At 42.9% G+C, this 55,032-nt stretch overlaps 1 protein-coding gene across 2 annotated transcripts; it reads left to right on the top strand.

Moving 5' to 3' along the window:
* Positions 1-12,165: 12,165 nt before the first annotated feature.
* On the top strand, positions 12,166-47,464 carry ncapg (non-SMC condensin I complex, subunit G). 2 transcript variants are annotated; one of them, XM_084318984.1, is made up of 23 exons: positions 12,166-12,233; positions 12,524-12,641; positions 13,357-13,578; positions 14,168-14,396; positions 14,756-14,901; positions 15,287-15,371; positions 16,593-16,788; positions 16,894-17,043; positions 22,406-22,546; positions 23,368-23,491; positions 26,127-26,159; positions 26,319-26,408; positions 27,470-27,658; positions 32,341-32,451; positions 33,540-33,659; positions 34,167-34,403; positions 35,009-35,190; positions 39,848-40,013; positions 45,043-45,210; positions 45,404-45,524; positions 45,793-45,840; positions 46,078-46,147; positions 47,034-47,464. In XM_084318984.1, the coding sequence occupies exons 2-23, from the start codon at positions 12,534-12,536 to the stop codon at positions 47,158-47,160; spliced, it is 3,063 nt and encodes a 1,020-aa protein (XP_084175110.1). In that variant the 5' UTR covers positions 12,166-12,233; positions 12,524-12,533; the 3' UTR covers positions 47,161-47,464. The 2 variants fall into 2 exon arrangements, with proteins under 2 accessions (XP_084175110.1, XP_084175111.1); XM_084318985.1 differs by lacking the exon at positions 26,127-26,159.
* Positions 47,465-55,032: the final 7,568 nt, after the last annotated feature.

Genomic DNA, 55,032 nt, shown 5'->3' with positions numbered 1-55,032 from the left:
TACTAGAGGGCAGGCAGTCAGTGGGAGGGAGATGGGGTATTCAACCCAGGAGGGTATTGAAGACCACGATAAATACAAAGTATGGTTCATAGAAAATTTATTGAATGCTGAAGAATTGAGCCATATGTTTGGTCCCATGTTTAAGTACAGAGGTGGATGAGTTACCAGGTTTAAAATACTGAAATGGATCTTATGTTTAACCCCATGTTTAAGTACAAAGGTGGGTGGTTTACAATGATAAAGTACAGAGGTGATTCAATGTTTAAATACAAAAGAGGATCTATGTTTAAAATACAGAAGTGGAGGTTTTGATCATCGCTCCAGACCACAAAAGAAAGACCTAGGCAGGTTAAACCATTTTATAGGTATGGACTTCGAACAGTCTGTCAACTGTGTAGAATTATCCCAGAAGAGATATGTGGGAAAAGGTCCTGAGATGTTTTGACTGAAGTAAGACATGTATAGATAAATTCTGGGTAGCTTCATTCTGTTGGACAACCTGTACTCGCCCTGACCTATGTTCTGTAGTGAGTAAGAGTGCCATAGTATGTTTGTTGACCCCACAGAGCATCATTGAACTACGTCAAAAATATGTTTTTCGTTATCCCAGAGGTGCTGCAGACGGACAGCAGTGTTTTCAGAAAAGACAACAAAGGTTTAAGGGCTTAGAGCCTACAGGGATACTATCAGCCTGTGAAGCTGAGTATATGTGTTATGGTTTGTAACCGACCCCAATCGCACAACACAAGACAGGTATGAGAGTAAGCCAAAACAGGGCATTTATTCAATACATAACAAAAAACGGCACTGTCCCTTTAAGGGAGAACACAAAACACTGGAAACAAAGAAATAGGGAAAAATGTGGCACTGTGCCTTTAAGAGGCGAGCAGGCTAAGGGGCTAAGGCTAAGGGACAGGGCCAGGGCAAAAAGTCAGGGCAGGAACAGGGGCACTGGAGAGGGGGAACAGGGACAGAGGCCCGGGGAGGCGGGCTGGAGACAGGGACAGAGAACAGGGTTAAGGCCTTGAACAGGGCGAGGGCCAGAGCTGCTTACAGGGATGGCAGGGTTCCGACGGCGGAAGCCTGGCACGGAGATACCCCTCGGAAGCTGCAGACGGGCAGCGCAGAACACCGGGGTCCCAGAGGACCGGGGCGAAGAGACGCATCCTCCCGTGGAACTAGGAAGCGATGCGCGCCGGCTTGACGTCGGAGTGGGAGCGTGCCGGCTTGACGTCTGGAGTGGGAGCGCGCCGGCTTGACGTCTGGAGTGGGAACACCACTCCCGGCCTGGCACGGAGATCCCCCCTCGGATGCTGCAGACGGGCAGCGCAGAACACCGGGGTCCCAGGGGACCGGGGCGAAGAGACGCATCCTCCCGTGGAATAGGAAGCGATGCGCGCCGGCTTGACGTCTGGAGTGGGAGCGCGCCGGCTTGACGTCTGGAGTGGGAACACCACTCCAGGCCTGGCACGGAGATCCCCCCTCGGATGCTGCAGACTGGCAGCGCAGAACACCGGGGTCCCAGGGGACCGGGGCGAAGAGACGCATCCTCCCGTGGAATAGGAAGCGATGCGCGCCGGCTTGACGTCTGGAGTGGGAACACTAGAAAACCTCCCGTAGAGGATTAGAGAGCGCAGACGGTGTCCCACTCCAGGCAAACGGCGACAGGTGGTGATGGCTGGCACGTCGTCTCACGCCGGAGACGCGGCAGGTGATGGTAACGTCCAGGACTCCATGAACACTGAACACAGATAAAGATACAGAGTCCAGAACACCGAACCAGCATACAGAACGACCCGACCAGGACTGGAGGGCAGGTCCAGGTATTTAAAGCCCTCTGGGGCGCTAATCATAAACTAATGACAGCTGTGAAAGGTAGTCCAAGGGTGGGGGCTGTCGAGGAGAGTAGACAGGGAAAGTCCAAAGGTGGGGGCTGGTGAGGTGAGGAGACAGGGAATGAAAGGTCCAGGGAACAGGCGAAACCTCACAATATGTTTCTAGCTATGACAATGAAAAATGTGTTTATCTAGATTCTAGAGCAACTGCTCGAAGTGATGAAAATAAGGTTATGAATGTATTGTTCAAGATGCAGTAGGTAATTGAAATATATCCTCTATACCAAATATGGTGTTTTTGAAGAATGGGCGTTCTGTCAAAACCGTTTAAAATGATGAACATTGTTTTTTTTTTAACAAATGTTTTTTATTTACCCTTTTTTAACATAAAACTAGACACACAATACATTAACAGTAGAAATCCACAATAAATCACAGGACTATGACCGACATAATAATAACAATAATGACAGTCCAGTACTTAAATCAAAATAAATGTAGATTAAAAGATATACACATAATAAATACAATACAATACATATGCTCTTGCTTGCTCTCCCCCCCCCCTCAGGACCCCCTCTTGGACAATCCATCCATTATTCCGTTTAACACCAGGAATTACAAATTCATATGCTATCCTTTATCCTCTCCACCACATCTAACCAGGTTGCTATGCTGGCTTCATTAACACCTAAAATTCGTGCGGTAGATAAATCACATCGAGATAGGTAAGAACCCATACCTTCCGGCACATTTTATCCGGTTGAATCCAGCGTGATGCTATCAGCTTTTTAGCAGCCGTAAGACCGGACAAAATTTGTCTCTTTACCTGTATAGAGGCTGCTAACTGAGAAACATCATTCAACAACAATACAGAAGGCAGTACAGGTATGGTCAGAAATAGAAATTCTGATAATTGCGTGGTTACTTCTTCCCAGAATATCTTAACAGGAGGGCATTCCCAATACATATGCATAAATGTACCAATATCACCGTTTAAACATAAGGAGCATCGAGGGTCTTGTTTGAGCCCCATTAGGTGCAAACGTCTAGGAGTTAAGTAAGTCCTATGAATAAAATTAAGATTAATCTGTTGATGATCCGGGTTGCGTGATGACAGCCGTACGTTTGCCCAAACTTCATCCCAATCAAAATCTACTTCCAAGTTTGGTATATCCTTCCTCCAGACTAAGTCTAGAGGAAGGACATCATATGAGGACGTAAGTAAGTGACGATAAAAGTCAGAGACGAAGCCTCTCGATGTCTCCTTTTCATAAAGGAATTTGTGATATCTGTGGTGCTCAAGTGGCACCTTTAATGGGACTCCATGAGCCCTTAAAGCTGCTCTTAATTGTAGATAGAAATATTAAGTGGAGTTGGTGAGGTTAAATTAGTTAGATATATCTTTATAGCTGCAAAAACCCCGGTCGTTGAAGACATCCCCCAATGTATGTATGCCCTTCTTTTCCCATTTGGTAAATCTGATAGGTTGTTAATAATAATAATAATAATTAATTTAATTTATATAACGCTTCTCAATAACCCGAAGTCGCTGACAATAGTTGGGAGCAAGAGTACAAACAAAGAAACAAAAGCAAAGAAACAAAAACAAAAAAACAACAAAGAAACAAAAACAAAAGGAACATGAGACCATGGGGGGAACAGGGAAGACAGCATGATAGCACAAAAAAAAATACTGGAGACAGACATCAATCAGGTTGGAGGGGGGGGGGTTATGGGTGGGGGGGTTGAAGGCAAGGGAGAACAGGTGGGTTTTGAGGCGAGCTTTGAAGGTGGAGAGTGTAGGGGAGTCTCTGATGGACTGGGGGAGGGAGTTCCAGAGTCGGGGTGCAGTACGAGAGAAAGCCCGATCTCCAAAGTTTTTAAGCTTGGATGTCGGGACGCGTGTAGCTTTATGCCAAGCAAGCAGTGCAAAAATTTACCGTAGTGGCGTGCAGTAATGCGCCTTTCATTTTCCGCCGCCCAGCGCCCAGGTCGCGCGGAAATAGGCTGTCTATTGCCATTCTCTTTGACAAACTCTAACCTTAACCAGCTCCTTAACAGCGCCTAAACTTAACCGTTCTAACCTTAACCAACTCCGAAACAATGCCTAACCTTAACCTTAACCTTAACCATGCCTAACCTTAACCATAGAAATTATATTGCCATTCTCTTTGACAAACTCTAACCTTAACCAGCTCCTTAACAGCGCCTAAACTTAACCGTTCTAACCTTAACCAACTCCGAAACAATGCCTAACCTTAACCTTAACCTTAACCATGCCTAACCTTAACCGGCGAAAGAATACACGTTAAAAAAAAATCACGTTAAAAAATATTTTCGATGGGATTCGAACTCGCCAGCAAACGAGCCATAGGATCCACAGCCATGTGGCCTTGCCAATTGAGCTATTTCTAGATACTGAATAAGGGGCGGTGACTTATATATATTGAGCTCCGCTCGTGTCGAACCAAGGCGGGATCTCATGCGCATGCGCGGGCACCTCGCGCGAGCACGCCGGCGCACGCACGCACCTGAGCGAGCACGCCGCCGCCGGTGCACGCACGGTAGCATTTGTCTGAAAAGAAGGGCGCTTTACCGCACTGGCGTGCGGTGACGAATGCGGAAGCATTTTTGCACTGCTTGCTTGGCATTAAGGAAAACGCTGTCGGGACAGTGAGGGAGGCAGTGGAGGAGGACCGGAGGGAACGGGTGGGGCGGTAGGGAAGAAGGAGATTAGTCAGGTAGGGGGGGGCCAGGCTGTGGAGGGCTTTGAAGGTGAGGAGTAGTGTTTTAAAGTTTATGCTGTGTTTGATCGGGAGCCAGTGGAGGGAGTGGAGGACAGGAGTGATGTGTTCGCGGGACCGGGTGTTAGTGAGGAGGCGGGCAGCTGAATTTTGGACCATTTGCAGTTTATGGAGGGAGCAATGTTGTTGTGCAATAAGGAGTGAATTGTTATTAAATAGGGGAGAATGACTATGCCATTTATGTTGGTTAGTAAATTTGTTCTGTGTGTCACACCATATCCGGATCACATGTGTAATAAGAGGGCCAAATTTCAAGTTGCATTGCTTAATTGATAAGTTGGTGTATACTATATCCTGCAGTCTATGTGGTGCCACTATGTTCTCCTCTAATGGTCTCCAGGATACAGATGCTTGAGAATTAAACCAGGTGATCAGTGGTCTTAAAGAGAACGCTTTAAAATAGTAGCTGAAGTCTGGAAATGCTAAACCCCCGTCGGCTTTATTTCTCTGTGCAGTGGATCTTTTTAATTCATGGAGGTTTGTTGTTCCAAATAAATGTATATGCGGTGGAGTGTAATTTTTGCCAATAACCAACAGGGGGGGGGGGGGGGGGGGGGGTAACGGCAACATCGAGCTGAAAAAGTTGATTCTAGGTAAAACATCCATCTTAACTATTGATGCTCGGGCCTGTACTGAGTTTTTTAGTTTTGACCACCTGCCGGAGTCGTTTGTGATCCTATCTAGGAATCCGGTATAATTATACTTCACCGTTTGGCATATAGTGGGGAATATTTCAACTCCAAGACATCTAAAGTGTTCTACCATTGGTATATTTACTGGGAGTGAGGTAGCCTTCGCAGTCACATTAAGTGGAAGGAAGGCCGATTTTGGCCAGTTTATCTTAAATCCCGATAGATTGCCAAAATCATCTATTACCTTGAGAAGATGAGTTAGTGAGGTGGTAGGGTTTTGCATGAACATTATTACATCGTCCGCATATAAACTGATATGATGCTGTGTGCCCTTAATTGAAATCGGCTCTATGGATTGGGATTGTTTTATATACTGTGCCAAAGGTTCTAGAGATAGAGCAAACAGTCTGGGACTAAGAGGACAACCCTGTCTGGACGAACGCGACACAGGGAAGTTTGGGGAGGTGAATTTCCCTGTTATAATCATGGCCGACGGATCTGTGTATAGTACTTTGATCATATTAATGAATCCATCTCCTAACCCCATCCTTCTAAGTACTGCCCATAAATAAGACCATTCCAACCTATCAAAGGCCTTCATCGCATCCAAGGATAATACAGCTACAGGAGGTACAGCCTCCTTGCTGGCGTCTATCACATGCAGTAACCGTCTAATATTATCCATGATCAGGCGGCCTCTTATGAAGCCTGTCTGATCAGGATGAACTAAAGATGTCATATGCTTTTGAAGTCTGATGGCTAGTACCTTAGCGTACAGCTTAATATCGGTTCCGAGGAGGCTTAAGGGTCTATAACTACCACATTCGGTGGGGTCTTTGTCTTTTTTAAGGAGGACAGATATGAGTGCCATATTAACGTCCCTGGAGAAGTTCCCCTCTTTGATTGAGTATAAAATCATGTCAAGTAATAGGGGTCCAATTACATCCCAACATGAGAGGTACAGTTCTGGTGGGATACCATCCCATCCAGGGGCCTTACCACTTTGCAATTCAGATATAGCCTCCCTAAGTTCCTCTAGTGTAATAGGTGCATCTAACTGTTTAGCGTCTTCCTCTGAAAGTTTAGGTAGGTTCATTTGATCAAGAAATTTATCCAGTTTATTATGATCGAATACCACTTCTGACTTGTACAGGTTAGAGTAAAACGCACTAAAAGTCTTGTTGATTTTCTTGGGGTCTGTAACAAGTCCCTGTTGGTCCTTAATAGCGGGTATATCAGCAAATTGTGCATTGGATCGTATCTTCATAGCTAGTAGGTGACTCGGTTTAGAGCCATGAAAGTAATAATGTTGTCTTGTACTGCGTATTTGAAATTCAGATTGTTGTCTTAAAATGGAGTTAATCTCTTTTTTTAACACTTTAATTTGAGACTCCAATCGACATGAGTAGTTGCATTGTAAAGAGGAGAACAACGACCAGTGAAGCGTTTCCAGTTCTACCAATTTGGATTGACGTTTCTTGCGGAGGTTGGAGGCAAAGACAGTAGTGTTTTCCTTAATAAAACCCTTTACCGATCTCCATAACATTCTGGGGTCTTGTACCGAACCCGCATTAATATGCAGGAATTTATTTAGTTTAACGTTGAATTGTAAATTGAATTCAGTGTTTTTCAACAGTGTCGAGTTAAAACGCCATCTTGGGGCTCGGGATGTCATTCTACTAAATGAGCCCTTTAGGAGTAAATAGCTGTGATCCACGTCAAAGCTATCAAATAGTCTAGGGGAAGCAAAAACATAATCTATTCTAGAAAATGTCTTGTGTCTTGCTGAGAAAAAAGAGTACTCTCGGGCCGTTGGGTTGAGTAATCGCCACAGATCATTTACACCTGTATCCTTGGCCAAAGCCTGTAATGCATTAGAGGCCTGTTTCTGATCATTGGAAGTGAGATTAGATTTATCAATCAAGGGATCCCAGATGGCATTCAAATCCGCACCAGTTATAAATGAATACTTAGGGAGATCCAACATTGCTCTAGTGAGTGTAGCGTAGAAGTTAGCGTCGTAAAGATTAGGGGCATAAACCGCTACCAAAGCGATTTTCCTGTTACTGTAGTCTATCTTAGCAATGGTTACTCGGCCGTCTGCATCAGACCATACGTCCAACAATTTAATATTCAACTTTCGTTTCACGACTATAGCTACACCACAAGATCTAGTTCCAAAAGATGAGTAGCTTATGTTTTGATATATTTTATCCGCCAGCTTTACATTGTCAGCCAATAAAAGATGCGTTTCGCTTAAAAGAGCCACATCAACCTGTTTGCTTTTCATCAATGTAAGCACGCTTTTGCGTTTATGTTGCATGTTTAGACCCCCAGTATTCCAAATCAATATATTCAAACTAGCCATAATCTAAACATGTTGCAGTATTCCTGTGTGTAATTCGTCTGGAGTAGCGATTCATAATAGATATATATCCAACTATTGAGGTCCTGTTGAGAGCCGCGCTTGAGCATGATAACAAACATATAGAAAACACATACATATAATCCCCTATTCCCCCTATTCCCATTTCCCTCCCTCCCTTTAAAGTACACGACCAGTCTGCCCAAAACGAGCAATTAACTTTCCTATGCAAATTGCCATAGGATCTAAAACTATCAATTCTACCATTAGTAGAATGTCAACAGTGGCTTGGCCACTCTCCCGTTAAATAAAAAGGAGATATGAAAATTTAAAAAAATATATATATATGTCTCAAATATCATAGTATATTCACTTAAACCTTATACGAACTTGTGTAAGTTAAAACACACCGAAGAATAAAAGATAGGTATTGGACTAAATTAGAGAAACCTCAAAGAGTAGAGAACATTTACTTAAATCTAAAAGAACTTTGCTAAGTTTAAACACCTAGATGAAATAAAATGGAAAAGTAGTGGAGCTATTGCAAAATAATAAAAAGAAGGTTTTAAATACGTATATGCAGTTCGTCCCCCAAGCCAGGGGTGGGCGATGTTCCGCTGTGAAGACTGTTGTTCCTCCGGAGGTGATCTAAGCCGTGTGTATAGTCACAGAGTGTTGTTAAAGTTCCAGAACATTCAATATGTCACAGAACGTTGTTAGAGTTCCAGAATATTCCAATATGTCAACAACAGGAAAGTGTACCCACACGGGGAAAACCTCAGGCCCCACACAATGACTTTCATAAAACTCATCTAGCCGGCCCAGATATAGCGAACCATTAAAATAATACGATATCCAGCGTCACATATTTACCTATTTATAAATCAAGGTTACAACATTTATTTGACGCCGTTTGGTGTTTAAGCCATAACGAAGTGATCAGAAAAAAAGAAAAAGACTGTATATAGCCTATCCTCCACGTAGTGGGTTCTCCATGTAGTCCTCGGCGTCTTCAGGCGAGGAGAGATGGACTCTCTGTCCTTTTTTATCGTTGATGGAAAGCTTTGCAGGATACCACAGTGTGGTATATATATATGATGAACATTGTGTATATATGGAGACTGTTGTTTATAAGGACAACCAGGGGACCATTGTGATTACTAGGAACCTAAGGTGTCAATAAAGATGTAAACATAACATAAATAATATCATCTCATCAGGTATGCCATCAGATAAGAAAGAATGACACCGGTTTACTGTCCAACGGACGACAGAGATAGATACTATGAGGGAGCCTGTTTTCAAATTAAAACTGACGGGATTTGTAAAGGTCATGTTTAATGTGAAGATATTGAATGTCATACCCTATGGATGTTTTTGGGTTTATATATTATCTCCTTTTGGGCGGCTACGTGGCGTAGTGGGCAAGGCGCTCGCCACAAATGACGGAGACGCTGGGCTTGCCTGTTCGAGCCCAGCGATCCACATTGCTTTCAGTTTAGCTGGTCGTTCATACTAATACACATTGGCCGTATTAGGGGGTGGGAAACTGATGGGTGGGGATCGGGCGTTGTGGACAGCGACTCCTACAGGTCGGTTGGTGCGCCTGCGCAGTAGAATCAGGAAGTGTCGGGGGCAGCGTGAGCCTCCCACGCGTTACTCCTCGACACTGAGAGATCGAGCTGCGCAGGTGAAAAGATGCGACTGCTGTTACCTCAAGTACCGGAGGGGACTTGTGCTATGTATGACTTAGTCCACATTGCAGCCGGCTTGTGGGAGGCAGGAAACAGCGTTCGTGACAGGGGAGGGTTGAATTGGATGATACGAAATTGGGATGGGAGAAAATATAGAAAATGGGAGAAAAAGTGGATCAAAAAAATATATATTATTTCCTTTGTTAAAATGTTTTTCCAAGAAGTCAGCCAGTATGCTAAAAAGTGGGAGTGTTGAGATCAGAGGCTCTGTATAGGATTGTTAGTAACTGTCTAACTGTACATATGACTGTTTACATTAGTAACTGTTTACCTGCATATACAATTGTCTCCACCAGTGATTGCCTAGTTGCATATATATCTGTTCCCACTGGAGGGCGCTCTAGGCGGAGCCACCCAGGTATTCTACCTTATGGCAACTATAAAAGGAAAGGTATCCACCCCTTTCGTTCTCTCCCCCAATGTCTCTCAGAGAGAGAAGAGTTGTACTACTGCTGCTTACATGTGAATAAAAGAAGCCACGCCAGTTCAGGCACAAGATAGAAACCATGCCTCTTGACCACATTATTGTCGCCCTAAATTGTGTTCTGTTAACAGTGGTGAATGAATGAAAAGAAAAATGTATGTATCTTCTTGTCTAACTCCAGGATGGTAAATAAGCTAATTTCCCAAAATGTTGGAGTTTTCCTTTAACAGATTGCAGAATGGGTACAATATACAGTACAGCTCAATACACACAATTGTTAAGGGGATGCAGACCAGAGAAATACTTGTTTACATCAGGGTCCCCCATTTTAAATTCATAATGATATGGTGGAGTCACGTTCGCCCACTGACACTACACTATAATATCTCTCTCTCCAGCGTGCGCCTGTCTCTATCAATTGTTTCTGTTGTGCACATAACTCTCCTGGCATTCGCAGCTTTCATTAACAAAAATGAACTACAATAAGCCAAAAAGGAATATTGGACATATTCAACAATTTTTTGCATAACCATTTTACTTGTGTATAACAATATCATATTAGCTTCCTGTCTCGCTCTGGGTAATCACTCAGCAATGTCAGCATATAATTATAATCAGCTGTTGTGTGTGTGTCCACAAATCATGTGAAACCCAGATTCGGCTCAAACAAGGGACTAAACACGTTTCGCAATTATGCCACATCAATGTGGAACGCCCTACCCAAAGCTGTAAAGGAATGTGAATCACTACCCACCTTCAAAACCACTCTCAAAGAGCACCTACGGGAGACTGCAATTCGAAACTGGCCCCTGTAAATGTCCTAACCAGGGGTCGGCAACCTGCGGCTTCGAGGCTGCATGCGGCTCTTTAGCCAATCAGCTGTGGCTCCCTGGCCCAAAAAAAAAAAAATATATATATATATATAACTTTTTTTTTAAACTTTTTTTTTCTTATTTTGGAGATCGATGTCATACTGTGGCACTGAAATGAAAAGATATTTCATCAACTAAGATATTTAGTCAACAAAAGGCTTACCTGTATGCCTGATATGTGGTGCAAAATTTGCGAACAACGAAAAATTTACTTTTTATTTTATAGATTTTCCACAAATAAGGGAAGGACTCTAATAGAGCTGCATAGTTCAGGGTTTTATTTCAAAGTAGGTCTACAGATGCCAGTGTTTTTTCTCCTTTTCTGTGTTTTATTTCAAAGTAGGTCTACACATGGTAGTCTTTTTTCAAAGTGGACTACTTTTTATTTTATAAATGTTCCACAAATAAGGGAAGGACTCTAATAGAGCTGCATAGTTCAGGGTTTTATTTCAAAGTCGGTCTACAGACACCAGTGTTTTGTCTCCTCTTCTGTCTTTTATTTAAAAATAGGTCTACACAGCCAGTATTTTTTCTCCTCTTCATAAGAGTTTGAGGTTTTCCTTTGTTATAACAGGTAAAAACAGCAATAAAAGGTCAAACATTTTCTTTTTGTTGCTTTATAATCCCATTAATGCAACAAACTGTGTGCTATAAGTATAAAGTATAATAAATCGCAAATTACTTTGGGTATGCAATTGTCAGGCGTTTTATGCTAAATGTGGGGTATGCTTGGGGATATATAAAACGTTATACACTGTGTTATCTTCATTTTAAGGGTAAATAGGTTGTGCGGCTCCCTGAGCATTTTATTTTGTGGGACGGGGGAAAAGTGGCTCTTTTGATAGTAAAGGTCGCTGACCCCTGTCCTAACCCAACCCCCTCCAATGTACAGTAAATGACCTAACCCAAGAATACACAAGACCCTCTTCTTGGAACCAAGTAAGGTTTTGCCGATATTCCAATGTACAGTTTTGCTTGTACAGTTGTACAGTTTCCCCCACCCCGCCTACCCCCCCCCCCCACCCCACCCAACCACCTACAATATACAGCCCCCCCCCACCCAACCCCCCCCCCCCCCCACCTACCCAACCTCCTCCAATGTACAGTTTCTACGTCAAATGTATATACTCTCTTTTTTAGACTCTTTTTGTATCACAAACAGTACTGTATTTGTAAATCTGGTGAATGTATAGATGTAGCAGTACTGTCTATCTGTATGTCATGTATGTCATAATACGTTATGATGAATTGAAAATGGGGGACCCTGATGTAAACAAGACGAAAGTCTTTCTCTGGTCTGCATCCCCTTAACAATTGTGTGTAGTGAGCTGTACTGTATTGTACCCATTCTGCAATCTGTTAATAAAATGTTCAATCAATCAAGTGTGTGTGTGTGTGTGTGTGTGTGTGTGTGGGAGGAGCCTGAGGGACGTACGCACGGCACGCACAGATCACGCTGCTCAGTTCTCACGAGATCGACGGTTGGACCATTTGAAAACAGGCGGTAGGGCAGACGAAGGGTTTGGAAGTATAAAGTGGAAAAGGTAATTAACCATATATTTATAGTTTGTTGTGCTTAACGTTACATAGTTATTAAACGACGCGACGTCTACACAGTTCTAATGATAAAATGCAGAGACTACCTGTGTCAGTAACTAGTGTTAGCGCTAGGTTACCCCCCGTGGGATGTGCTAAAGTTAGCTATATTGTTTTTCTGCCTCATCCGATGGGAGTTGAGCGAGGTGTGGACTCTTTGACTAGCGTTACTTATTGACGCGAGGCAAACAATATTTGCGATCCAGACGGGAAATTGATATAACTCCCTTTTCCCCAGGAAAGAAAAGATGACTACCGACAGTGAGCTGGATATAAAGGAAGGGTTTCAACGCTCTCAGAAGGGCCACAGCAACAAGGCGAAACTGGTGGCGAGCTTAAAGAGGCGCTACGACAAGGTATGGAGAGATTGGAGACGTTGCTCGTCTGCCTCCTAATAGTTTGAATGACAATTTCCATAATATACATTTCATTTAGCGTTATTCCATTTAACCTTAAAGGGAATAGCCACCCGAAAATATAATTATTGCAGGGCTGTACAGACGGTGAACAAATGTGCAGACGTTTCAATTACCAATGAATGAATGATAACTTTATTTAACAGATTGCAGAATGGGTACAATACAGTACAGCTCAATACATACAATTGTTAAGGAAATGCAGACCAGAGAAAGACTTTCGACTTGTTTACATCAGGGTCCCCCATTTTCAATTCATAGTGTTCAATTCCAGCACACCTTTCCTACATTGGACTGTTTTTTACTAACTTTAATATACTTGAAGTTGAAGTGTGTGCACTGTCACTGTGGTGCTATATTATCTAGGAAAATAGAAATATTGCATTGTGTCTATCGGCAGATGCTCAATATTTTGATCATTGGCTAAACATGATTGGGACAATCCCTACATACATATGTTTAGCTTTTATAAAATCCACTTGAAAGTATAATTCCTATGTTCTACAATACAGTACAGCTCAATTTCTGTTTGTGAATTTGAACAAGTCTCTTAATTTACCACTTTGCCTTATTCCACTGTCCTGTTCCTAACGCAAACACTTGTCTCTCCTGGGTTGAATCCCCTGCATGATTTCAATGACACCCGTCTTCTCAGTCCGATGACAAGACTGTGTTCCATGATGAGTTTGTCCACTATCTGAAGTACGCCATGATTGTATACAAGCGTGAGCCCGCTGTGGAAAACGTCATTGAGTTTGTTGCCAAGTTCACCGCAAGCTTCCAGGCTCCACCTAAAGAGGGAGGTGAGGAGGAGGAGGAAGAAGAAGATGAGGATGATCATCCGTTTTTGAGCTTCATCTTCAACTTCCTGTTAGAGGTATGCACCGGTACATACATACGCATGTGTTTAGACGCACACACTCATCATTATTGACCATTATTCACATGGCTGCCATTTTGCTCTTATGTCATGCTCAGGTGGTTGGGGTTCCTTTCCTCCCTGTTCAGAAGGAATCCCAACCTGAGCATGACATAAGAGCATAATGGCCGCTGTGTGTGTGAATATGGTAAATTAAGAATACATATACCTATTGATTTAGATTGTCTTTATTACATTGACCAAACACTCTCCACTGGCTGGTTTCTGAGCCAATAACCCTGAGAGCTTGCAGTATAGAGTACTTGGTCTGATCTGACTGATACTTCTGCTTCTACTTAATCATGCATGCTCTTTCCCATCTGTCTGCCCTCTACTCCATTACACTCTGTTTTTCATTCCTATATCTTCCTACACTATATCTCTCTTTTGCTGTCTCTCCTTCCTTTCTTGTCCTCTCTGCCCTCCCCTCCTTCTCCCCTCATGTCTCGCTCCTTCTCTTTTCCTCTTCTCGCCACTTCCTCTCCTGTCTCTCCAATCCTCTCTCTCCACCTTGCTCCGTTTCCATGACTTATTCACCCCCCCCCAGTCTCATAAAGCCAACAGCCATGCGGTGCGGTTCCGCGTGTGCCAGCTGATTAACAAGCTGCTGGGCAGCATGGAGGAAAACGCCCAGATAGACGACGACCTGTTTGACCGCATCCACCAGGCTATGCTGGTCCGTGTCACCGACAAGTTCCCCAACGTCAGGATCCAGGCTGCCCTGGCCATGACCCGCCTGCAGCAGCCAAAGGAGGAAGACTGTCCCACCATCAATGGTATGGGTGTAGAGAAGGAAGCAAGACTTTCTCATCCACCAGACAGTGGGTTATTTGAGCAACCAAATAGAAGTTTAGAATGTAAAGGCATCAAGTCTGTTTACCGGTTGTGTAGAGCAGACACACTTACCAGACGCCGTTGTCTAGTAGAGCAGACACACTTACCAGACGCCGTTGTCTAGTAGAGCAGACAAACTTACAAGACACGGTTAGTAGAGCAGACAAACTTACCAGACAGTTGTCTAGTAGAGCAGACAAACTTACCAGACAGTTGTCTAGTAGAGCAGACAAACTTACCAGACAGTTGTCTAGTAGAGCATTGATTGTTTTCTGATTCATGTATCTCTCTTTATTTCCAGCCTACTTGTTGATCCTCGACAAAGATTCTAACCCAGAAGTGCGTCGTGCTGTTCTCTCCTGCATTGCTCTGTCCCCCCGTACCCTCCCCAAGATACTGAAACGCACCCGTGATGTTAAAGAGAATGTCCGCAGACAAGCCTACCAGGTAACTTAAGCTACACTCTTATAGAAGCATTAATGAAATCTACCAGGTAACTTTGCTACACTCGCATAGAAACATTAAGGAAACCTACCAGTTCACTTACATGAATGAAATCTACCAGGTAACTGCAACGCAACAGTTGTGATTGGAGGATCAAGAAAAGAGGGCAGAGTTTGCGATGGCTAAAGGCGCTCCCATAGTCCAGCAGACTGTACACAGAGCAGACTCCGCGGAGTCTGCTCTGTGTACAGTCTGCTGGACTATGGGAGCGCCTTAAGAGTCAGTAGGGGAAACCCAGCTGAGTATTTTTGATCAACTAGGATCTGGTTACCAATGGATTCCAAAAAGAGGAGTCTTAATTGTGTTTATGTTTGTTTTGTTGTTTCAGGTTCTTGCGGAGAAGGTCCATGTTAAAGCTCTGAGCATCGCACAGAGAGTTGTACTACTGCAGCAGGGTCTGCACGACTCCTCAGGTACTAGCTGTGTGTGATGTGGATGGATGTTGGCATCAGTTAGGGGTCAGAATCACCAGAGGCTCCACGATTCTAGAGCCATATTGTATTATCACAGTAGCCTTTTTCAACTGCTATTGTTATGTCCCCAATGGAAAACTTTGCTAACATCTGCAATAAATATATATATGTACATTATCTGTTTTATCTAATAGATAACGGCTGTTCACCTCATTCCAAATTGTTTTATTGCAGTAAAATCTGGATTGTCAAGCAAGCTGGCGTGTGTATGAGACTGGTTGTGATTTATGGGCAACTGTTTACGCCTGTGCTCTTTTATTTATTTTTTTTAACTTTTTAAAGTCCAGTTTATTTGTATAGCCCAATATCATTGTACACATCTCATTGAGTATCTGCTGATACAGAGTACTGATGCTTTTCTCATGCCTGACCAGCTCAAAAGGGTGGGGTAGAGTTTGACTGGTTGCTAAAACCTTCAACCAATCCAACAATTCTGCTCGGTTATTACTAGGGATGGGTACCGAATTTGGTACTTTTGAGGTACCGAACCGAAACACGTCGGTACTACCGAGTATCGATTCAAGTGAGATACAAAAAAAAAAAATGTTTACCTTATTTATTTTTTTACCTTTTTTCTTTTCATGTCAACGTTCACAAGCACAATATATGCTTACCTAGGATTTGACTTGATTCAACAACAAAGCAGTCGGAGCAATGGCAAGCCGAAAACTGTCGAAATTGTAGTTATTTGAAGTTTTGATTTTTTTTTTCACGACTGAGGTAGGTAAATTAAATTTCTTGAGACTAAAGTACAGAAAAAAGGTACCGTTGGGTACCGGTATCGATTCACAGGTACCGGTACCGTATCGGTTCAAATGTGAAAGGTACCCATCCCTAGTTATTACTAGTAGTAGTCAATAATTGAATTATAAAACATCTAATAGTTTATAGATTTTGAAGAATGGTTAACTTAAGTAGTTCCCATCGAATAGCAATTTGTGAGTTTTGCCCATCCTGATTTGTATTATATAATAAAAATCCCAAGCTCTCTGGGCCACTATCCCATCAAGCTGAATCAGATCCATCCCTCTTCTCAGCCATACGCTGCACTGCCGTTTTAGTTGATGAGGACACCTTTCATATGAGTTTGTCTCATGGGCATCTGTTTATTTTTGCTGTTTTAACTGTTCATAAGCCTGTGTATCTACCTGTTTATTCCAGAGGCTGTGAGAGAGGTGGTTCGCTCCCGTCTCCTGCCGGCTTGGCTGACGCGGCTTGATGGTGATGTGGTGGAGCTGCTACACAGACTGGATGTGGAAAACTGTGCCCAGACTGCCCTGGATACACTCAGCGCCATCTTCACCAACACGCCTACTGATGAGCTGCTGAAGAACAACAGAGTGCAGCTCGATAACAGGTACACCAGCAAACATTCATTCCCTTTCTCTCTCTCTCTCATGTACTGTGTAAGAAATTATTCATAAGTCCTCTTGAGTTTAGAGATTGTGTGTGTGTGTTACAGGAAGCTGGTCCCAATGGAGTCTCTGAGCTGTGAGAGTGCGCTGTACTGGAGGGCTTTGTGTGAGTTCATCAAGGCCAAAGGAGATGAAGGCGAGGAGATGCTGGAGCAAGTACTGCCCGATGCTGCAACCTATGCAGATTACCTCTATGGGTGAGAACAGATGGACAGACAGACAGACGGATATAGTGTTTGTACTTCCTGTTAGCACTGCAGTCACCTTTGTGTTGGCTACACATTTCTTTCTTATATTTCTATTCTTTCTTATATTTCTATCTTTTCTTATAGACCAGTTCTCAACCCTTTTCTTTTTTTAAAACTTTGACCAGTCAGCTGGTTCTTTTAGCGTTTATCGCTTTTTCTGGTCAAGTATGACCGACAGAAACAGGTTGAATGGGGTATAGATCGGGGGAAAGACACTCTGAGAAAATACGGCGAGTCCGGGAGTCGAACTCGTGTACCCCAGATCCGTGACGCGCACGGTTGTCCCCGACGCCGAAATAGCGTCCGAGGTACGCGGTGAGCTACTGGAGCTCCCCCTCAAACCTTTTCATATCAAGGACCCACAAATTGACACGTAATGGGTGGGTCAGGGACCCTCATTTCATAAAATAGATATATGTGAATTATTCCAGAATTTCATGTCTCTATACTGTAGTGGTGGATATAACAGTAGCGACAGTGACACCTATGATCAGGAGAATAGTCATTCTTATGAATTTTCTCATTGGACTAACTTCCAGTGAATCAAATTTGAGTGAAATTAACCTTTTCTTTTTCTGGGGACCACTTGGTACCCTGTTTCCGGACCCCACTTTGAGAACCACCGTTATAGGTGGCTTCAAAGTGACACAAATAACATTCTAAAAGGAACCACGTTTATTTCCTGTTGCAATGCTTGCTAGTTGACGGGAAACACATTTGGGTCCAACTGGTAAATTCTAGAATTTACCATCTTAAACCCCTTCCCTCTTTTCTTGTTCTCTCTAGTAAATTTTTTCATGCTCTACTACTCTGGTCATTCTGAATGAATAATCGAATATTCACATTTGCAGGAGAGCCAGATTAAATAGTATCCTAAAGCTCTGTTACAATCTCCCAATATAAACATTGGGAGATTGTAAAATATAATATATATAAATATAAAATGCTAAATATAAACATTTGCATAATTCATATTATTCTAATAAATATTTTTGCTGCTTAATTATTATTATTAGTGTAAGCCTGTCAAACAATATAAACAGCATAGCTATATGTAAAGGAACCATTAACACAACCATAACTTAACCTCTTCCACTCAACCCATTCTGATGAGTCTTTCATCGACTTTAGCAGGTAACATTTCAATGCTAGAGTGAAGATGGTGATATCCTATAAGCAAGGAATCCGTAGATGCCAATCATACCAATTACCAGTCATTCTAGCTGAGTGGGAAAGGTCTTCGTTGTAACATTAATGATGGTAATTCTATTCCACAAGCTTGGGGTGGGAGGTGTTTGCTTTTGCACGTGTATATATATGTGTATGTTTCTTGATTCATGACTCAACTTTTCAAATATTCTCCAAATAGGACTCCTTCCTAAACTGTAATTTAGCTGAAATGTTACCTTATTGTAACAGTGGTTATTTCGCGGCCACTTGGATGCGTCTAAAATCACTAAACGGCCAGCATTTCTAAACAGACTTGCATAGTCCGTGGGGCTGTTTGTAGAGCTAAATCTATACTTTATAGTATTGCTATCTGTCCATTCTCATTGTCAATTGACACCATAAACCGTCCCTTCAAAATGGCTTAAAGAAATAATTTTTTCATCAATAGGTTCTCATTTTATAGCGTCTTGAATATAAGCGTTATAAGGGACTTCGGCTGGGATATTTCCTGGAAGGCGAGATACAGGCCGCTAAGCTACTAACGTTAAATCCAATGGCATTTCGGATATACAGAAGCTACAGTTAAAACTCAAACTGCATATGATCGGTATTGATGGTCCACCATGAATGCATGAAAGGGGGGGGGGCGGGGGGGGTCGTTTCTGATTATTGATTACCAATAACCGTGTTCGCCTCAGTAGCCACATTCGTTGACCGAGTGGATGGCTATCATAACAAGCCCTGATCAGCATGTAATTTACGTGAAAAAGATCTTACCGTGGGCCGTTTGGATCCCCCAAAGCATTTCCCAGTTATCGATCGCCATCTGGTAGATCGATATGTCCATTGGCTGATGATATATTCCTTTACTGCACACAGAAATCCGCGTCCCAAAACATATTCCAAGCTACAGGCTGCACATCCAGAATCCAGCTAACTGGAAACTACATTGAAAGTAAAAAAAAAATAGTGCACCGTTCTGCCACAGGGCACACTGCATTATCGAGACAGCGCCCCTAAGAGGATCTGGCCGGTAATGCACTTTTCAGAATTCGAAGAGGAGGGTAGATCTGCAGTGCAGCTCGGTGACATCGAGTAGGTTATTACAATGGAATAAAAGCCAAAACAACCTTGCCACGGACATGTCCGTGGTTGGTCCTCAACCGCTGGATTCGAAACACGGATTTATCCATGGTCGGGCGGGATTGTGTTAATGTATATCCATACATGAATGAGTCAAGAATCTATCAATAAAACATGCAGATCAATAATCAAGATAGCGACAGGGGCGACAGTGGCTCGGGAGGTAGAGCAGTCGTCTGGCAATCCGGAGGTTCCCGGTTTGATTCCCGGGTAGCGTGTCGATGTGTCCTTGAGCAAGACACTTAACAACCCTAATTGCTCCAGATGAGCAGGTTGGCACCTTGCATGGTTGCCTCCGCCGTCCGTGTATGAATGCGAGTGAATGGGTAAAAATGTGAGTAACAAATTGTAAAGCGCTTTGGATAAAAGCGTTATATAAAAAAAGCAGCCATTTACCATATACATTTTTTATGGCTTCCCTATGAAATACTATTGACACCATCTGATATCTCTACTTGTTACTCTGGGTACCCCTTTATTCTGAGTGAGTTGTATGTCTCTACTGTAGATGCTGTATTCTGACTACTGTAGATGCTGTATTCTGACTACTGTAGAGGCTGTATTCTGACTACTGTAGAGGCTGTATTCTGACTACTGTAGAGGCTGTATTCTGACTACTGTAGAGGCTGTATTCTGACTACTGTAGAGGCTGTATTCTGACTGTACTGTAGAAGCTGTATTCTGACTACTGTTGTAGAAGCTGTATTCTGACTACTGTAGAGGCTGTATTCTGACTACTGTAGAGGCTGTATTCTGACTACTGTAGAGGCTGTATTCTGACTGTACTGTAGAAGCTGTATTCTGACTACTGTTGTAGAAGCTGTATTCTGACTACTGTAGAGGCTGTATTCTGACTACTGTAGAAGCTGTATTCTGACTACTGTAGAGGCTGTATTCTGACTGTACTGTAGAAGCTGTATTCTGACTGTACTGTAGAGGCTGTATTCTGACTACTGTAGAAGCTGTATTCTGACTACTGTAGAGGCTGTATTCTGACTGTACTGTAGAAGCTGTATTCTGACTGTACTGTAGAAGCTGTATTCTGACTGTACTGTAGAGGCTGTATTCTGACTACTGTAGAAGCTGTATTCTGACTACTGTAGAGGCTGTATTCTGACTGTACTGTAGAAGCTGTATTCTGACTGTACTGTAGAAGCTGTATTCTGACTGTACTGTAGAAGCTGTATTCTGACTACTGCAGAAGCTGTATTCTGACTGTACTGTAGAAGCTGTATTCTGACTGTACTGTAGAAGCTGTATTCTGACTACTGTAGAAGCTGTATTCTGACTACTGCAGAAGCTGTATTCTGACTACTGCAGAAGCTGTATTCTGACTGTACTGTAGAAGCTGTAGTCTGACTACTGTAGAAGCTGTATTCTGACTGTACTGTAGAAGCTGCACTCTGTACTAGGGCTGCACGATTAATAGATTTTAAATCGAAATCGCGATTTGGAATGATGCAATTATCAAATCGCAATTTAAAAAAAAAAAAATTATTATTTATTTATTTAACCAGGAAGTCTCATTGAGAGTAAAGTACAGAAAAAAGGGTACCGTTGGGTACCGGTTGGGTACCGATTCCCAGGTAAAAAGAAACGTTTTCAGGCTCTGTGTCCCGAAAAGACCCACTGTGTAGGCCAGATGCAAGCCGCATTTTACAATAAACCTATGTGGGGCTGCTTAAAAAAAAAATATTATAATCGCAAATGTAATCGCAATATCTGTCAGAAAAACCGCAATTAGATTATTTCCCAAAATCGTGCAGCCCTACTCTGTACTGTAGAAGCTGTATGACTGTACTGCAGAAACTATCCTGACTGTACTGTAGAAGCTGTATTCTGACTACTGCAGAAACTATTCTGACTGTACTGTGTAGGGCTGGGCCATTCTTGCTCGAATGTGAATCACGATTTTTCTCTAAGAATTGAGATCACGATTCTCTCACACTATTCTTATTTTTTCAATAAAATCATTTATTGCACTCTTTCTTTTTTTTTCTTTTTTTTTTGATCTTTTTCCCCCTCCATTTTCCTCCGATTTTTCTCCCATCCCAATGTTAGTCGTATGCCAATTCCCAATCCCTTCCTGGTTGCTGCGCACTTACCCCCCACAGTCAGATCATCTGGGAGAGTGGAGGCTATCACGTGCTTCCTCCGACACACGTCCAGCCAATCAACCGCTTCTTTTCACCTGGCAGCGCGGATCCTCCCTGAGAGGGCGTAGCGTGTGGAAGGATCACACTATCCCACTCAGGTCCTATCCGCGCTTAGCAGGCGCCCCGACCGAACTGTAGGAGTCGCTGTTTACAACGACCCGGACCCACCCCGCCAGCTTCTCCCACCCTCTAATACAGCCAATTGTATTAGTGTGAACGGCTCCGGGGTTGGTCACGAACGCAATCTCCACTACGCCACCTAACCGCCTTATTGCACTCTTTCTTAACACATTGTGTGCCGGCCGGATATGACGAATTATCGCTTGTATGCCAGCACTTTAATCAATGGGAGGACGAGCACATTTGCGAGCGATTAAACAATATCTTAAATTATGGCTATGGGTCTAATACACCCGTCGCTTATCAATGACTTGCTTGCAATCAACATGTACCAAACGGATAGTTTTTTCATCAGTACATTTCCTTTTTATACCGTTTTGAATAAGAGTATAGTTTTGGAGATTTCTAGAAAGAAAAAAATATTCCGCAGGAATAGCCATTTACTGGAATACACAAAACACGTTGTCATTTTCTGGCTGATTTATGAATTGTTTTCAAATAAACGCTAGATTATCGAGAGTATTTGTGTTCTTAACTTTTTTTAACTTAAACTTAAAAAAAAAATATTTTAATTTAAAAAAATCATCATAGTTTAGAAATGAGATTGCATAGGTCTATGAATCAAGATCGTGATTTTATTTCGATTAATTGCCCAGCCCTACTGTAGGCTGTATTCTGACTGTACTGTAGAAGCTGTATTCTGAATCATGTGACTGTTGCAGGTATCTGAAGACTGTGCCGGTGCTTTCGGGGGAGCAGAGGGCTGACTTCACTCAACTGGAGCTGGTCATGACCAAGGATTTCGTCTCCCAGCAGCTCATCTACCTCACCGGCTGCCTGGACACGGAGGAGGAGGGTGGCAGGTCAGGACGAGGGCATTTAATGGGGAGAGGAAGGGAGGGAAAGATGCCAATGGCTCATGCAGTTTTATTTTGATAAACCATGGTTGAAATGTAAGGTACTATGATGTATCTGAATTTAATCGTCATTTTATTTAATTTTTAACCTCTTAAGTCCGACGGGTCAACAAACAATAATTTGTTTATTATTATTCATGCAAACTGCTCCGATCAATATATCACCCATACTACATAAAGCATTTACCGAGCATTTATAAACAACCCCCCCCCCCCCCCCCGTTCACCCACGCATGATCAGTCATAACGTTTAGGATCATGTACAGTTGAAATTTTTAATATAGCGTGTATCGCCAACAAACGGCATTTGATAATCGATATGTGTTTATGCCTATATCTCACGTTCTAGGAATTACTGCAGAAAACGATAAAAACATATTTATATTCTAGACGGTATTTTCGTATGAACCTATGAATGAAAAAGTAAAACGTTCCTACATCCTGAACGATAGATAATCGATGTTGAATGGGCCATAGTAATGTCAATTTAGCAATACAATTTAAAAAGTTATAGCCCTGCAAAGAAGGTAAACATCTCCATAGGCTTAGACTGGTGGCAGTGATCAAACATTTATGGATATAAGCGTGGCAGGGAATGTGTTAAGGGGTTAAATACATACAAATGCTAAAAAAGCATTTCCGACTTTTCGAATGTCCTTTCCTTTGACTTCTACAGACATCCATACGTCCATTGCAATTCATTATTATTGCCCTGACCAGGTTTCCTGTGTGTGTGTGTGTGTGTTTGTGTGTGTGTGTGTGTGTAGGAGGCGTGTGTTGGCAGTACTGCAGGACATGCTGGCTTTGTCCACGACTCCTTCCACTTTAGTTTCCCTGCTCACAGAGAAACTCCTCAGCCTCATCCGCGATGACCAACGACGCATACAGACTGTGAGTTAACCCACACACTCATATGATGGCATGTAAACTGTCCAATCAATACAAATGGCCTTTCCACGTCCAAGAGTGAAGATGCATACGTCAATATGTCTAAATAATCCCACTCACAATTAGGGCTGGGCGATAAAACGATAACTATAATTATCGTGATATATTTTAACACATTTGATGCCAAAAACGAGTATACTCGTTATTGCCCGCCATGCGTTGTGCGCCAGAAACGAGTCAACACGTTTTTGGGATCAATATAAAAAAATTCCGCCATGTCATTCATAATTCATCCAGCCTCCCTCCGCTGCTGCAGCTGGACCTTGTCTTATATTGCAACGCCTCAATACCGCCACCTGGTGGATGTCAGGCGAGGTACACTCCAAGCCAAACCAGAAGTGGCGCTCGGTGCAATCGAGGAAATTCCTCCGGCAGTAATATCTTGTAGCGTGGATCTAGATACACACTCGAGTGCATTGGGATTGCTTTCTAAACGCAATAATTGATATGATTTCGGCGTTTATAGGGCGGCTACGTGGCGTAGTGGGCAAGGCGCTCACCACGAAATGCTGGAGACGCTGGGCTCGTCAGTTCGGGCCCAGCGCTCCACATTTGCTTTCAGTTTAGCTGGTCGTCCGTACTAATACACATTGGCCGTATTAGGGGGTGGGAAACTGATGGGTGGGGATCGGGCGTTGTGGACAGCGACTCCTACAGGTCGGTTGGTGCGCCTGCGCAGTAGAATCAGGAAGTGTCGGGGGCAGCGCGAGCCTCCCACACGTTACTCCTCGCCACTGAGAGATCGAGCTGCGCAGGTGAAAAGATGCGACTGCTTACCTCAAGTACCGGAGGGGACTTGTGCTATGTATGACTTAGTCCACATTGCAGCCGGCTTGTGGGAGGCAAGAAACAGTGCCCGTGACAGCGGAGGGTTGAATTGGATGATACGAAATTGGGATGGGAGAAAATATAGAAAATGGGTGAAAAAGTGGATCAACAAAAAAAATGATTTCGGCGTTTATTGCGTCATACAAACTGGAAATGGATCTAGCAGATCGACGTCAAATAATTGGGATATTTTTCCTCCAGTCTCATCGGCGAACGGTAAGAGGAAACTAACGTTATTTTCAGCCCGATTGTTTATTCATTTCACGGCAATCCATCTGATCAACGTATCAACCCATAGTAAAAAGAAAAAAAGACGCTACTGACGATCAAGGAATTATAAACGACCCTGAAGTTATATGATATGTATGATTGCATGTAACTGTCTAACTGTTTCTACAAGAGGGCGCTATAGGCGTAGCTATTGAAGCTGACGCCAGGTGAGGGGTATAAAAGGAGATGTTACCTCCCCCTCACTCTCTTCCTCCGTCGCTCTCACAAGAGAAGGTCTCATGTGTACTGATGTGTGCAATGTGATAATAAACCACGCCAAAGGCTAAAGAGAGAAACCTTGTCGTCATGAACATATTATTGTCGCTCCATAGCTGACTCTGTCAACAACCCCCCTTTCCTTCACGCATGATGAAGCATAATGTATACCGATCATATACATTTGAATTTTTTAATATAGCGCCGTGTATAGGAAATAAACGCCAATCGATAATCTATCATATGCGTCAGGGCCTATAACTCGCGTTTTAGGAATTACTGCAGAAAACCTTAAAAACATACTTATATTCACGACGGTATTAACACGACAATGTATGAATGAAAAAATATAACGTTCCCACATCCGGAACGATAGATACCCGATGTTGAATGGGCCATAGTAATGTCGATAGAGCTATAATATTTAAAAAGTTATAGCCCTGCAAAGAAGGTAAACATCTCCATAGGGTTACAGCACTGGCAGACTGGGCCCAAGGATTGGTACAATGCATGGCGGACAATGTTAATAATCTATATTGATTGATAATAAAAAATAAATCTAAAATTATTATTATTTTTTTTTTTTTCTTTTTCTCTTGTCCATTTATTTTGTTTGCTTTCTAATTTAAAATACAGTTTGAAACCGTCTGTACACAGTAGGCTATGTGTGCTAGCAGAGCTACTCTCCAGTCGCGGGTCACGGTGCACATGTGCGGTGGTTTGTCCACCAAAAAAACGCCAAAAGATAGAAAAGAAACTAGCAGAGCCAGAACTATTCAACTCCCCTGGAGCCACAGCCAGCAGAGAAGCCGGTTTACTTTCTCTTTCAAACCAGCTGCAGCCTGAGAACTGGAGTGTGAGGGTCTGTAACACTAAAGATGGCGGCAACGACAAAGAATTGCTGCAAAATAAACATAAATCTGTTAAAGAAAAAAGAATATATACCGGTATATATATTTTTAATACTTATAACAATATCGATAATTATAGATATCGAGTGATATGATATCGTTATCGATATCGTGGTATCATTTCTGGCCATATCGCCCAGCTCTACTCACAATTCACAATTAACTCATTGTGGAGAAATCGGTGACAGCTAAAGATGGCAGTAATTGCATTAAATATACTGAAGCCCGTAGGTGGACACAGGTCTCTACACAGGACCCCCCCCCCCCACACACACTGGGTTTTCTTTCATTCTACTTTAATGGTGAATAATTGTCCTCTTTTCCATTTGCCTGGTTGCACCTCTGCTTCTCAGGTGGCAGAGATCGTCTCAGATGTGAGGGATCCAGTACGTTATACTGTATATATTTCCAGTCTCTACACAGGACCCCCCCCCCCCACACACGCACCAGAATTTCACAACACTTTCATTCAACTGTAATGGTGATACTCGATTTTCCTCCTCTTTTCCGTCATCCTGATTGCACTTCTGCTGCATGCTTCTCAGGTGGCAGAGATCATCTCAGAAGTGAGGGAACCAATAATGGAAGCCTGCCTGCCTGTAGATGAGAATGAGAAACGCAAGCAGCAGGTCAAGGTGAGGAAACCTCCATGAACCAACAGACCCCAGGAGCACCAGCTAGATCTGTTTCTGACCTCTTTATTCTCTCTCCCTTCCTTTCTTGATTCTCTCCCTTTCACTCTCCCCCGATGCACACCACTATTTTCTTTCTCTTTACTTTCCACTCACTCTGTTTACTTCCAGAGAGCTTGAAGAGTTGAATGTATGTTGTCTTGGGAGGCCAAGCAGGCCTCTGGAAGAGTACATCCCTGCTGAATTATCCACTTCTCTTTCCTAATAGCGGAGATGAGGTTGTTTATCTTGGAGGCCTAAGCAGGCCCCACAGGAGTGTATTATAGCTGTAGTTCTGAGATCTTCCCTCCAGCTAGTGGAGGTTGTCTGGAGTTTTATCAGTATTAGTGATGCACCGATGTGAAAATTGTGGCCGATACCGATAACTGATATTAATATTGCTGTTCTGGCCGATACCGATATTTACCGATGTCGATATCTCTGTATAGAAAACACTTTTTTATGATAATCAAATAAAGAGCTATTTTCCAAAACGCATTTTTTTTTAACTTTTGTAACTTATTTTCAGAAATGACTGATATTTTGAAACTATTTAAGGCCAAAACATGTAAAAGGGAAAAAAAAAAGATAAAAAAATAAAAGTTTTTTTTTAAAAATAATATCGGCCCTATCTTGATATCGGACCGATACCGATGTGTAAAAAAACGGCCATATCGGCCGATATTATATCGGCGGCCGATATATCGTGCATCACTAATCAGTGTTGATCTGTGGGCGACAGTGGTTCTGGAAGATAGAGCAGTAGTCTGGTAATCCGGAGGTTCCCGGTTCAATTCCCAGGCAGCATGTCGAAGGGTCCTTGAGCAAGACACTTAACCCCTAATGAACAGGGTGGCAGTGGCACCTTGCATGGTTGCCTCTGCCGTCGCTGTGTGAATGAATGGGTAAAATGTGAGGAACAAAATTGAAAAGTGCTTTGGATAAAAGCGGCACCAGAGCCTAGTAGTGTGCTCTGACTGGCCTCTCTTCTTCCATCTCAATCTCTCGTCTTTCTCTCCTGCCAGCTAGCAGAGATAAAGGTGCGTATTCTGGAGGCCAAGGAGGCCCTGGAGGACTCTATATCGGCCCAGGACTTCAGCCGTGCTGCTGAGCTAAAGGACTCCATCACAGAGCTGGAGAACCACAGGAACCAGTCCATCCAGGAGATGGCTGAGCCCAGCCAGCAAACCGACAAGGAGATCCGGACTGAGAAGGTACAGACGCGGCAAGATTTTGATCAAGTTTTTTTTTTTTTTTTTTTTTTTTGAAATTTTGTTTTTACAGGCGGTCCCACATGGGCCAAAAGAAAATAAAAATAAAATAAGGCCCCCCCCCCCCCCCCCCCCCCCCCCCCCACCCCTATACCAGACAAAATCATTCTACAATATCTTAGATCGTTTATTAATCATTGTTTTTCCTTTTAGCTTTTAAATCACCCGACAGCAGTCGCATATCTCTTGTATTCTGCAGATGGAGAAGAAGAAAAGTAAGAACATAATAGGAAAAATAAACGGTAACAAGCTGAGAGACCAGGGAAGCCAGTCAGATCGCCTCCGTCACATTATCCGCTTCCATACCCTCAAAGAAAGTTAGGAAAGGATCCCAAATATTGTGGAATTTTTCGGTACAACCTCTGATGGTATACCTGATCTTCTCCAGTTTAATATGATACATGACCTCTCTCATCCAGTGGCCGTAGACAGGTGAACCCGGGTCCTTCCATTTGAACAGTATCAGCCTTCTGGCCAAAAGTGAGCAGAAGGCCAGCATTCTAGATTCCCACCATCTAAAGTGGATGTCCGCTGGGGCCACTCCGAATAATGCAATATATGGTGATGGCTCCACTTCCTTTCCAAATATCTTAGAGAAGGTGTCAAAGATGGTCTGCCAGTAGGTGTGCAACTTTGGGCACGTCCAGAACATGTGGAGCAGAGTGGCTGGAGCCTGTCTACAGCGGTTGCATAGAGGGTCTATGTCGGGATATATCTTAGAGAGCCTGTCTTTAGACCAGAGCTATTCAACTAAATTGTTCAGGGGGCCACATTGTCAGAAACCCAAGGGGCCAGGGGCCGGACTGCCACAGCGCCTCCCCGTGCTATGAATATATGTACACTTGACACAACACGCAACCACATTTTCACAACTTTTATTTAAAGGGGAACTATTTTACTATTTCTTTCACTATTTGGGCACTTTTACACAATTCCTGTGGGTTTATGGAACACCTCTGTAATATTTTTTTTTTTTTATTCATTGTTTTGTATTTCTAATCAAGTACTCAAAAACACGTTTTGAGCCTGGGCTCCAACCACTGTGGGAACTGTGTGGAAACTCAGCTGATTATCATGCAGCAGTGTCTCTCTGACATCACAAATCAGCACATTTTCTGATGACTCAGTTCAGTGAGGGTGAATATTGTGAGAGGAGAATTGGAAGAATGCGCCAATATGAGAATTAGAGACATAGATCATATTAATATAAGTCCACATAGCTAGGAAACAATGCTAAACACTGAAAAAGGCCATTTATAAGATCCCCTTTAACTACATTGCAAAAGTAGTATACTTTTCAAAAAAAGTGCTTCATTTATGTGCAACAACTGCAACATCTCCTCTTCAACATTTCAATATAAAAATAAAATAAAAAACAAACAAGTGCATGATGTGCATATGAACATTCTAACATCAACACTTGAACAAAAAAACACATTTATAGTGCAGCTGAGCTTATGAAAAAGTGCTTCATGTCTGTGCAACAACAGCAAATCACAGCATCTTATTAGCACTTATTGTCGACTCTTAACTCTCAAACATCAGGGGGTGGGGGGCAGACAGGCCTAGCCTACATACACACATCTAATGAGAGCGATTGCACTTCTTTGACTGGGCAATGGCAGAGAAAGAGGGTTCATAGGAAGTGAGGGCTACCCGCAAACAGTGATGCAAATGCTCATTTGTCAAGGAGGCATGGTTGCTTGTTTTAATGGCATTCATGTGAGAGAAACTGGATTCACAGGTGTATGTTGAGCCAAACATTGTTAGCACAGATATTGCCAGCGTTTTTATTTTGGGGAATGTCTTGACATGAATACACTTTATCCAAAATGTTGTGGTGGATTCATTCTCAAGTGCCTGCTTCAGAGCAGATGATGCTTGCATGTCAATTATTTCAAGTTGCAGGAGACCTTCATCAATGTGAAGTGATGCAAGGAACTCTTGTCCTTTTGTGGAAATAGCAGCTACATTGGCAAATGGGTTGCTCACAAAATGCATCAATTATCTGGACATGTCAAATTCATCAAATCAACTTGCAAAGTTTTCCCTCAATTTATCAATGAAATCTGTCATTAATTGAGTGACTTTTGGCTCAATTGTGCGTGTTAACGTTGACATGAAAAAAAAAAAGTAAATTTTTTTTTTTTTTTTTTTTTTATTATTATCATGTAATCTTTGGCGGGCCGGTCAGAATCATCCCGTGGGCCGCCAGTTGAATAGCCCTGCTTTAGACCAATGCAGTCGGTGTACAATTTTAAATTGGATAACCGCATGTTTAAGGCAAATGGAAGAGGAGAAAATCCCCTGTACTATCTTGTCCCATGTGACCTCTGTGATTGGTTCACCTAAGTCAGTCTCCCATCTGCCCCTGAGGAGGTCTAAAGGTGTCGAGTTGCTTCTATTAAGTAGTTCATAAATTCTGCGTATAGCCTGTTTCTGGATCAGTTTACAGTTCAAGATTGAGTCTAAAAGGGAGGCCGGAGGACACTCTGGGTAGCAGTCCGAGTTCGAGGTTACAAAGCTCCGGAGTTGCAAGTATCTATAGAAGTGTGACCTAGGGATCTTGTATTTCTGTACTAGCTGTTCAAAGGAGGCAAAGTTGCCGTCTATATAGAGGTCAGACAGCGTAATCACTCCACTCCCAGCCCAACTGTCGAAGGCCTTATCCATCCAATTTGAGTTGTTTTAAATGTGTAAGTACCTTCTTACGCTTTACTGGGTGGTTGAGTGATTTAACATTCCAACTCACGAAATAGACAGAGCGCCCTTCCAGCCCCATGGTATCACCCGTGTCGATCATAGTAGTTGAGAGAGGCCATGCATCGGGAACCTAGAGAACCTAGAGTAAGAACATTTACAACAAGCGGTGCAGGGGTAAGGCTAAGAGAATCATCAAGGACTCCAGCCACCCGAACAACTGCCTCTTTGAACTGCTGCGGTCAGGCAAGCGATACCGGAGTCTCAAGGCGAGCACAGAAAGACTCAGAAGAAGCTTCTATCCCCAGGCCATCAGGCTGCTCAACGAACAATAAACACTATGCAACAACCATCAAATGCACACAGCACACACATCCACACGCACACACTCACTTTAAACAAACAACACACTGCAGCACCCACTCTCCACACACTTTAGATCACCTAAACACACTTTATATTTATTGATAAAGGATTTGCACTACAACTCATACACCTTACTGTAAATTGTACCTCATCCCATTTCTGCTTTGCACTATATATAGTATTGTATATTAGTACATTGCATAGTATATTGTATATTGTATGGTAACTCCGTTACTTCTAGTCTGCATCGAACATTGTACATATGTCTATACTGAACACTGGGACCTCTATTTTTACTTCTTTTTACATGCTACTTATTTTATTTCATACTTATCTTGTCTAGCACAGTCTCTGGAGCGTAACAGTAAGAAGCATTTTGTATAAAAGTATTCTGTACTTCTGTATGACAACTATTAAAGAAACTAGAGAGAGCTCAGCACAACTGCAGGTGAAAAGCAAAACAGACGTCTGATCAGTTAAGCATGTTGAATGTACAAGTCCGGTAACCCCCCCCCCCCCCCCCCCGACACCTATAAAAAACAAGGTGCCCAAAATACCCTTCAGAAACTAATCCACACATAATGTTGGAGGTGTTCTACCTATGGAGCCAGCCGCTCAGGCCCCCGTCGAGCCCCTTAGGTAAAAGAAAATAATAAAGAGAAAGAAAAGAAAAGTAAGAGTAAAAAAAAATAAAAAAAAACCTTACTCAGATCTTGGTATTATATAAGGTCTTCAGCTGTCCAGTGGGATACACCCAACCAGGTAGGGTAATATAGGTGGCAGCGGTGAACGGTAAGCATAACCATAATACATTAACATTAACAACCTCACATCAAGCAGGCCCTGAAATAAGGCAGAACATCTTACTCCCGAGCAAGGGCAGCCAACATGCCCCGTTAAACACAAAAAAGGGTGCCTGATTGGGTGATATAGAATAAAATAAATTGGAAGAGGTGTGGGAGTGTGTGTGTGTCCATGCGTCTACAAATGGGTGTGTACCTGGGCATATGCCCTTCCGTGTTCGTGCATTTGCGTGCACGTGAACCTATGTGTGTGTGTGTATGGATGTATCGGACACAGCCAAGGTGTAAACGTATATATATATAATTCTATATATTTTTGGGCTTTTCTGTATTTTCACCCATCCCAATTTTAGACTGTATGCCAATTCCCTTCCTGGTCGTTGCGTGCATTGCCCCACTGTCAGACTGGGGAGGGTGTACAACTACCACATGCCTCCTCCGATACATGTGGAGTCGCCAACGCGTGCAGAGGTTTCCCCCAGATCCCCTCCCTGCTGAACCGGTGCCCCGACTGACCAGTAGGAGTCGCAGTTTACAACGATCAGGACCCATACCCCACCGGCTTCCCACCCGCTAACACTGCCAATTGTGTTAGTAGGGACGACTGACCAAGCCGGAGGTACCGCTGGCGGCTGGATTCGATCCCAGAGTCTCTGTGTTGGTAGGCAAGTGCTTAGTCCACTGTGCTACCCAGCCGCCCTTGAATTATAAATACATTTATCCACATGTGTGTTGTGCTGTTTTTTTTCATCTCAGAGCGACCCGGAGACGCTGCTTAGGTGTCTTACAATGTGTGCTGAGCTGCTGAAACAACTGAGCATCAAGACTCGTATGGGACCCACCATGAGCGGCATCATCTCTTCACTGGTAAGACGTTCACCATATCCATTAATTTATTCAATTGTCAATCATCTCTTCACTGGTAGACATTCATCATCCATGATCTGTCCATCTCTACTTTATGTTCTCCTGTCCCTCTTCTCCCCAGATCTCTTGGTGCATTCTTTTAATCTAACTCTATTTAGAGGATAAGGCTGGTGTGATCTTTTTCTTTTTCCTATTGTCAACATATCCTACAAAAAGACCAAAACCAAGTAGATCCATCCAGCCAACACCAGATTCTAGCTCACATTATGAGGGCTGGGTTAAAATTCTTGTATATAGATTCATCCCAGATCAATATTTAAATGTATTTATATATATATGCACACTATATTGTGTTGACTGCTGCAGTGTGTTGTTGGTCATGTTAAATAAAAAGTACATTAATGGAGGGTTGGAATAATGCCCCAGGTTAGAGGGTTACTTGTACAATTTACAGCATTAGTTCTCTGATCATCTCTTTCATATCCAAACAAAATTGGTATTGAAGCTGAAATATGCCTAATCGTGAATTGAATCGGGACCTTGTGAATTGGAATCTAATCGAAATCAATGGTGACACCCAGCTCTACATATTATGCTAAACTAAAGCAGACTGACTTGTTTTTGAACAATGACTTTCTTTGACTTCTGGATACGAGCTAGAATCTGGTATTGGATCTGGTATTGGCTGGATGGACCATTCTTATAAGTAGAAGAAATGCATTGTAGGTTTTAGTCTTAGGATATGTTTGAAAAAAAAAAAAAAAACATATTTTACACTCTGTCCTTGTCCTTTAATATATACGTTTTATCAACAGGGTGGGAAATAATGCCAACCAAATGCTAGCAAATTCTGGCTGCTGACTTGATAAGTTTGTCAGTTCCATCAGCTGCTTGGCAGGTGTTGAAACCTATGAAGATCTATTGTATTCAAAACATCCATTTGGCTTGTAAAAACTAAGATTGCGTATCATTTCCATTCCTACCCTGTTGGTCAGTATACATTACTTCTCGCTCTTAATTAGATTCAGTCCTTGTAGTTTCTAAGTAATAGATGGTGGAAGTCAAACTGATTCCTCTCTCCATGTCAGATCCTGCCCAGTGTAGCCAACACCCACAAGGCTGTGCGCAACATGGCCGTGTTGTGTCTGGGGACCTGCACTCTGCACAGCAAGGAGCTGGCCAAGACACACATGGTGCTGCTTCTGCAGGTCAGTTCAAACACTCACATCAACACTCGCATCAACACTCACAAAGAGGTGTTATGTATAGTGCTGCAAATCTGCCACACGTATTGTGAACACAAATGGCCAAACGTAAATTATAGCAATATATGTGCAACTGTGCCCGACCCACTCGACAATACCTGCTGAATCACGTGACCAAGTCTCCACTAACCTGTCCTGAGCTGCTGCGCTAAACCACGGCACTCTCCTGATAAAAAGTTGTTTCAGATGAAAACTGCTGGATGCCATTTAGCCAAATCAGAAGGGCTGTGAATGTGACTCTTTTACATAGCAAGTTTGGGTTACGATTGGTTAGATTATTAGCATGTCTAACAAATGCAGATATATTGTAGTCTGCTCTGTTGATGACCAGGATTATGTTCCTTTTTGCCCCCTTTGATGCGCACACGCACAAGAGCCTTGATGTGGTTGGAAAACCCGGCTATACATTTGCATTATTTCTCAGTCACCACTGTGTGTGTGTGTGTACAGATTGCCCAGTTGGACGAGGTTAAGATCCGTATTACTGCTCTGCGGGCCGTCATCGACCTCCTGCTGCTCTACGGCTTCCAGCTGCTCTCTGACAAACCATCCACTCAGACAGCACTGCCCTCCCATTCGCCAGAGAGACAGGAAGAGGAGGTGGAGGAGGTGGAGGAGAAGGCGGAAGCACAAGAGGACACTGCACAGAGCATCCTTGTGATGCTGTCAGACTTCCTGGACAGTGAGGTGGGTGTGGACTTACTCTGTGTGCATTCACTGGCAGCGAATATGGTGTAGTCATTTTAATGAATACTCTGTAATTCTTTTCCTAGGATAAAGTAAGTAAAATCCTTAAGTTTAGGACTTGTCTATATGTCTGTGTGTGTGTGTGTCCTCCATCACCATGGCTAGGTGTCTATAAATATCTGTCCTCCATGGCTAGGTGTCTAATATGCGTGTCCTCCATTGGCTAGGTGTCTATAATATGTGCGTGTGTCCTCCATGGCTAGGTGTCTATAATGTGTGTGTCCTCCATGGCTAGGTGTCTATAATGTGTGTGTCCTCCATGGCTAGGTGTCTATAAATGTGTGTCCTCCATGGCTAGGTGTCTATAATATGTGTGTCCTCCATGGCTAGGTGTCTATAATATGTGTCCTCCATGGCTAGGTGTCTATAATATGTGTGTCCTCCATGGCTAGGTGTCTATAAATGTGTGTCCTCCATGGCTAGGTGTCTATAATATGTGTGTCCTCCATGGCTAGGTGTCTATAATGTGTCCTCCATGGCTAGGTGTCTATAATATGTGTGTCCTCCATGGCTAGGTGTCTATAATATGTGTCCTCCATGGCTAGGTGTCTGAGCTGCGGACGGAGACGGCAGAGGGTCTAGCCAAGCTCATGTACACCGGCTGTATCTCCAGCTCCAAACTGCTGTCTCGCCTGGTATTGCTATGGTACAACCCTGTCACCGAGGACGACACCCGACTACGCCACTGCTTGGGAGTCTTCTTTCAGCTATATTCCCGGGAGAGCAGGTCACTCTCAAACACACACGTATCACCATATTAATTATCTGCTACTCCGGCTGTGACAAAATTACTACATTGTATTTTAATGTTTCATGTTTCACACACGATCTTTTCTAGGAACAAAATAGATCCCCTAGTGCAGGGGTGGCCAACCAGTCAGAGACTAAGGGGCCTTTCTCACTCAGCCTTTGGGATCGAATCACCGCCCCGGAGCACGGGGGGGGAGTGTTCTCACTCACCCCTTTTGGGGTGCGAAACGGCGCTGATTCGTTTTACCCCCCGCTGAACGGGATCAGTTGGATTAGGTGGTCTCGGAATCGCGCCGTGCGGGGGGCGTGACACACACAACGTCGTTACTGTCATGCTTGCTTGAATTTTGGGCAGATAACACCACAGCAACAACTGGAGAATACCCACAAAAACGATATTTATGGGCAATTTGAGAGTTCAGACCTCAACCAAAAACAAGTGGCTGAAAACATGAAGCCACGTTACAAACGCACAGCACTTCCCTGACTCGCATTAGGCCTGGCAATTTTTGTTTGCCATGCTATTTTCTATACATTAGTTTCTTGTTTGAATGCATTTATTTCTATTAGACCAGTGGTGCCCAACCAGTCGGCCGTGGTCGACCAGTAGATCAATGACATGTAATATAATTGCCACGAAAGATGGGATAATGTTAGCTGCTGGACAGGCCGACCGCGTTAGCTGTTAGCTTAACGTTAACCCTGCAAAACGCTCAAAAGCGGACTCTACAACAGAGTTCCATTCGTGAGAAAAGAGGCAGAACACACAGTGAATGTATCCGTTTTGTTTATTGCACGTTCTTTGCTGAAAAGAAAAAGTGCTACAGGCTATACTAGACTAGGCTAAGCTAACTAGCGTTAACCGTTAGCTTAGCGTTAGCCCTGGGAAACGCTCAAAAGCGAACTCTACAACACCATCCATTCGTGATAAAATGGGGTGGGTTATATTGACAAGGCTTGACAACAGAGGTTCAAATATAACTTCATATTTATTGCTTATTTATTCATTTTATATCAGCATCCAGCCTCCAGCGCCATGTTAACACTTCCTGTGTTTACATTTTCGAACGTGACATCATCGCCTACGCCTACGGCAAGCGTAAACGCTCAAAAGGCAAACCGTAAACAGAACCCGGAACGAAACAAGACTGCAGTGTGTACGCAAACTAGAGGGGGGGGGGAGTTTGCATCAGATCTCGGAACGGGCCAGAACGGAACGGAATAGAAACGAATAGGGTGAGTGAGAAAGAGCCACAAAAATTACTGTGGTACCACCTTTTTTTTCAGTCACGGCACCCTTCATGTGTTATAGGTCTCACCCTCTGGCCTCTGAAGTTGCTAATGTCTTTTTTATTTGGGCCTCACAGGGTTAAAAGTACCCTGTGAGACCCACGGTTGCAAAATTACAAAATCACTTTTAGCCATTTAAAAAAAAGAATGTTTATTTAAAAAATGTTAAGCACATGTATAGTCAATTGGTCCTGTTGTTCAGCCTCACAATGCTATTTGATAGTAAATGTGTTTATGTCCCACCCTCTGGCCTCTGAAGTTGCTAATGTCTTTTTAATTTGGGCCTCACAGGGTTAACCTCTTAAGCCCGAGATATACAGTAAAAGTGTATTTTCAGCATTACGTTTGTTTACCGATTATTTTAACTTTTATTAGTGAAATATAAGATTATAGAAATCTCAGGGCATTGAGTCGGAAACCGGCGCATATTCACAGGAGGAAGTGGCACATCCAAAAGTGAGTGTAGTCTTTTGAAGGAAGAGACTCAGGGCTTTTGAATTTCGAAAAACGACCCTACCCAGCTCACACCAGCCCCTGTCAATCATCTGACTTCTGGATTAACTTTTTTATTTCTCTTATTTTTGGGTATTATCTCCCACAAACCTGACCGTTATTGCCATAAAACAGAACGCAGAGTTTCTCTACCTTTCTGTGAACGTCTTGCAAAAAACGGTGTTGCAATACGATGAAAAATGGTGGAGAAATTTACATTATAAAAAAGATGGCAGAATTCAGTACTGTATCTACAAAACCTTCTGTTTAATCATCTTCCCTTTATTAATTTGCTTCGATTTTTCAGGTCTGGTAAATTTTAGCATGGTGTTATTCACTGTCAAAGAGAATTTATTTTTTAAATAGAATTGATACCGTATTCTCCTTTGGTTCATTACAATTTACTCAAGCCTTTAAATGTTTATTCTACGTCCTTATGGAATGAGTGACGTAAAAAAAATATATATATATATTATAATTATTATTTTTTTTGGATGGAAGAGCCGCACATTGACGGGCAAAGAGCCGCATGCGGCTCGTGAGCCGCGGGTTGGCCACCCCTGCCCTAGTGTATGTGTACATACTCTCAGGGTGTGAATGCAGGGTGTCCGCGGATCCTTAAAAAGTCTTAAAAGGTCTTAAATTTATCAATTATTAAGGCCTTAGTTTGTCTTAAAATGTCTTAAATCCATTTTCAGAGGTCTTAAAAATGCCATAGAAAGGAAAGATAAAATCCCATGTCATCTTATGTTTTATTATGAAATCTGGGGGAAAACTACAACGGGAGATAAAGTTTGACTTTTCATTGTAGAATCACGCAGACCGGAATGGGGCGGAACCAACACAACTCCTTGTGTAATGTGTTGGCCGGGGAACCATTTCAGCAACGGAGTCTAGCTAACGTTAGCAAGGCGAAGCGATAACGCTAATGTAACGTTTAGTTTAGTTTAGCATTTGCACTCGTTAATATGGGAAACTAAGTGCCAATTTAACGAGAACTGGCTTGACAATCCACTGTTTGCGCGATGGTTGGTCCCAGTCAAAGACCATTACAAGCCCCGCTGCAAAAAATTTAAAAAAAAAGCAGTCGCGTCGCACATGCTGAGCGTTCTGCAAAAACCGCCTGCAAACTACTATTTCGCATTTATTTTCGGCCCCTGCCTCCACACCAGCTGCGCCATCTCAGGTAGGACTATAACATCTGCACCAACAGAAGTCCGGATAACATTCGGCTCCACGCCAAAGCTTGAAGCTGAGGTCTTAACTTGAAAATAATCTATTCACGGATGTAAACAAGGACATGTTTGTGTTTTATGTTCGATGAGATCTTCACCCACTATGTATTTTTTCCTCCCACCCACCCCCTCCTAATGACGTACAGTATCCTCCCATGTATGTTAGGATCTATGGGTAACTACTGTATATTTGCATATCGTATATGTCACAAATGTAACGGTACAGTACTATATACCTGTATGTCCCTATGCCATAAATGTCATGTATGTTGAGTGTCATAAATGTCACTATGAATTGAAAATGGGGGACCCTGATGTAAACAAGACAAACGTCTTTCTCTGGTCTGCATCCCCTTAACAATTGTGTGTATTGAGCCGTACTGTATTGTACCCATTCTGCAATCTGTTAAACAAAGTATTCATTCAACCAAAACCACAAAAACAAAACAACTGGATGAATGAATGAAAACTTTATTTAACAGATTGCAGAATGGGTACAATACAGTACGGCTCAATACACACAATTGTTAAGGGGATGCAGACCAGAGAAAGACGTGTGTCTTGTTTACATCAGGGTCCCCCATTTTCAATTAGTGACATGACATTTATGACATACTCAACATACATGACATCATGACATTTATGGCATAGGGACATACATGACATACAGGTATACTATATAGTACTGTAGTGTTACAATTGTGACATATACGATATGCAAATATACAGTACTGTTACCCAGAGATCCTAACAGAAAATATATACATATGATGGGGAGGAGACTGTACATTAGGAGGGGGGGTGGGGGGGGTTTGGACATTTACGATGCCCAGTTTCTAATTGCAGCCTCCCGTAGGTGCTCTTTAAGAGCGGTTTTGAATGTGGGCAGGGGTAAAGTGGGTTTTAGGAGTGAGGTTAAGCAGTAGTCTGACCAGTTTGTTTTGTGATGTTTGTAATCTTGTTTTTAGGGCCTTTGAGGTGCTTTGGTACCATGAGGTGCAAGCATAGTCGTAGTACCCTTGAATGAGTGCTCCTGTTAGAGTCTTCAGGGTATTACTATTCTTGTTTACCAGAGAGGAGATCCGGCACAAGAATCTTGTTTGTTGGTTGACTTTTTTGATACCCTGGGGAGGGTGGTAATAGTTATGTGTTCTGACAGTGGCTGTTGCACTTGCTGCTTGGCCCCTGGTATATTTAGTTATATTTGCTATTTATGTTTGGTCACCCCTTTGTTGAAATTCATCCAATCCAGTTACTCCTTTAAGTTCAAGATTTTTAAGTTTCCAAGTTATGTTTTAATAAACATCTTTGGACCAATGTGTCCCTAAACTTAAACTAATTGGTGTCATTGCATGATTTTTGTCATTTTGTTATTGTGAAATTGGTATTAAATTTAATTCTGAGTGGCATTAAAAAGTCTTAAAAAGCATTAAATATGACTGGGCTAAACCTGCAGATACCCTGTGAATGTGTCTTCAGCTGTGATTGGAGGATCAAGAAAAGAGGGCGGGGTTTGTGCTCTCATACAGACCACAGGGACACCCCAGCAAACAATTTATTTTGTGGAAGAGTGTTTTAAGTTGAGGACGAGCTCTAAGTAGAGTGTTTGTTTCTCAGGGCCCACCAGGAGGTAGTGGAAGAGTGCTTCCTGCCCATAATGCAGACTCTGATGTTTGCCCCGGCCACCTCTCCCTTGGCCGAGGTGGACGTCTCCAACGTGGCTGAGCTGCTTGTGGAGCTGACCCGCCCCAGCGCCCTCATCAAACCTTCAACAAACACAGAGGTAAGGAACCATTCTGTCAACACATCACATTTACTCTTACCAATTTGTAAAAGTTGCGTTTCTCACATTATTTTCTGCCCACTAGTGTATGCAGTAATGTTAAATGACCCTCTTATATCTAGTGTTGTCACGATACCAACATTTTGATGACGGAACATGGTAAATTCTTTATAAAATTCATTAATTAATTATAATTTATATTTTGACGCTGTAGAAACATCAAATTATTCTGTTACAGCTGCTGAGCTATATACTATAGCTAATGTCCATTTGTTATGTCATCTCTCCACTCCACACTATGTTAGAGGGAGGGAGAGAGAGAGAGAGATGCTCGCACATTCACGCATTTAACGCAGCACATCTGCACATATTGCGTAGCTGCAAATGGTTAGGAAAAGTCAGACGTACATAGTACATACCGTAATTTTCCCACTATAAGCCGCACCTGAATATAAGCTGCAGCAGCTAAATTGAATGATGTGTACATATAATAAGCCGCACTGGACTATAAGCTGCAGGTGTTTTAATGTTTAATTACCATATGTAAGTGTTCGTGCACAGAGGGGATTGTCGGGAAAGAGATGGATGTTTGAGGAAGCTCCCATTTATTAACATTTCAACAAACAAGTTGCATATTTGCATAACAAGTGTTACCATTTAGTGCAATAGTATACAGAACATGTACTGTGCTGTGTAAACTGTACTGTACAGTATCACATAGCGTTTCAGACACACAAACTTTTCAACTTTCAAACTTAAACGGTGCGCTCCCAGCGCACGTACCGGCATTGATCTACAGCTGGTAAAAAAAAAGATAGCCACTTACTATTCTAATTAATCTGTATCGCAACGGAGTCAAGGATCTGGTCGGGGCATATATCATTATGTCGGGAACAATTAAATTAAATAAAGAAATGTGAATAAAATAATTTAAAAAGAAGTTTAGCATATTAAATAGTTTTAGAAGCCTATAGCCTATTTTAACTCTCGCTCATTGTACGACTGGCTGCGAGGACTGTGAGGAGGAGGAGGGGGAATTGCAACCAGTTTACAGCGCTTGACGAGGCAATATCAATGGCTAAATTAAATGTGTTTTTTTTTAAAGTGTAAAATAAAGTGCCTGTAACACGCGTAAGCCTAAAGTTGCAGTAACACGGCTGCTTAAAATATACGGTAATCAGCCTACCAGAAAAGTCATTACCGGTAATCCTCGTCTTCATCTTTTAGGCTAAGGTGCAGTACACTGCTGCTGTAACCAGAAAAGTCAAGTCATTAATCCTCATCTTCTTCTTCTTCCTGCGTACTAAAACCACCAAAGTCCTCATCTTCAGTGTCAGAAACGCCTCTCTCCTTCGTTGTCGCTCCCAAAACCAACAAACTCCTCTTCGTCACTGTCAGAATCGAACAGCCTCTGAAGGGCCTCAGCTGTGGCGGCGTCCTCCTCTTCATCACGCAGCAGTCCAGCCTTTCGGAACCCGTTGGTGATCGTGGATGTTTTGACACTCCTCCACGCTGTCAGGATCCACGCGCAAACTTGAGCGAATGTTGCTTTTCGCATGTGACCAGTTTTGGTGAAGGATTTATCGCTGCTAGTCATCCACGCCTCCCACTGAACGCGTAGAGCCACTTTGAACGCACGATTGACACTGATGTCAAGTGGCTGCAGATGCTTCGTTGTGCCCCCAGGAATCACAGCTGGAATTGAGTTTGTGCTCTTGATGGCTGCTTTCACAGACTCTGTTATATGGGCCCTCATGCTGTCCAAAACGAGCAAAGCTTTTTTTTGGCGAAAGAATCCTCCAGGGCGCTTGACGTAGTACTCATTCAGCCACTCCTTCATTACGCTTTCCATCATCCACCCTTTCTTGTTGACTTTAAAGGAGATGCCGTTCGGGATCTTTTCTTTTGGCATTGTAATCCGCTTTAAAATCACCATTGGCGGAAGCTTTAATCCAGATGCTGTGCAGCCAAGAACACAAGTGAAATTCGTTCTCTCGTGGCCAGTGGTTCTCAATGTGATGGACGATTCACCTCTCTTGTTAACAGTCCTAGTGAGAGGCAGGTCAAAGGCACTTCATCCATATTTATGATCTGGTCCGATGGAATATTCCTCTATCTTTCTTTGTGTGAATTCGCCGAAGTTTGTTATTTTTTCCTGGTAGTCGGGAGGAAGTTGCTGACACACAGTCGTCCGTGCCCTGATGGACAGTCCCTTTCGTCTCATAAATCTGAAACACCAAGATGGTCCACCTCAAAATTTTCTGTTTTGGCCTTCAGTCGGATCTGTACGGTGGAAACACCTCGGTCGTCTGCTCTCTGTGTGTTCACCCAATCTTCAAGAAAGTCTTCAAGTTCGGGCCATCTGCTTTTATTACCTCTGAAAGCTTTTTTTGACTTTTTGCATTGAGACAGTTCTTCCCGCTGGCGTCTCCAACGTCTCACCATTGACTCATTGATGCCAAGGGTACGTGCAGCAGCTCTATTTCCTTCTTTTACTGCCAGATTGACTGCCTTTAACTTAAAAGCTGCATAATATGCATATCTACGTTTGTTTTCCATAATGAGGGTTTGTGCATGAAAACTTCCTTTGCACAAACTGTCTCGCTCTCGTAATGTCTGTCTGTCTTGCTCTCGTTCTGTCTCTCGGTTCCACCTTTACTTTTGCGCGCTACCTGCACGCTTTCGTTTTTAGGGTAGATTTAGGAGGTCCCCTAGTGGCCGTTAGCTGTAAAAATCCATCTTCCAAAAGAAATATAATACCTAAGTTGTTTATTTTCTTTGAGTTTTCCCATTTTCTTTTGAATATTGTAAAGGCCTATTTTCTTTGTTGCATATGCAAATGTTTGGTACTTTATTTTGAGCAAACACATCGCATCGCAACCCCCCCCCCCCCCCCCCCCCCCTTTCCTCAGCAAAATGACTAAATGTATTATAAGGAGGACCTAGTATTCATATGATGTGGGTCAATCTAGCCAGATCATTTCTTATTCTGATTGTTGCGCTGCACGCTGCCGGTACACCAACGAGTCACAAAGAGAAGCAACAGAACACTACAGGCACTGCTTCCAATCGCTGCTGCAGTCAAGCCAAGACACACGAAGGGTTAAGTCTTTCTAGCCAAGCTGTTGTTCTAAAGAGCGTGCAGCATAGGGGCGAGATGACAAGGCAGAGGTGCAGCATAGGGGCGAGATGACAAGGCAGAGGTGCAGCATAGGGGCGAGATGACAAGGCAGAGGTGCAGCATAGGGGCGAGATGACAAGGCAGAGGTGCAGCATAGGGGAGAGATGACAAGGCAGAGGTGCAGCATAGGGGCGAGATGACAAGGCAGAGGTGCAGCATAGGGGCGAGATGACAAGGCAGAGGTGCAGCATAGGGGAGAGATGACAAGGCAGAGGTGCGCGCATAGTGGCGACTGTCGAGGCGAAAACAGTACTAAACTGTAGTTTATTAAATTACTTTCTGATGACATTAGGTTGCAATAAATACACTCAAACGAAATTCGTTCGCTCATAAAATTTGTGACATTCTAAATGTGATTTAATGTTGTTTAATGACAAAACGGCCCGACTTGCTTTTTATGATGGTCTTTTCGGAGTCAGTGCAACGCGTAATAACACTGGCGTTTGTCACAAGTTAAGTTGCTATAACTTATAACGTTATGATAAGTGTATTAACATTTCGCTATTCTTGTGTGTTTCAACACCTCGCTAAGTGCATGCGCAGACGGACCACACCCAGCTTCTCGTTTGTGGTCTTCCCACCAGCATTGGGACACAATACTGTCGGACAAATAACAAGAATTAACTCATTTACAAGTTGTATTAAGTTTAGCAAATAAGGGAACAGATAAATAACATTTCAATGCAGTCAAAAAAGCAATATTTCGATTTTAACATTTTCGGGTTTGGTCACGTGAGTCACATATAAGCTGCACCGTTATATAAGCCTCAGGGTCGAAAAATGGGGGGGAAAGGTGCGGCTTATAGTCCGAAATGGACGGTACTTACTGGCCACAGGAGTCTTCAATAACATTTGGATGGTAATCCATTTTGTGAATACATTTGTTGAAACAAAATTTTTGTTGGCAGATGACTCCTGCATGAATAGCACAACTGTGTAACGTTAAGTAACTTCTGTTCCGCTGGGAAAGACCGTTCATCACTGCATACAACTTGGTTTAATCCACACGTCCGTTCAGAAACTTTATATTATGAAATAAGACATTCAGGGATGTCTATTTTCCCTATGCTCAGTCGACACTTGACACGCCCACTACACAAAAGCGTGTTCTCTCTCACACACACGGGTGCGGAGCAGGTCACGCATCCACTCAACTCGTAAAAAATACAGCATCAGGCTATTATTCTAAAAGTATCGATACTAATAAAATGGAGTATTGAACCGTTTTTAACAGCTGGGTATTGCGATACTTTTCTAGTATCTGTGTATCGTGCAACACTACTTATATCTATAGTGTTTATATTCGGACCAATGCATTGCAAACTTAAGGATATTGAGTATTGCAATTTTCCGCTGTTGACTAAAAACACACTACTCCAATCAATATCTGAAAAAAACAATTAAAAAACCTTACAGTCTTAATATTGTCTACTTTGCTACTCTGTCTATGCTACTATGCCTATACTGCTACCTACTATGCTAATATCTATACTACTATGCACTTGGTGTGTACTGTAGTACTCAAAGTTCAACACTGACAAGTGATACCACTTACCCTTAGTTGCACCCATCCTCATAACTTGTTGTACAGAACTTGTAAGCTAAATGTAAACTGTGATGCCCAAGTTATATGGCATAGGGCGATGAATTAAGCACAAATGGTCCCTGGTTAAAGTAACTGTCCGTGTTCAATATAATGCTAGTCCCACGTGCTTTATTTCTCAGACTGATGATAATTATCTGAGGAAAAATCCTTCTCTTCACATCAGGGCTGAAATGTAAGCATGTTGAGATCCATATAAGGGGTACTGTTGTCAATAGACTGAGTTTGTATGCATGTGTTTGCAGGAGGTGTGTGTCCATGACTACCTGGCAGTACGACTGTGTGGGGAGATAGTGAAGGACCCCACTGCCCCTGAGGTGCGCCTGTACGCCAAGATCCTCTGCAACCTGCAGCTCAGCACCGATGAGACGTCTAGGAAAGACCTCCTGACACTGCTGCAGCAGATCACACAGGTAGACGCGTGCACACACACACACACACACACACACACACACACACACACACACACACACACACACACACACACACACACACACACACACACACACACACGCATGCCAATCTTGACCTGCAGATGGTAGATTGCAGTTTAATGCTCAGTCTCTTCATCCCTCTCTCCCTCCATCTCTCCTCCTCCTTCTCTAGGTGGTGAAGGAGCGTGTGTGTCTCCGTGCTGTGGAGAAGGTGATAAGTCAGCTAGTGGATTCTAAGGACCAGATTGAGCTGAACGCCAGCGCACTGCAGCCGCTCAACGTCAATTCCGACGGTATGGGAGCACAATGCCAGAGTTACGCTGGAATAAACGTTCTGCACTCCCACACAGGATAAACACGCACACAAGCGTCTTGGTGTCGGCTTAACAGAAGATTTCTATGCAGCCTGTCACAACTCCCCTCTCTAGAACAGGATTATCTCCTATTACCACAATGTGGCTAAGTGGATTAAAACGTGCCACCCTCCGTCCCGTTCAGCCGACGATAGCAAGGGAATGCAGACATGTGAAAGTGATTCCTCTGTCCTCTTTCTACCTCCAGAGGCTGCCGCAGAAGATTCATCTAAATCTGTCAAGAGGCCCAAAAGAGGTAATATCTTGATTCATATGAAATGGTGACTATGCCTAGCGGCAAAGGACCGCAATGGAAATAAGCTGTAAGCTTTATTGTGTTTTTATCCTTTTGATAATGGTGGGCCTTATATGTATACTTGTAGATATGTTTCATTATCAATAAAGATCTCCATCTATATCTATAAAGAACTTTTAGAAGAGACCTAGCACAGCATTTTGAGGTAATTGTGTGTGTGTGTGTGTGCGCGCACAGGCCAGAGGAAAGGTACCACAGCCAAAAGTGTAAGAAAGACCAGCAAAAGGGCAGATTCATCAGAAGAAAGGTGAGTGTTTCAATATGATTATGACAATGGGTAAATGATTGCTCTCCCTCTGGGATATATGCCAGAATATAATACACATGGTCTCACTCTCCACATTTCACCTGGTCTCACTCCACATTTCACCTGGTCTCACTCCACATTTCACCTGGTCTGACTCTCCACATTTCACCTGGTCTCACTCCACATTTCACCTGGTCTCACTCCACATTTCACCTGGTCTCACTCTCCACATTTCACCTGGTCTGACTCTCCACATTTCACCTGGTCTCACTCCACATTTCACCTGGTCTCACTCTCCACATTTTACCTGGTCTCACTCCACATTTCACCTGGTCTGACTCTCCACATTTCACCTCGTCTCACTCTCCACATTTCACCTGGTCTCACTCTCCACATTTCACCTCGTCTCACTCTCCACATTTCACCTGGTCTCTCTCCACATTTCACCTGGTCTCTCTCTCCACATTTCACCTCGTCTCACTCCACATTTTACCTGGTCTCACTCTCCACATTTCACCTCGTCTCACTCCACATTTCACCTCGTTTCACTCTCCACATTTCACCTGGTCTCACTCTCTACATTTCACCTCGTCTCACTCTCCACATTTCACCTGGTCTCAGTCTCCACATTTCACCTGGTCTCACTCCACATTTCACCTGGTCTCACTCCACATTTCACCTGGTCTCACTCTCCACATGTCACCTTATCTCTCTCCCCACATCTCCTCTCTCTCCCCACATCTCGCCTCATCTCTCACTCTCCCCACATCTCGCCTCATCTCTCACTCTCCCCACATCTCGTCTCATCTCTCACTCTCCCCACATTTCACCTCATCTCTCACGCTCTCCACATTTGACCCCTCGTCTCATTTTGTCTGTTCCTCAGTGATGGAGAGAATGTTCCAGACTCTGTTCCTGTGGCGCGTCCCTCTCGAAGGGCCAAGACTGCCGCTCTAGAGAAGACCAAGCTGGACCTCACTGCCCTTATAGACCAGGAGGCCAACATGTCATAGGGCAAAGGTCATGGAGCAGAGTTTAGGGCCAGTTAATTTAAACCATCATGTTTGAACGGTCACTGTACTTGCCTAAACCCTTGAGTGTGGATGTTGCACATCACCTGAAAGTACTCAAATCTGTATTGTCTGTATTATGAATTTACTCAACACATCCTCTGAAATCCATACGACTCCTAGTTAAAGGCTTCATAGCAGAAGCTCATTCTTTCTCCCTGTTGTGTGTTACTACTTGTTTCTGTATGTTTGTTGCTCCACTTGACTGTTTTAATCCCAATAAATATATATATATTTGTATAACCAAACCCACTGAGCGCTCTGAATTATTAGTACATTGGCACTGAGCGCATTTTGTAACATGGTGATTTTATTGTTTTTTTTAGTGCTGTCAATCAATAAAAATATTTAATCTGATTAATCGCATGATTGTCCATAGTTAACTCGTGGTTAATCGCAAATTAATCTCATAATATTTTTTTTATTGTATCTACCTTAAACAGATCTTTTTCAAGTTCCAAGTTTTAATACTCTTATCAACATGAGTCAACAAATGCTTGCTTTATGCAGCCATTTAACACAAAAGGTTGGCCCTCATGCATTGCAAATTTGCATCAAATTCAAAACAGTGATGCACAAAATTACTTGAAAGAAAATAATAATTTAAAACAATGAATAAAGTGTGCATGAAATAATAGGGGAAAGAAAACGTTAGGAACTTGTTACATTCACCCACACAAGGGCTGAGTACTCAAACCCCCCCCTCTCTCTCACACACACACACACACACACTTTGAGTCAGAAACAAACATAGTATCAATTAGAGTATCAATAATAGTGGCTCAGGAGGTAGAGCAGTCGTCTGGCAATCCGGAGGTTCCTGGTTCGATTCCCGGGCAGCGTGTCGATGTGTCCTTGAGCAAGACACTTAACCCCTAATTGCTCCCGATGAGCAGGTTGGCTCCTTGCATGGTTGCCTCCGCCGTCGGTGTGAATGGGTAAAATGTGAGTAACAAATTGTAAAGCGCTTTGGATAAAAGCGCTATATAAAAAAGCAGCCATTTACCATTTAATACACCTGAGTGTATTAAAGTCTATTATACAACGGCATGCAAACTTCTCGATTCTGATTGGCTGAAACAGTCCATTTACACGTATTTATTGGGAACAATCCACGGTCCTGGGCCCAGGACCCGCCCACAACCGAATCACATATCACTCCGCCGGCTCACTCCGGGAGAAAACAAGATGGCGGACAATAATCTTTAACAAAATGGATATGTTGATAGCTTCATAACGACTAAATATGAAGCGATTCTGTCACGGCGAATGTCTTAGTCCTTTAAACAATGTTGGATGATGTAATTGATGGGTCTTGAGTCATTATAGAACAAAAGAAAAATCGTGGATTGATTGATTAATTTTCAATTTTCTTTTCAATTTCTTTTTCCTTCTCTCTGACTGCAGCCCTCACTCTCACACTGTCCGACGCTGGCTCAGTCTCCACCCACCCCCACACACCCCCCCACACACACACACACGCACACACACACACACTCCTGTCTGCAACACGGGGGATAGTCAGACTGAGAGAGAGCTGGGTGCTGCGCTGTTCTAAGTGAGCATGGCCTATTGAGTTGATTGATTGATTGATTGCTAATTTTATTACTGTACGCTTGGTTTCCAACTGGTTAAGTTTAGGCCCTCTACAGTAGGTTTAAAAAATTTTGTTTTACCTACTTTCTATAGAAGCATCTAAGAATGAAGTTATATAGAAAGTAGGTCTGCATCCTCTTAACAATTGTGTGTATTGAGCTGTACTGTATTGTACCCATTCTGCATCTGGTAATACAATTTTCAATCAATCATTCCAATAACCACTAACTTCATAATTAAAAACGAAAGAAAAGTTGGATGTGTTAGTTGGTTGGATGTCTTAGTTGAAAGGCAGTTGGATGTGTTAGTTGGTTGGATGTCTTAGTTGAAAGGCAGTTGGATGTGTTAGTTGGTTGGATGCCTTAGTTGAAAGGCAGTTGGATGCAATAACACACAGTTGGATGTCGCTGCTGTCGGGACAAAACCTCATAACTCCAAAAACCCAACTTTTCAGCAGATGAAAAAAACTAACACAGATTTGAGGGTGAATAGAGTTAGGAGGTTTAGACAGATGATTGGTTTAATGCTTTCCCATTGTTTAAACTTTGTAAAACCCACACACATATGGAGGATGATCTACAGAGTTGATTTATATAATAAAAAAAAAATTCAAAAAATGGAGTTATGAGGTTTTGTCCCGACAGCAGCGATGTGTTAGTTGGTTGGATGCACTTCAAGCTGCTTCCACATGGAGGCAACTTCTCTCAATCATTCCAATAACACACAGTTGGATGTGTTAGTTGGTTGGATGCACTTCAAGCTGCTTCCACATGGAGGCAACTTGTCTTTTTTGTAGTTGTGGGAACTACTTTTTCTGGCTGATGGTTTTTTCAATAAATCTTAGATTAATGTGTGTTTATTGTATAGCAATAAGGTTGGATGAATGTGGCAGTTGTATAAAAGCATTACACCACTTGCAGTCGTGATTTGTGAACAATAAACCATGCCTAGGGGTGGTCGTTAGGCCCGAGGCGCAGCCGATGCGCGTGATGTAATGCTTAAGTAAAATTATATATTTTTTTCCCCTAAAAAGTTAATTATGAGTTAAAAAAAATAGTGGCGTTAATAGAATCGGGTGTTAACACGTTAATACCGCGTTAACTTTGACAGCCTTAGTTATTTTTTTCTTACAATGCAAAATATTCTTCAGGCTAAATTAAATATATCGGCTGAGTTTACAAAAAGCATTGGTGCCTTTTTAAGTCAAACAATAGATGGTCCTGTAAGTTCATTGTAATTCTAAAAGGCAAGTGACTCGTTCTCATGGGAGTGAAGTCTCAAGGAAAACTAATTTACTATCAAGCCCTGCTTTATTTTCTTGACCCTCCAATCACAACTGTTGCTTTCCTCTGACAAACTGGTCTGAATAAAAGCAACAGTTGTGACTGGATGATCAAGAAAAAAGGGGGCGGGTTTGAGATGAGTCCATTTCCATGCATCCCACCTGCTCCTGTGAATCTTGCTCCTTTCATCCCGTTATCTACAAAGACCTTGGCATTCCTAGCAACAGACTGACACAAGAAATAGCACAATGACCCATCTAGTCTCTGCTTAAAGGTCAAGTAACAATTCACCATCTCAAGCCCTGCCCTCATTTCTTTATCCTCAATCACAATTGCTGCTTCAGAGAGCTCAAGAAAAGAGTGGGACTTGATAGGTAAATTCTCAATCTGATCACAAAATGACTTAAAGGGGCTGCAAGTGGTTAAAATGTGTCTTACATAGCTACATTCCGACAGCCATCACTGATGGTGTTTGGTCGGTAACATGAGTCTCCCAGTCCATCCACTGCAGTGTACATTTTCTGGTATCCCTATCCAATCAGCAGAGAGAACCCTATATATCTTTTACTCATTTCAAGAAGTCTTGCCAAGCCAAATTTGCTTACTGCACTGGTAGATAATTTTACTTGTTTCAAGGACACATTTGCTTAAAGGGGACATGCATTATAAATGGATTTTTCCAGTATTTAGCATTGTTTTATAGCAATAGGGGTTAGTATCAATGGGTCTGTGTCTCTAATTACCATATTGACTCAGTCTAGTCTCGAGTTCACGAGATCTTCCCTCACTCAACTAAGCCGTTCTGATTTGACGGTATTGCTGATGTGCACTGATTTGCATAACTAACGGCCCCCTCTATGGTTGACAGCGACAGCAGAGCGAGTGGAAATATCTTCACTTCCTCAAACAGCGAGGCAGAGAGAACGAGCGAGAGAGAGGGGAGCTTCTGTCGGGGAAACAAACACACGCATTTTACACACAACCTGACGGCGCGCGCAGTGAAACACAAACACACGCATTTTACACACAACCTGACGCGCGGGGCTTCTCCCTGGTAGAGAGAGAGGGACCGTGGTGCAGGAGTGTGTGAAACACAAACACACGAATTTGACGCACGGGGCTTCTCCCTGGTAGAGAGAGAGAGGGACCGTGGTGCAGGAGTGTGAAACACAAACACACGCGCATTTACACACAACCTGGACCTCGCGGGGAAGCAGTTGCACACACGCCTTTACACACACAACCTGGACCGCGCATGGGAAGCAGTGGAGAGATAACTTTATGCTCCGTGTCCCTCTCTCTCTGGCCCTGTCCACACGAGAGTTTGGATTTAATATGACCGAAGTTTGAAAAAATAAAACTCCGTCCACACGGTGAACACAGGTGGACAACCGTGTGTAACTGCGTACTCACGGCAGAGCTGGAACCCAGCAACCGATACATTTAGTACAATGTAATACAATGCCAAAGCAGTAGGCGGCGATGTTGTTCAGACATGAAGGCCATTTCAACCAATCAGAAAAGACTGAACGCTCACTAAACTTCCTGTTGGGTCGCGATCTGCCATTAATTAACTGAAGAAGAAGAAGTAAACTTCCTGTTTAGAAGCACAGCTGGACTGGATCATTTTGCCAACGGAACATATTATTTTCAGCAAAGAAAGAAACTGCAATAAACAAACGGATACATTCACTGTGTTCTGCCTCTCATTTTGTTGATGAAACAAAACCATCAGCAACACAATTTACCACCAAGAGCGGATAGTTTCGTCTCACAAAAGACCGCCGGTGGCATTCTCCATGTATATAGTTAGCATCGAGGCTATTAACGTAGTAACGTTAACGCTAGTAGAAATGGATAAACTTTATTTAACAGATTGCAGAATGGGTACAATACGGCTCAATACACACAATTGTTAAGGGTATGCAGACTGTTGTAGTTTTGGACTGGGCTCCTTATAACAATAACTTGACAACACGTTGGTAGCCGCAGCTACTTGGGACAGCTCTGCTGTAAACACTGGAAATAACCGTGCGTGTTACACATGAATAAGCAATCTGAGGAGGACGGCAAATTATATTAATTATAGCGCGATATTGCAAGTGACTCCCAGAAATAGTTCTGATGTTTGGACTAATGGACGGAGTCGAGGTCCAGCCAGGGGAGAATTCGGCGACAAGACATCAGTCGATCACAACACTCAACACAGACGATACGTTTCGAACAAAAGTTTGTTACAATCATTTTCATATAACGCTACTTGGGACTGCTGTAAACACTGGTGTAGTTGGCTCTGCTATAATCTCTCTACCCCGCGGTCTGCCGTGAACATGGGAAATAATTGCGACAGCTCTGCTGTAAACACTGGGAATAACCTCGGTTGCTATGCCCACACGCAACTGCAAAACCGCACAACTTCACCCTGGCCACCGGTTTCAAAAGACCGCGGTTGCAGTGTAGCAAATCCCCGGTTGTGTGTGGCCGAACAGTGCAACTGCGCACATACAATCACGGTTACATTAAACCCAGCGTTCGTGTGGACGGGGCCTCTGTCTGCCAGTCGCAGACTGTGGGTGACTCTCACTCAAAGCGCTTATGGGCGGAGCCCATCCAAAAATAGCCTGAAATCCTGAGGCTGAAAAAGTATGCTTTTGAAAATATAAAACAATGCATTTTTTTTGTTGAAAAAAACCTTTCTGATGTGTTCCATACTCTCAGGAATTGTGTAAAGTTGCCCAAATAGTGCAAGGAATAGCAATGCATGTCCCCTTTAAAACTAATTCTTATTTTTACAGGGTGGAGTTCTCTCCTGATTGAATAAAGTGGGAAGAGATGCCAGAAAATAAATTCTCTTTAATGCAGAGTGGAGGGACTGGGAGACCCATGTTACTGATCAGACACTTATCAGTGATGGCTGTCGGGAGTGTAGCTATTATTTGTATATTTAGATGACTTATTTTAAAGGGGACATGCGTTGCTATTCCTAGCACTATTTGGGCAACTTTACACAATTCCTGTGAGTCTATTGAAGACATCTGTATGTTTTTTTTCTCCAAAAAATGCATTGTTTTATATTTCTAATCAAGTACTCAAAACCATCATTTTTCAGCTTCAAGTTTTCAGGCTGTTATGGCCTGGCTCCGCCCATAAGCACTTTGAGTGACAGTCAGTCCACACAGTCTGCGACTGGTAGACAGAGAGAGAGAGGGAGGGGGTGGGAGGGAGAGAGAGAGAGATAAAAAAAGACAGGCCGCTATTGATAAGGCCCCCTCTCTCCCTTTCTTTTTTTCTCTCCCTCTCGGGTGTGCCGCGCGGCAGCTTGTGGGGGGGGGGGGGGGGCCTCCCTTCCTCCCTCTCTCTTCCTTTTTTTCTTTCTTTCACTCTCCCGTTCGGAGGTGTGTGCCGCGTGGCAGGTCCCCCCCCCCCCCCAAGTGCTCCCGAATGCTCTCTATCTCTCTCTCCCTCCAAAGTGCATGCAGAGTATGAGGAAGTGGTTTCCACTCGCTGTGTACAGTCAGTCTAGGTAGATTGTGGGCAGGCATTAGCTACAACCACAGAGCCAATCACATCACTGTCTGCTACCCAGAGCCTGAGTAACGTCACTCAGGCCTTCAAATCATGATGGCCTAATTTACTGGAGCAGGAAATGATCTGAGCTGAATCAGAGCAATCCGCCAATATGGTATTTAGACACTAAAACACATTGATACTAACTCCTATTACTATAATACAATGCTAGAGACTGAAAAATGACATTTATAATGCATGTCACCTTTAACAAAAAAAATAAAAAAAAATACCACTTAACACTTTGAGTGCCACGGACGAGAATTCTCGTTATTTCATGCCGACCGTTGAGTGCCACGGAGCGAGAAATCTAGTTTTTAATAATTTTTTTTAAATAATTTATTAGCGATTTCCATTCATATTTCATCAATCTAGCCTCCCGTTACCACTGGAACTCTCTGAGCTCCATTGGGAAAATACCGCCCCCTATCGTCTCTCCCTGTGGTACTGCACCCCATTGGATTAGACTGAATGAAAAGCTTGGGGGGAAAAAATCCTGCTTCCTCATTTTACTTCAGACAAGTCACCCGAGACGATCGGATTCATTCTGGACCATCAGAACAGCGTGGAATCGGTGTTTCGACCACCCAGCGTTGGTTCAATAAACGCGATCGATATTTGGAATGGCGATCAGGAATTGGAATAATCTTTTTGGAGAACATAATAATAATAATAATTTATAATTTATAATAATAATTTAGGACCTGCTCCAAGGTCATCAATTGGCACACATGCGATGCATGCATTTCGTATCTGCGATTAACCCATCCCGTCGTCCTTCCCCCCCAAGGGCAGCCGGGAGCAGACAGGCGTCAACGTGAGCCGCGCCAGGGGACCAATCCAAGTGCTCCTGTCCGTCTTCGTCAAGGACGCCACAGCGTTAGCAATCTTGTTGTTGTGCATGTTTTTCCATTGGGTTTATCTTATCGGGGGGAAACCCTTGCGAGCACGGGGAGAACATGCAAACTCCACACAGAAAGGCCTGGGAGATACCCCACCTGGGTAACTGGCATCATGGAAACCTGGTCCCCAAGCGGGAATCGAACCCTGGACCTTCTTGCTGTGAGGCGACAGTGTTAACCACTACACCACCATACCACATCTGATCTGAGGTAAGGAATCTATTTTTACCAGTCTTAGGATAATCAGAGCTTTTTTCACAGAGATATCAACGTGGTGTGCGATCAGGAAATAAGAGATTTGATTTTTCAGCCCGCTTCTATACTATCGATAATCTAGCGTTTATTTGAAAACGATTCATAAATAGGCCGAAAAATGACAACATGTTTTGTGTATTACAGTAAAGGGCATTTATCACAGAATCTTCTGAAATCTTTTTCAAAATGGTATAAAACGGAAATGAACAGAT

Source organism: Notolepis coatsorum (assembly GCF_963971535.1).
Source record: "Notolepis coatsorum genome assembly, chromosome: 7".
Lineage (NCBI taxonomy): Eukaryota > Metazoa > Chordata > Actinopteri > Aulopiformes > Paralepididae > Notolepis > Notolepis coatsorum.
The sequence above is the reverse complement of the archived record's forward strand: the minus strand, read 5'-3'. Positions and strand labels throughout refer to the sequence as shown.

Coding starts and splice junctions, on each gene's coding strand:
- ncapg (XM_084318984.1), top strand. CDS start 12,534: ATGACTACCGACAGTGAGCTGGATATAAAGGAAGGGTTTCAACGCTCT. Junction 33,660..34,166: donor ACATGGTGCTGCTTCTGCAG/GTCAGTTCAAAC, acceptor GTGTGTGTACAG/ATTGCCCAGTTGGACGAGGT. Junction 46,148..47,033: donor GCAGATTCATCAGAAGAAAG/GTGAGTGTTTCA, acceptor TCTGTTCCTCAG/TGATGGAGAGAATGTTCCAG.